Here is a 72,089-nt window from a genome sequence, read left to right as displayed (position 1 = left end):
ACGCAAATTATTTTTTACTCATCTGTTATCAAGACTCAACGTTTCTCCTGAGCGGCCCTGCTGTTATTAACATAATTTGTGCTCAGGAGCAGATGATTTATATCATACTTGCTTTTCATAACAAGAATAGGCTAATGCTAGGATATGGTTTAAATTAGACTGAGGTCTTTTAAAAATTGACCGAGGCATTTATTTAAATTGGCAAATAGCTTCCTTTTGTAAGAGAATTATAAACAATACCTTGATTGATGAATTGGCTAATGATCCTTCCTGCCTGAGACTTCCATTAACTAGCTAAACTGTGTAAGAAGAAATGCAAAGACATGACAAACGTGCTTCTGAATAAAACCTTTTGGTGCTGGGAAGACCAGTGCAGAGATCTCACTCAGAGGTCTGAGAGTTTCTTTAAGTGGCTTCTTTGAAGGGCTTGCTTTGGGTAGCCTTGCTGCCTCTCTTTAATTGGGAGAATTTCAGGGTGGAAATTAATTTAGTCTGATAGCTTGTTTTAAAACTAATTTCCGGGGGGTGGGAGTGAATGGGTGACGGGCACTGGGTGTTATTCTGTATGTTAGTAAATTGAACACCAATAAAAAATAAATTAAAAAAAAATTAAAAAAAAATAAAACTAATTTCCTGGGACGTCTGGGTGGCTCAGTGGTTGAGCATCTGTCTTCGGCTCAGGTCGTGATCCGGGGGTCCTGGGATTGAGTCCCATATGGGGCTCCCTGCAGGGAGCCTGCTTCTCCCTCTGCCTGTGTCTCCGCCTCTCTGCATCCCTTATGAATGAATAAATAAAAATCTTAAAAAAAAACCCCTCTTTTCCTCACACTACCTTTTCTTTTAGTTTAACCAGTTTGATTCTATTTGACTTTTTAAAAAGGATTTTATTTATTTATTTGAGAGAGAGAACGAGAGAGCTCATGAGCAAGAGGAGGGGCAGGGAGAAGGGACTAGCAGACTCTGATGCTCAGAGCAGAGCCTGATGCAAGGGTCCATCTCACGACCCTGAGATCGTGACCTGAGCCAAAATCAAGAGTCAATCATTTAACCGAGAGGGGATTCTATTTGGCTTTTTATTTTTTAAAAATATTTAATTTATTTATTCATGAGAGACACAGAGAGAGGCAGAGACATAGGCAAGGGAGAAGCAGGCTCCATGCAGGAAGGATGCAGGCTCAACCAGGCTATTTAAAATTTGGCTTTTTAAAATTTATTTTTTTATACCTTGGTCTAAGTCTCTGAGTCTCTGGTCAAAAGTCCTTTTAAAAAAATGTTCATTGTTTGTATTGCATTCACATAGAATTTGTTTATCGCAAATAACCTGTTTCTTAAAGGAAAGTTTCCAGTCTTTTTGTATTTATCATACAAAAAATAAACTGCTTTCTTTCATTTCTCCTCTAGGGACAGTGAGTCCTCCTCTATTGTCTTAGAACCCTGACCTGAAATGTCTCAGTTAATATGCAGGTTACAAGAGACTTTCTCCAGAATTTGTTTTTTTAAGTGGGTGATCCAGATGATGTCAGCCTTGTAAAAGTGAAATAACCAGTCCTCCTCTTCTACAAAGACTTCACTTGACTGATGCTGAGCCAGTGGCTGGTTTTATCCAGGGTTCATCTAGGTCCAAGGTTTCAGATGGTGGAATTCTCTGTCCTGGAGTTTCAGCCCAGTCCAGACATCAGAAGGCCATATTGGAGAGTAAGTGTGGATAGGCTGGACTGGGCTGCAAAGCTGGTGACTCTTTGTATGATCTTTTTGGTGGTCCTGATGAAATTGGACTGTAGTTAAGAACAGACTATCAGGTTTATGTGCACATGATGTTATGTAACACCAAGAAAAAGCCTGAAAACAGTACTTCCTCCTCACATTGGATTTTATTGAATAGCTATTGAAAGGGTTCTCTTAGGTTTTTATTATGTATCACTCTTGTGTACCAACTTGGTCAAGGAATAGATTCCTTGTCTTGATGTGGTTCCTCTTCCCATCTCTTTCCTGTCCTCCTTTGCTTCTTTAAGGGAAGATTTGGATCATGCCAGGTCATAGCCAAAACTCTGATCTTATTCTGTGCAGGTAAAACAGAGATCAAGAAGAAGTTAGGTTCACATGTCTTTTTGAGCTTCTTTAGAGACTCTGGGGTTTCTTATCCCATAAGAATGTGTGGGGTTTCTTATCCCACACATCACTAATTCTGGCAGAGGCCTCTGGCATCCATCCATTCATCCACCCATCCAACCATCCATCCATCCATCCATCCATCTATCCATCCAACCATCCAGCCATTGTCCAAACATTTATTAAGAGTTAGGTCACTGAATTTAGTTCTGTGGATACAAAGATGAATAAGAAATTCTTTCCCCTTCACAGGGTTTGGCCTGTACTGGGATCATTCTCTCTGCTTTTACCTAATGTCACAATTTACCTTACTTTTTGATGAAAAAGCAGAGGAGAAGTTTTGCTTGAACTCTGGAGTTGGATTTTCTGAAAGTTGAGGTGAAACCCTTATGCCACGAATGGTATTCAATCTTTATATTCCTTCTGGATATTTTGTGGAGGTAAGGCAAGCCCAAGGTTCACCACTCCTGGTTTGTGTTCTACTCCATACCTACCTTACAGGCCCTCTGAGAAGCTCAAGGCAGGACTGCAGCTGTGGTGAAGAGTAAGTTCCTTAGATTCTCATTTATCTTCCTGTCATAATAATGTTTAATATTTCAACAACATTTTGTCTATTGTTTTGAAACTGTATCTCTAGGAACTAAGGCAGATGGCATACTTTACTACTCATGCAAATGCATATGGTCTGTCTGCTAAATACCATGCCAACTTAAGTGCGGCATTAAAGATTAGTTTGATCTACCTGTTTTTGTTTTTATTGTTTGGTAGGTAGATTTGACAGAAAAGAAAAATGAGGAATAAAGATTCTTAAGGGGGGAGGTGAAATTCAGTTGTTTCATCCTCATTAGGAAATGCTTTATGCATGAGGTGGGTGTGGAGGAGGATTTTGAGCAGGAGTAGGAGTTAAAATTTCCATTGCTGTGCCTCTTACCTTAGGCTGCCTTTAGTATGTCCTGGATAAAATCTACCTGTGGCCTAACAATCTGTAGGCACTGTGTTAATTATTCCTAACCAAGCTTTTCATTAGATGAAAACCTGGGGAGTTTTTCCAGCCTCTACCTTGGAGGGTTTAAGAGAAGGATGTGTATTTTGAAAAAACTTCCTTATGGACTTTAGGAACTCACTGTCATCCACTGGCTCATGAGATAATGGGCCTGGGGAAACCACTAATTTCTCTTTGCTCCAAACTCAGAAAAGGAGAAGAATAAAAATATGGCACAGATGCAGGACCAGAGCAGGGCTAATAATGACTTACAGGCTTCTTTCTTTTTGGTCATTATTACTAGACTCAGAATCCACCCACCTACATGGCCCAGGCTCTATATTGACTTGAGCATGCTTGAGAGGTACTAATAAATAAATATACTTTGACTGTTTTTATCCGGGTAGGCAAGCATTTGAGATTGCTCCAGAAACATGGTTTTATTTATTTTTATTTTTAAACATTTATTTTTATTTGAAAGATTTAATTAATTAATTAATTTATTTAAACTTTTTAAAAAAAGATTTTTAGATTTATTTGTTCATGAGACACACACACACAAACACACACACACACACACACACACACGCACACACAGAGGCAGAGACACAGGCAGAGAGAGAAGTAGGCTCCATGCAGGGAGCCTGACCTGGGACTTGATCCTGGGACTCCAGGATCACACCTGGGGCTGAAGGCCGTGCTCAATCCAATCGCTGAGCCACCTGGGTTGCCCTTTGGCTGGCTTTTGATTGCTGTGAGATCCTTATCTCATACAAAAGGACTGTAAGACAAACAAACAATTTTCTATTTGAGTGATATGCAAAATGCTTTTTTCCCCTTAGAACTTTATAGGGAGTGACTTGGCCACAGACAAAGAAGATTGGATCACAGCCCTGGCTTCAAGTCCTTGGCCTCACTCTTGATAATCTGCAGTCTGAAGTATCTGCTCTGCGTTTGGGATGTCTCTAGCCCCTCAACCCTGTCCCCTAGTCAGCTCCAGAAATTGACTTTATCTCTGGCTTCTGAAGTTTCTGTAAGAAGCAGTCAGGGAAGCTGGTTGAATGAGAGTGCAGTAATAAAAAAATGTTTATGTAGACAGTGTGATTTCATTTTTTTTTTTTTTTCTATTTGGAGGGGTAAGCAAGTTTGATAACCTTTCGTGTATTCAGGTGACTAAAGTTTGGAGGGAACTGTGTTATTCCATCTCTTTTTTTTTTTTTTTTTTGTTTTTTTTTGTTTTGTTTTTTTTTTTTTTAATTTATTTTTTTATTGGTGTTCAATTTACTATCATACAGAATAACACCCAGTGCCCGTCACCCATTCACTCCCACCCCCCACCCTCCTCCCCTTCTACCACCCCTAGTTCGTTTCCCAGAGTTAGCAGTCTTTACGTTCTGTCTCCCTTTCTGATATTTCCCACACATTTCTTCTCCCTTCCCTTATTTTCCCTTTCACTATTATTTATATTCCCCAAATGAATGAGAACATATAATGTTTGTCCTTCTCCGACTGACTTACTTCACTCAGCATAATACCCTCCAGTTCCATCCACGTGGAAGCAAATGGTGGGTATTTGTCATTTCTAATAGCTGAGTAATATTCCATTGTATACATAAACCACATCTTCTTTATCCATTCATCTTTCGTTGGACACCGAGGCTCCTTCCACAGTTTGGCTATCGTGGCCATTGCTGCTAGAAACATCGGGGTGCAGGTGTCCCGGCGTTTCATTGCATTTGTATCTTTGGGGTAAATCCCCAACAGTGCAATTGCTGGGTCGTAGGGCAGGTATATTTTTAACTGTTTGAGGAACCTCCACACAGTTTTCCAGAGTGGCTGCACCAGTTCACATTCCCACCAACAGTGTAAGAGGGTTCCCTTTTCTCCGCATCCTCTCCAACATTTGTTGTTTCCTGCCTTGTTAATTTTCCCCATTCTCACTGGTGTGAGGTGGTATCTCATTGTAGTTTTGATTTGTATTTCCCTGATGGCAAGTGATGCAGAGCATTTTCTCATATGCATGTTGGCCATGTCTATGTCTTCCTCTGTGAGATTTCTGTTCATGTCTTTTGCCCATTTCATGATTGGATTGTTTGTTTCTTTGGTGTTGAGTTTAATAAGTTCTTTATAGATCTTGGAAACTAGCCCTTTATCTGATATGTCATTTGCAAATATATTCTCCCATTCTGTAGGTTGTCTTTGAGTTTTGTTGACTGTATCCTTTGCTGTGCAAAAGCTTCTTATCTTGATGAAGTCCCAATAGTTCATTTTTGCTTTTGTTTCTTTTGCCTTCGTGGATGTATCTTGCAAGAAGTTACTATGGCCGAGTTCAAAAAGGGTGTTGCCTGTGTTCTTCTCTAGGATTTTGATGGAATCTTGTCTCACATTTAGATCTTTCATCCATTTTGAGTTTATCTTTGTGTATGGTGAAAGAGAGTGGTCTAGTTTCATTCTTCTGCATGTGGATGTCCAATTTTCCCAGCACCATTTATTGAAGAGACTGTCTTTCTTCCAATGGATAGTCTTTCCTCCTTTATCGAATATTAGTTGCCCATAAAGTTCAGGGTCCACTTCTGGATTCTCTATTCTGTTCCACTGATCTATGTGTCTGTTTTTGTGCCAGTACCACACTGTCTTGATGACCACAGCTTTGTAGTACAACCTGAAATCTGGCATTGTGATGCCCCCAGATATGGTTTTCTTTTTTAAAATTCCCCTGGCTATTCGGGGTCTTTTCTGATTCCACACAAATCTTAAAATAATTTGTTCTAACTCTCTGAAGAAAGTCCATGGTATTTTGATAGGGATTGCATTAAACGTGTATATTGCCCTGGGTAACATTGACATTTTCACAATATTAATTCTGCCAATCCATGAGCATGGAATATTTTTCCATCTCTTTGTGTCTTCCTCAATTTCTTTCAGAAGTGTTCTATAGTTTTGAGGGTATAGATCCTTTACATCTTTGGTGAGGTTTATTCCTAGGTATCTTATGCTTTTGGGTGCAATTGTAAATGGGATTGACTCCTTAATTTCTCTTTCTTCAGTCTCATTGTTAGTGTATAGAAATGCCACTGATATCTGGGCATTGATTTTGTATCCTGCCACGCTACCGAATTGCTGTATGAGTTCTAGCAATCTTGGGGTGGAGACTTTTGGGTTTTCTAGGTAGAGTATCATGTCATCGGCGAAGAGGGAGAGTTTGACTTCTTCTTTGCCAATTTGAATGCCTTTAATGTCTTTTTGTTGTCTGATTGCTGAGGCTAGGACTTCCAGTACTATGTTGAATAGCAGTGGTGAGAGTGGACATCCCTGTCTTGTTCCTGATCTTAGGGGAAAGGCTCCCAGTGCTTCCCCATTGAGAATGATATTTGCTGTGGGCTTTTCGTAGATGGCTTTTAAGATGTCGAGGAATGTTCCCTCTATCCCTACACTCTGAAGAGTTTTGATCAGGAATGGATGCTGTATTTTGTCAAATGCTTTCTCTGCATCCAATGAGAGGATCATATGGTTCTTGGTTTTTCTCTTGCTGATATGATGAATCACATTGATTGTTTTACGGGTGTTGAACCAGCCTTGTGTCCCAGGGATAAATCCTACTTGGTCATGGTGAATAATTTTCTTAATGTACTGTTGGATCCTATTGGCCAGTATCTTGTTGAGAATTTTTGCATCCATGTTCATCAGGGATATTGGTCTGTAATTCTCCTTTTTGGCGGGGTCTTTGTCTGGCTTTGGAATTAAGGTGATGCTGGCTTCATAGAACGAATTTGGAAGTACTCCATCTCTTTCTATCTTTCCAAACAGCTTTAGGAGAATAGGTATGATTTCTTCTTTAAACGTTTGATAAAATTCTCCTGGGAAGCCATCTGGCCCTGGACTCTTGTGTCTTGGGAGGTTTTTGATGACTGCTTCAATTTCCTCCCTGGTTATTGGCCTGTTCAGGTTTTCTATTTCTTCCTGTTCCAGTTTTGGTAGTTTGTGGCTTTCCAGGAATGCGTCCATTTCTTCTAGATTGCTTAATTTATTGGCGTATAGCTGTTCATAATATGTTTTTAAAATCGTTTGTATTTCCTTGGTGTTGGTAGTGATCTCTCCTTTCTCATTCATGATTTTATTAATTTGAGTCTTCTCTCTCTTCTTTTTAATAAGGCTGGCTAATGGTTTATCTATCTTATTAATTCTTTCAAAGAACCCACTCCTGGTTCTGTTGATCTGTTCCACAGTTCTTCTGGTCTCGATTTCGTTGAGTTCTGCTCGAATCTTTATTAACTCCCTTCTTCTCTTGGGTGTAGGATCTATTTGCTGTTTTTTCTCTAGCTCCTTTATGTGTAAGGTTAGCTTTTGTATTTGAGTTCTTTCCAGTTTTTGAATGGATGCTTGTATTGCGATGTATTTCCCCCTTAAGACTGCTTTTGCTGCATCCCAAAGATTTTGAACGGTTGTATCTTCATTCTCATTAGTTTCCATGAATCTTTTTAATTCTTCCTTAATTTCCTGGTTGACCCTTTTATCTTTTAGCAGGATGGTCCTTAACCTCCATGTGTTTGAGGTCCTTCCAAACTTCTTGTTGTGATTTAGTTCTAATTTCAAGGCATTATGGTCCGAGAATATGCAGGGGACAATCCCAATCTTTCGGTATCGGTTCAGACCCGATTTGTGACCCAATATGTGGTCTATTCTGGAGAAAGTTCCATGTGCGCTTGAGAAGAATGTGTATTCAGTTGAGTTTGGATGTAAAGTTCTGTAGATATCTGTGAAATCCATCTGGTCCAGTGTATCATTTAAAGCTCTCGTTTCTTTGGAGATGTTGTGCTTAGAAGACCTATCGAGTATAGAAAGAGCTAGATTGAAGTCACCAAGTATAAGTGTATTATTATCTAAGTATTTCTTCACTTTGGTTAATAATTGATTTATATATTTGGCAGCTCCCACATTCGGAGCATATATATTGAGGATTGTTAAGTCCTCTTGTTGAATAGATCCTTTAAGTATGATATAGTGTCCCTCTTCATCTCTCACTACAGTCTTTGGGGTAAATTTTAGTTTATCTGATATAAGGATGGCTACCCCTGCTTTCTTTTGAGGACCATTGGAATGGTAAATGGTTCTCCAACCTTTTATTTTCAGGCTGTAGGTGTCCTTCTGTCTAAAATGAGTCTCTTGTAGACAGCAAATAGATGGGTCCTGCTTTTTTATCCAGTCTGAAACCCTGCGCCTTTTGATGGGGTCATTAAGCCCGTTCACATCCAGAGTTACTATTGAGAGATATGAGTTTAGTGTCATCATGATATCTATTTAGTCTTTGTTTTTGTGGACTGTTCCACTGAACTTCTTCTTAAAGGGGAATTTTAAGAGTCCCCCCTTAAAATTTCTTGCAGAGCTGGTTTGGAGGTCACATATTCTTTTAGTTGCTGCTTGTCTTGGAAGCTCTTTATCTCTCCTTCCATTTTGAATGAGAGCCTTGCTGGATAAAGTATTCTTGGTTGCATGTTCTTCTCATTTAGGACCCTGAATATATCCTGCCAGCCCTTTCTGGCCTGCCAGGTCTCTGTGGAGAGGTCTGCTGTTACCCTAATACTCCTCCCCATAAAAGTCAGGGATTTCTTGTCTCTTGCTGCTTTAAGGATCTTCTCCTTATCTTTGGAATTTGCAAGCTTCACAATTAAATGTCGAGGTGTTGAACGGTTTTTATTGATTTTAGGGGGGGATCTCTCTATTTCCTGGATCTGAATGCCTGTTTCCCTTCCCAGATTAGGAAAGTTTTCAGCTAGAATTTGTTCAAATACATATTCTGGCCCTCTGTCCCTTTCGGCGCCCTCGGGAACCCCAATTAAACGTAGGTTTTTCTTCCTCAGGCTGTCGTTTATTTCCCTTAATCTATCTTCATGGTCTTTTAATTGTTTGTCTCTTTTTTCCTCAGTTTCCCTCTTTGCTATCAACTTGTCTTCTATGTCACTCACTCGTTCTTCCACCTCGTTAACCCTCGTCGTTAGGACTTCTAGTTTGGATTGCATCTCATTCAATTGATTTTTAATTTCTGCCTGATTAGCTCTAAATTCTGCAGTCATGAAGTCTCTTGAGTCCTTTATACTTTTTTCTAGAGCCACCAGTAGCTGTATAATAGTGCTTCTGAATTGGCTTTCTGACATTGAATTGTAATCCAGATTTTGTAACTCTGTGGGAGAGAGGACTGTTTCTGATTCTTTCTTTTGAGGTGAGGTTTTCCTTCTAGTCATTTTGCTCAGTGCAGAGTGGCCAAAAGCAAATTGTATTGGGAAAAAGAGAAAAAGAGAGGAGAGAAAGAAGGAAAGAAAAGAGAAAGAGAAAAAAAAAAGGGAAGAAAAGAAAAAAAACGAGAAAAAAGAAAAAAAAAGAAGAAAAAGAGAACGAAAAAGAAAGGAGAAAAAAAGGGGGTGGGGGAAGGAAACAAATCAAAAAGCAAAACAAAACAACAAACAAGAAAAAAAAAAAAAAAAGAACCACAGGGGAGTATCTTCTGATTCTGTGTTCTTTAAGTCCCTTGGCTTCTCCTGGAAGTTGTCCGTCTAGCTGGTGTTCTGGGGGAGGGGCCTGTTGTGCTGATTTTCAGGTGTTAGCAGTTGGGGGAGCTGCTGTGCCCCTGCCTGGTGCAGGGCTCAGTGGGGGTTGTTTACCCCGTGAGGCCGCAGGAGGAACAGCCCCAGTGGCGGGGCAGCTCTGGAAACCTGGATTCAGCTCCGGCAGGAACTCCGTCTGCAGGGCCTGGAGGCTCCGGGCGGGGCCGCTGATCTGCTCACCTGGGTCAGGAGCGTCCTCAGTGTCCTGGGCCCTCCCGGCCTCTGCCTGTCCCGGGGGAGGCCGGATCCTGGGCTGTGTCCCGGCGCCCTGTGCTCCGGAGCCTGCGCTGGTGGATTCGCGCTCCCGGGCCGCGCAACCCCCTCCGCGGAGCCGCCGCCCGAGCCCCTCCGAGCTGCTCCTGGAACCGCGCAGCCCCCTCCGCACGGAGCCTTTTCCTCTGCCCGAGCCCCTCCGAGCTGCTCCCGGGGCCGCGCAGCCCCCTCCGCGGAGCCGCCGCCCGAGCCCCTCCAGCTGCTCCGGGTCCCGCCGGGTCCCGCCGTGCGCGCTGCAGCCCTTAGGGAGCTCGGCGCACTCTCCTGGGCGCGCAGTTGCTGTTACTGTCCCGGGGAGCCCGAGGGCATCCTCGCCCTCCTGGGCCCTGCTCCACCTCCCCGCGAGCCCCTTTCCCCCGGGAAGGTCGGTGCAGCTCCTGCGTCTCCGGGACGGGGCTCTCCTGTCCTGGGGACACTCGCCCCGGCCTCAGCCCAGCTCCTCGCGGGCCCCTCCCCCTTGGAGGCCTTTGTTTCTTTACTTCTTTTTCCCCGTCTTCCTACCTTGATAGATGCGCGAACTCTTCTCACTGTAGCATTCCAGCTGGTCTCTCTTTAAATCTCAGGCCGAATTCATAGATTTTCAGGATAATTTGAAGGTTTTCTAGGTAGTTTGGTGGAGACAGGTGATTTGGAGACCCTGCTCTTCCGCCATCTTGCTCCTCCCCCCTCTCTTTTTGTTTTTTAAAGATCTTGGCAGTCTGCTAATCTAAAAATTTCCCTTCCTTATGGTCTTAATTTAGAAAGCAAATATGTCTGAGAAAATGTTTAATAATAATTTCAGTTTTTTAAAAAAGATTTTATTTATTCATGAAAGACAGAGAGAGAGAGAGAGGCAGAGACATAGGCAGAGGGAGAAGTAGGCTCCCTACAAGGAGCCTGATGTGGGACTTGATCCCAGATCCTGGGATCATGCCCTGGGCCGGAAGCATACACCCAACAAATGAGCCACTCAGGCGTCCCAATAATTTCAGTTTTTACTTAGTTTTTACATGGTAATAAAGTATCACATACTGTTGTAGGTGCTGGGATGTAATGGTGAGAAAAGCAACATGGCTCCTGCTTTCATAGAGCATATAGTTTTCTGGGGGAAGAGAGTCATTAATTGAAGGTTTACATCAGAAAAAAAGTTCTGGTGTGTAAGGGAGAATTCATCCAAGACTAATTAGTGGTCATTTGAATTGCTTGGCATGATCTCTTGTGTCAGCTTATCTCTCTCTGATCTTTGAGTCTAGAATCAGAGCTCTGGGAAGTTATATACAATCAGCCATAACTGATTTAAAACCTACATTGTTCTCGAGGCTGGAACAAGAGGGAGAACCCTGAGTCCCTGAAGGAAAAGGCACTCAGGTAAGAGTTTGGGAGAACAAGCAGCGGGGAGAATGAACTAACATTTCTGACTTATGTTCTGTTTTGTTTTTTAAAGATTTTATCTATTTATTTGAGAGGGAGAGCACAAGAGCAGAGGTGGGGGGAGGGGCACAGGGAGAGGGAGAAACAGGCTCCCTTTGAGCAGGGAGCCCAATGTGGGACTTGATCTCAGGATCCAGAGCTGATGCCAGATGCTTAACCAACAGAGCTACCCAATGGCCCAACATTTCTGATTTGTAATATGTGGTAAGTTAGGGCAGTCTTGTCAGTAGCCTTTTGTATGGATATTCAAATTAATTAAAACCTAGGGTTTTTTTTTTTAAGATTTTATTTATTTATTCATGAAAGACACACAGAGAGAGGCAGAGACACAGGCAGAGGGAGAAGCAGGCTCCATGCACCGGGAGCCTGATGTGGGATTCGATCCCGGGTCTCCAGGATCGCGCCCTGGGCCAAAGGCAGGCGCCAAACTGCTGCGCCACCCAGGGATCCATGAAAATGGAGTATTTCTTGAAGTTGATGACAGCTTACAGTCTTTGTCGGCCAGGTGGCAGTAGTGATAAAACCATCATTTATGTGTTTGCAAAAATATCAAACACTTAAACATCAAAACTTTCAGAATGAGAGTCAGTGGGTTGGCAGATGACCTCAGCAGTTATAGTGGGGTGCCCTTTTAACTCTCAGGAAGGAAATGGTGGAGAGGAGGGGTGGGGAAATAGTAAATGAAATGTACTCAGTAGCATTCTTGAAGGGGGAGCTACAGTAAGCCACATACTTGTAAACTTGAAGGCAGAGCCTGGCACCAAATGGCTTTTAGTTCATAAGGCTCCTCTTAGGACATGCTGTATCCTAATGCTCATGATGGTATAGAAGGCGATACATGGTAAATTGGGGACACATGAGTGGCTTAGCGGTTGAGCGTCTGCCTTTGGCCCAGGGCGTGATCCTGGAGTCCTGGGATCGAGTCCCACCTTAGGCTCCCTGCATGGAGCCTGCTCCTCCCTCTACCTCTGTCTCTGCCTCTCTCTCTCTGTGTCTCTCATGAATAAATAAATAAAATATTTAAAACAAATACATGGTAAATTGTCTGTAATGTGTAGATTGACAACTCTGAGTCAAAATGTAATTCAGAAGAGTCAGACTGAATATAAAGAAGTTTCAGGACTACCTTTACATATTTATTTCACTGATTCACTTCACTACTTTATTTCCTTTTAATGTAGTCACAGGAGTAATATATAGTAATCTAAGAAAGCTCTTCCAATATTTATTCAATAAAAATTCAATGTGATAAGAAAGAAGTGTATTATATTTTAAATGGCAGAGTTTTTTCTTCTCTGTGCAGTGCATAAAATAATGATGCATCTTAAAATTGATGATGTCTTAGATTTGATGAAATGCAGCCGTATAAATAGAGCACTTAGAAAAGCTTTGGTACATAGTAAATATGACATAAATGAGCTATCATTATTACTGCATTTTATTTTGGTTTTATTTAATTTCAAGTTAGTTGCCATATAGTATATTTTTACTTTTGGGGTAGAATTTAGCAATATGTAACATCCAGTGCTTATCACATCAAGTGCCCTCCTTCATGTTCATCACCCAGTGACTCCATCCCCCCTCATTACTGCATTTTAGTTCTGTTTCTGGAGGACAGGGAAAGAGAGCTCCTGTTTTGGAGAGGGGTCAGCTATGTACAGGTATGTCTGCTATATTGCCACACCACATACTGACAAATATCACACTGTATAAAATGAGGCACTGAAAATAACAATTTATGTGGGAAAAATTATGTATGGACCTGTGTGACATCTGGATAATAACAACACCCTTGCCCTTTATATGAGTCACAGGAGTTTGTGTTACGGGAACATGCTTTGGAGTGGAACAGACTGAACTTTACATGTTCTCCTAGTAGCCTTTCCAGGGGGGTACTATTCATATTGTTTAGATAAGAAAAGAGTTGAGGATCAGAAACTTGCTTTGGGTCATATGGTTGTAAGTGATACTGATGGTAGGAATCAAATCTAGGTCTTCCTAGTTCCAGAGCTCGTACTTTTCACACGTACATCACAAAGCCTCCCTCAGCCAGATTCCCCCATTCCTTACAACATTTTTCCCATCCCAGAATAATGATACCCTGTGCTGGATAACTCTGAGCCGCGTCTTCTTCTGGCTAGGTTTTGGAATGTGGCAAGTAAGTGGAAACAAAAGATAGTTGATTTTTCCTTTAAGTATTTTCTAAAGTTGCTTAGTAAGATTGGCTCTCAAATTTCTGTCTTTAGTTAGCAACTGAATTTCCTGAGATTGTAATGTCAGCATCTGTCTCTGACTGAAAAAGTGCCATGAGACCTACTATAATTCACTGTTGGTGTGGTTTACGTATACAATGGAATATTACTCAGCCATTAGGAATGACAAAGACCCACCATTTGCTTCAACGTGGATAGAACTGGAGGGTACTATGCTGAGTGAAATGAGTCAATCGGAGAAGGACAAACATTGTATGTTCTCATTCATTTGGGGAATATAAATACTAGTGAAAGGGAATAGAAGGGAAGGGAGAAGAATTGTGTGGGAAATATCAGAAAGGGAGACAGAACATAAAGACTCCTGACTCTGGGAAATGAACTAGGGGTGGTGGAAGGGGAGGAGGGTGGGAGGCGGGGGTGACTGGGTGACGGGCACTGAGGGGGGCACTTGACGGGATGAGCACTGGGTGTTATTCTGTATGTTGGCAAATTGAACACCAATAAAAAATAAATTTATTATAAAAAATAGCTTTCAAACTTGACTGTAATTTTTTAATTTATTTTTATTTATTTTTTTAATAAATTTATTTTTTATTGGTGTTCAATTTACCAACATACAGAATAACACCCAGTGCTCATCCCGTCAAGTGCCCCCTTCAATGCCCATCACCCATTCACCCACACCCACCGCCCTCCTCCCCTTCCACCACCCCTAGTTCGTTTCCCAGAGTTAGGAGTCTTTATGTTCTGTCTCCCTTTCTGATGTTTCCCACTTATTTTTTTCTCCTTTCCCCTTTATTCCCTTTCACTATTTTTTATATTCCCCAAATGAATGAGACCATGTTTGTCCTTCTATTGACTTATTTCACTCAGCATAATACCCTCCAGTTTCATCCACATCGAAGCAAATGGTGGGTATTTGTCGTTTCTATGGCTGATTAATATTCCATTGTATACATAAACCACATCATCTGCTTATCATGTGAAGTTAACTGCAAAGAGTTTCCTCTTAAGGGAAGGTGAAAATGAGGCCTATGAGGAAGACATAAAGAGATGGAAAAATATTTCATGCTCATGGATTGGCAGAATTAATATTGTGAAAATGTCAGTGTTACCCAGGGTAATTTACACGTTTAATGCAATCCCTATCAAAATACCATGGACTTTCTTCAGAGAGTTACAACAAATTATTTTAAGATTTGTGTGGAATCAGAAAAGACCCCGAATAGCCAGGGGAATTTTAAAAAAGAAAACCATATCTGGGGGCATCACAATGCCAGATTTCAGGTTGTACTACAAAGCTGTGGTCATCAAGACGGTGTGGTACTGGCACAAAAACAGACACATAGATCAATGGAACAGAATAGAGAATCCAGAAGTGGACCCTCAACTTTATGGGCAACTAATATTCGATAAAGGAGGAAAGACTATCCATTGGAAGAAAGACAGTCTCTTCAATAAATGGTGCTGGGAAAATTGGACATCCACATGCAGAAGAATGAAACTAGACCACTCTCTTTCACCATACACAAAGATAAACTCAAAATGGATGAAAGATCTAAATGTGAGACAAGATTCCATCAAAATCCTAGAGAAGAACACAGGCAACACCCTTTTTGAACTTGGCCACAGTAACTTCTTGCAAGATACATCCACGAAGGCAAAAGAAACAAAAGCAAAAATGAACTATTGGGACTTCATCAAGATAAGAAGCTTTTGCACAGCAAAGGATACAATCAGCAAAATTAAAAGACAACCTACAGAATGGGAGAAGATATTTGCAAATGACGTATCAGATAAAGGGCTAGTTTCCAAGATCTATAAAGAACTTATTAAGCTCAACAGCAAAGAAACAAACAATCCAATCATGAATGGGCAAAAGACATGAAGAGAAATCTCACAGAGGAAGACATAGACATGGCCAACATGCACATGAGAAAATGCTCAGCATCACTGGCCATCAGGGAAATACAAATCAAAACCACAATGAGATCCCACCTCACACCAGTGAGAATGGGGAAAATTAACAAGGCAGGAAACCACAAATGTTGGAGAGGATGCGGAGAAAAGGGAACCCTCTTGCACTGTTGGTGGGAATGTGAACTGGTGCAGCCACTCTGGAAAACTGTGTGGAGGTTCCTCAAAGAGTTAAAGATAGACCTGCCCTACGACCCAGCCATTGCAGTGCTGGGGATTTACTGCAAACATACAGATGCAATGAAATGCCGGGACACCTGCACCCTGATGTTTCTAGCAGCAATGTCCACAATAGCCAAACTGTGGAAGGAGCCTTGGTGTCCATCGAAAGATGAATGGATAAAGAAGATGTGGTTTATGTATACAAGGGAATATTACTCAGCCATTAGAAACGACAAATACCCACCATTTGCTTCAACGTGGATGGAACTGGAGGGTATTATGCTGAGTAAAATAAGTCAATCGGAGAAGGACAAACATTATGTGTTCTCATTCATTTGGGGAATATAAATACTAGTGAAAGGGAATAGAAGGGAAGGGAGAAGTAATGGGTAGGAAATATCAGAAAGGGAGACAGAACATAAAGACTCCTAACTCTGGGAAACGATCTAGGGGTGGTGGAAGGGGAGGAGGGCGTGGGGTGGGGATGAATGGGTGACGGGCACTGAGGGGGCACTTGACGGGATGAGCACTGGGTGTTATTCTGTACGTTGGCAAATTGAACACCAATAAAAAATAAATTCATTATTAAAAAAAAGCAAATGAGGCCTATGGCTGCACTTTCTGTTTGGTATTAAGTCTGATATGCAAGAAAGTGTGGTGCTTCCCGAATATTGTGACTTCAGTGCAATTGGTGATCACACAAAATATCTGATAAAAGATGGGACAGTTTCATTCATGAGAGTCCATCATGATAGAGTCTCTAGTGTCTTCTGTCCCACCTCTGATTTCAGCCTCCACTTTTGTAGACAGTATGTTCATGCAAGTCCACCGCCGTTCACCTCATGCTGACAGTACCCCTTATACGCATGGCCAGATCCTTGGTTGTTTTAAATCTTGAATCTGTTTTAACCCTGCACATGACATTTATCAATCCTCAGTGCTACATAAATCAGAGTTAGCTCTTGCAAAGGATAAGTAATTAGGTTGATATAGGATACCATTAAACATTTATGATTCTCTCTGAATTTAGCAACTTGGTCTGTGAATTTTACCTGTGATTGCTGTGACTTTATCCTTGGGGCCAAACGCATTGTTGTAGAGAGTGCTTAAACAGGCATGAGTGAAGGTTCATCTAAGGCTGTCTCTGATTTGGAAATCAGGCATAGAACTAGGATTGGTGAATGTGATATCATAATATGTTTCTCTGTGAACCTGAACTCAAAATAAAGCCTTAAAACACTTTCATTGTTGTTGTCACTTATGATCATGATGCTAAGGCTGGGTCTCTACTAAAACTTTTGGGGAGCCCCTAGGGCTATAAGGCTTGAATTCACGTTTATAGAAGTTAGATGTGATTGATATCTACTCTGTTGTTAAATGGCCCAGTCCCTCTTCCCCACGGCCCCAACCCAGCATTGCACTGAAAACCTTTAACACTTTTGATTTTTTGGATGTTAACTTCCTCTCTAGTTGCTTCTGAAACCCTCATATGGTATCCATCCACAGTGGGGTCAGCTAACCACCTGGGATCATTGGAAACCAGCAAAGAAATAGAATACAGTGTCCTCCAATCTCAAGGAGTTTGTTTGTTTGTTTATTTATTTATTTACTTATTATTTATTTATTTATTATTTATTTATAAGATTCCACTTATTTATTTGAAAAGGAGAGAGCACAAGCAGAAAGAAGGGCAGAGGGAGAGGGAGGAGCAGATTCCCTACTGGGTAGGGATCCCTATGGGGGACTCCATCCCAGGACCCTGGAATCATGACCTGAGCCCAAGGCGGATGCTTAACCCACTGAGCCACCAATAGGCCCCTCTCGGGGAGTTTAGAAACCTAGTTGTTGGATATATACAGGAGAATTTGTTAACATTTAACCAAAGCCCAAATGGCCTTGCATTGAGTTGGGGAGATTCCTGATGATTAGACTTTTGAGGCCAAAGACTGTCTTGTACATCTTTGTATGACCCACTCCCAGCACAGAACCAGCTACAGGCAGGTTTCAATAGACGTTGACTGACTGAATGATTTCTTTATGCCCACTGTTTTTTATTTTGTTTACACTCTGTAGCTTTTAAAAAGTCCAGCAAACATTTGTTGCCCCTCATCCTCTGCAACACTTCTTTTTAGACTTTTAAATTGTAGCTAGTCTGGAAAATATGTGCATTTGCATTTCTGTGATGACTACTGGGGTTAAGAAGGTTTTCATGTTTATTGGAAAATTGTGTTTCTAACTTTATGATGTTTGTTCAAGTCTTTTGCCCACGTTTCTAGTGATTCTTCTACCTCATCATTTGTGCGAGTTCTCTCTCTCTCTCTCTCTCTATATATATATAGTGTATTATTCAATCTATCTGTATATAGTGTATTATATTTTTAAAGATTTTATTTATTTGACAGAGAGAGAGAGATAGAGCACTAGCAGGAGGAGTGGCAGAGGGAGAGGGAGAAGCAGGCTCTCCACTGAGCAGGGACTCAGTTTGGAGCACTGAGCCTCGACGTGGGGCTTGATCCCAGGACCTGGGGTTATGACCTCAGCTGAAGGCAGATGCTTAACCGCCTGAGCCACCGAGGCACTGTAAGTTCTTTATATATTTTAAATGCAGATTCTTTGATATATGTATTTCAAGTTATTATCTCTCCTCTGACTTGTGCTCAATGCTGTCTAGTTTATCAACAGTTAGTGCTTTTTTTTTCTGCTTTTGAAACCTTTCCTTACCCCAGGGAAATGCAGATATTCTCTTATGTTACCTTCTAAAAGCTTTGTAGTTTTGTCTGAAATTGATTTGTTGTGTATGATCTGTAGTCAGAGGCAAGTTATTTCCTTCACACATACTTACTTGTGTCAGTTGCATTTATTGCAAAGACCATCCTTTCTCCACTTCTCTATGGTCACAAATCAAGCATCTCTCTAGGTTTTCTATTTTATTGTTTGTTTACTTGTTTTGGTGCTGATCTCACACAGTCTTAATTACTGTAGCTTTTGATGAAGTCATAATATCCTACAAAGCAAGTTGGCTCATCTTGTTCCTTTTCTCTGAGGATGTTTTTGTTGGCTGTTCCTGGCCCTTGCAATTCCACATACATTTTAACACCAGCTTGTCAAATTACTTAGATACAGGTTCACATGCACAAAGTTTTGAAATTAGATTTGGAGTCCACTAACTACAAATTAATTGGGGAGAAAGGCTATCTTCATGAAACTAAGTTATTTCAGTCTATGAACATTTACATAGCCATCCATTTCCTTAGGTCTTTTAAATTTTTTCTCAATAATGTCTTACTCTTTTCTTTTTTTTTTTTTTTTGTCTTACTCTTTTCTATGTAAGGGTCTTGCACAATATTTGTAGGATTTATCCATAGATATTTGAAATTCAGTTGTAAATTATATCTTTAAAAAACTTCATCTTAAAAATTTTAATAGTAGGGGATCCCTGGGTGGCTCAGCTGTTTAGCGCCTGCCTTTGGCCCAGAGCACGATCCTGGACTCCCGGGATCGAGTCCCGCGTCGGGCTCCAGGCATGGAGCCTGCCTCTCCCTCTGCCTGTGACTCTGCCTCTCTCTCTCTCTCCCTATGTCTATCATAAATAAATAAATCTTTAAAAAAATTTAATAGTATAGAAATATAATACATTTTTTTATATTGACCTACTTTCAGCAGCATTGCTAATGCTAATAATTTTTAGATTTTATTTCCTCTTGGGGTTGGTATATGATATATGATCCCAGGACCCTAAGACCATGACCTGAGCTGAAGGCAGATGCTTAACCAGCTAAGTCACCCAAGCACCCTGCTAAATTATATTCTTATGAAATTGCCTGTTTCATCCAAGTTATATTCTTAAATAAATTTGTTCTTTTGATAGTTATCCATTTAAAAATTTGTTTGTATAAAGTTATTCATGGTATTGTCTTATGATTAAGAAAAACTTCTATTGCATCTATGGTTATTATTATTTTAAAAGTTCTTTTATTCTATTAAAAGTTCTATTATTTTTTTTCCTCTTCACTGTGCTACAATTTACATATCACTGGAATTATCTGTTTCCTGAAGGTTTGGTAAAAGTGTGTGAAAACATCAGGGTTTGATGCTCTTTGAGGGAGAGTTGGCCTTTTTACATCTTTAGTTATTTTCATAATTGTGATCGTTCTGTTTAAACTTTCCTGTCCTCCTAAGGCCAGCTTTGTTAATTTTTATGTCCTGAGAAAATCTAATCAAGAATCACATTTACTTGCATGACACTGGGAAAAGTAGCCTAGATATGATTCTCTTAGTTACTCCCTACTAGTGATATCCCATTTTCATTTTTTATGTTTTGCATTTGTGCTTCCTTCTACTTTTTTCTTGAAGAGGTTAGCTAATAACTATATTTGTTACTTTAAGAATCTCTTGGCTGAGTAATATTCCATTGTATACATAAACCACACCTTCTTTATCCATTCATCTTTCGATGGACACTGAGGCTCCTTCCACAGTTTGGCTGTTGTGGACATTGCTGCTAGAAACATCGGGGTGCAGGTGTCCTGGTGTTTCAGTGCATCTGTACCTTTGGGGTAAATCCCCAGCAGTGCAGTTGCTGGGTGGAAAGGCAGATCTACTTTTAACTCTTTGAGGAACCTCCACACAGTTTTCCAGAGTGGCTGCACCAGTTCACATTCCCACCAACAGTGCAGGAGGGTTCCCCTTTCTCCACATCCTCTCCAACATTTGTTGTTTCCTGCCTTGTTAATTTTCCCCATTCTCACTGGTGTGAGGTGGTATCTCATTGTGGTTATGCTGAGTGAAATAAGTCAGTCGGAGAAGGACAAACATTATATGGTCTCATTCATTTGGGGAATATAAAAAATAGTGAAAGGGAATAAAGGGGAAAGGAGAAAAAATAAGTGGGAAATATCAGAAAGGGAGACAGAACATGAAAGACTCCTAATTCTGGGAAACGAACTAGGGGTTCGTTTATATAAATTTATATAAAAAAAAGAATCTCTTGTGTGTATTAATGTCCTACTTTCTAATTAATATGCTTATTAATTAGGTATTTATTAATATCTTTATTAAATTCTTCCTTGTTTTCCTTATGTTTATGGTATTGGTTGTTTTTCCTGATATTTTACGTTGTATGCCATTGTAAGGCCACAAAATGGTTGCTGGAATTCTTTTTTTTTAATAATAAACTTATTTTTTATTGGTGTTCAATTTGCCAACATGCAGAATAACACCCAGTGCTCATCCCGTCAAGTGCCCCCCTCGGTGCCCGCCACCCAGTCACCCCCACCCCCCACCCTCCTCCCCTTCCACCACCCCTAGTTCGATTCCCAGAGTTAGGAGTCTTTATGTTCTGTCTCCCTTTCTGATATTTCCTACCCATTTCTTGTCCCTTCCCCTCTATTCCCTTTCACTATTATTTATATTCCCCAAATGAATGAGACCATATAATGTTTGTCCTTCTCCGATTGACTTATTTCAATCAGCATAATACCCTCCAGTTCCATCCACGTCGAGGTTGCTGGAGTTCTAGCCATCTCATCTGAGTTGTAGACAAGAAGGAGGGAAAGCGCAAGGGACAAAAGGGGAGGGCTTTCCCTCTGAGTCATGTCCCTTTAAGGAGATTTTCTAGATGGTTTATCCAATAACTTGGTTTATATTTCATTGGCCATGCTTTTCTTCAAAAGAGGCTGGGAAATTTTTAGTGTTAAAAGTTTTTTTTTTCTTTTTTTGGAGGGAGATGAGAGGAGACCAGAGGAAGAGGGAGAGAATCTTAACACTAAAAATTGGTCATAGTTATTGTCTTACAACGTTTGTGTTTGTTTAGATTTACCATACTTACAGTATTATTTGCTCACTATTCTTTTTTCTCCATATAGATGTTCATTCTGGACTCATTCATTCTTCTTCCTCTTCTTTTCTTTTTTTTTTAAAGATTTTATTTATTTATTCATGAGAGACATAGAGAGAGAGACATAGGCAGATGGAGAAGTAGGCTCCATGCAGGGAGCCCGATGTGGGACTCGATCCCAGGACTCCAGGATCATGCCCTGAGCCAAAGGCAGATGCTCAACCACTGAGCCACTCAGGCATCCCCTGTTTCACTCTTATTATTGAAAGATAGTTTTGGTGGTTTCAGAACTCTAGGCTGTTACTTTCTCTAAGCACTTTGCAGGCATTACTCCAGTGTACTTATTGTTGCTATTGAGAATTCAGCTACCAATTTATTTATTTTTAATTAAAATTTTTTTATTGGAGTTCAATTTGCCAACATTTAGCATAACACCCAGTGCTCATCTTGCCAAGTGCCCCTTCAGTGCCCATCACCCAGTCACCCCAACCCCCCACCCACCTCCCTTTCCACTCCCCCTTGTTCATTTCCCAGAGTTAGGTGTCTCTCATGTTTTGTCAACCTCACATATTTTCACTCATTTTCTCTCATTTCCCTTTATTCCCTTTCACTAATTTTTATATTCCCCAAATGAATGAGACCATATAATGTTTGTCCTTCTCCGATTGACTTATTTCACTCAGCGTAATACCCTCCAGGTCCCTCCACATCGAAGCAAATGGTGGGTATTTGGTGTTTCTAATGGCTGAGTAATATTCCATTGTATACATAGACCACATCTTCTTTATCCATTCATCTTTCGAGGGACACTGAGGCTGCTTCCACAGTTTGTCGGCTATCAATTTAATTGATAGTCCTTGGTAGGTGATCTTTCTTTCCTAGATGCTTTTAACATCTTTGTTCTTTTGTTCAGCAGTTTGACCATGATGTGTCCAGGACAGCACTTCTTTTGACTTAGCCAGCTTGGGGATTTGCAAGACATCCTTTATGTCTTGTTCTAGGTGTTTCATCAATTCTGGAAAATTTTCAGTTATTATTTCTTCAAGTTTTGACTTTTTTTTTTTAACCTTTCTGGTCTTTCCTGCTATACCAAATTAGTTTTATACTGATAGTCTCTCTCTATCCTATGTGGCTAAGTTCTTTTTCATAATTTTCATCTTTTTGTCATTTTTTAGCTTTTTCCTCCAGTTTACTGGTTATCTTTCCAAATGAGTCTAGCCTCCAATTAAACCTATTCCTTGTCTTTCTAATTGTATTAATGGTTTTCACCTCTGAAGTTCTCTTTAGTTATTTTTAAAATCAGACCAGCAAAATTTTTATATTCTCTTTCCCTTGATCATGTTTTTAATTCCTCTGGGCATTTCCGTTTCCCTACTTTTTGAAAAGATTTTATTTATTTATTTATTTATTTATTTATTTATTTATTTATTTATTTATGAGAGAGAGAGAGAGAGAGAGAGAGAGAGAGAGAATAAGCAGGGGCAGGGGCAAAGGCAAAGGGAGAGGGAGAAGCAGGCTGGTTGCTGAGCAGGGAACTCAATGGGGGCTTGATCCTAGGACCTTGGGATCATGACCTGAGCTGAAGGCAGACACTTAACTGACTGAGCCTCCAGGTGCCCCTGTTTTCCTATTTTAAATATTGGGGCTGGGCTCCATGTTCTTTAGTGACACTTTCAGTCCATAAACCCTTCCTGTTTTCTTCTTGGGGTGGAGCGTGGCATGCTGGTGGTGGTGGGCTATTAGGCTATTATTAGTGCTATTGAACAGAGCACTTCTCTTCAATTACCCTCCTCTTCTGGGTAGCTCAGGATGCCAAGTTTGGTCTAGAAGTCCTAGTCTGGTGCCACCACCTATTAGGCAGTCAGCATTTCCATCACCCTGGCTAACCCTGAAGAACTTTAGTTCCAGTTACTTGCTAGGTACAGAACAGCCTTGGGGGCAATGGCTGACTCTCACTTTTCCATTTCCATGCCCATGGGGCACTAAGATGGGACCATTTCTGAGGAAAGTAATTTCCCAATATTCCCAGGTACACAGATGAATGTGCTTCCTAAAGTCAATTTGCACCTCCTTGCAGTATCACCAGAGAGCTTGTTTCTTCTTCTCTAGCCTTGAAAAGATGGGCAGGCTCCAGACCCCTTGTATTGAATAGAAACCATTCAGTCAGCCAGAGGCTCAAGAAAGAAGCAGCATTCTGATTCTTTTGGATTAAATGGTTTAAAAGATAATGTTAGGGGCACCTGGGTGGCTCAGTGGTTGAATGTCTGCCTTTTGCTCAGGTCGTGATCTTGGGGTCCTGGGATTGAGTCCTGCCTCAGGCTCCCTGCAGGGAACTTGCTTCTCCCTCTGCCTGTGTCTCTGCCTCTCTCTGTGTGTCTCTCACGAATATATGAATAAAATCTTTAAAAAAAGACAATACTAGGTCTGGCTCTGGTTTGTACTGGCTCACTTTTTATTACATGGAATCTGGGAGATCTTTTGATTTAATTTACATGTTAGACTAAAACTTTAAATTTGTGTGGACATGCGGGACACCATATAGAAATGTCTGTTTATGCAACTTAGAACAAAATAACTTTTCTTTTTTAAAAATTGCTTTTTTGAGATATAATCCACATACCATACATTTTACCCATTTAGAGTATGTAATTCAATGGTGTTTAGTACAGTCATCTGTTCAACCTCACCATAGTCAGTTTTCATTTTCATTACCTCAAGAATTCCTGTACCTTTTAACTATCAACTCATTCCTCCCCTTTCCCCAACCAAGCAACCACTGACTTGCTTTTCATTTCATAAATTTCCCTCTTCTGGGTATTACATATACATGGAATTATAATATGTGGCCTTTTGTTACTGGCTTCTTACACTTAGCATAATGTTTTAGTGATTCATCCACGTTCAAATATCTCAGTATTTCATTCTTTAAAAAGATTTTATTTATTCATGAGACACAGAGAGAGAGAGAGAGAGAGAGAGAGAGGAGAGAGAGAGAGGCAGAGACACAGGCAGAGGGAGAAGCAGACTCCATGCAAGGATCCCGATGTGGGACTCAATCCTGGATCCTGGGATCACACTCTGGGTCAAAGGCAGATGCTCAACCGCTGAGCCACCCAGGCATCCCTTTCATTCTTTTTGTATGGAGGGATAATATTCCATTGTATAATTGCTGCACGGATATTTGGGAGGTTTCTACCTTTTGGCTATTAAAACAATGTATTTTAATTTTTAATTTTTTTAGAAAGAGAAAGAAAGCATAAGTTGGGGGGAGGGACAGAAGGAGAGAGAGAGAGAGAGAGAGAGAGAGAGAGAGAGAGAGAGAGAAAACACCCTAAGCAGGCTCCACGCTGGATTTGGAGCCTGACACGGGGCTTGATTTCACGACCCTGAGATCATGACATGAGCTGAAATCAAAAGTCAGATGCCCAACCAACTGAGCCACCCAGGCACCCCTACCTTTTGGCTATTACAAATAATGCTGCTATATACAGTCAAGTACAAGTTTTTATGTGCGTGTATATTTTCATTTTTTACCTAGGAATAGAATTTCAAGTTATATGGAAAATATGTTTGGTCATTTGAGAAATTTCTAGAAAATCAACTTTTCTAGTTCTTAATTCCTTCATTTGTAAAATGGAGATAATGATGGTGTCTATTTGATAGAGGTTTTTTTGGTGGGGATTCAGTTACAAAATGAATATATGGTTCTAGCTGAGAACCTGCAAATGGAAACTAATGAAGGCTATTCTTATTATCATCTGGTCTGGACTCTTCCACTTGCTTGCTGGGTCAGTCGAAGTCTTTGGGCCTGAATTCCTTGTCTGTCAAGCAGGAAGACTAATATCAGTGATGAATACAGAATGGCTTGGGAAAGGAAGATGTAGAGGGGCTGAGGTTTGCTTCTGGCAGGGTCCACTTCCCTCTTCCTTCTCCACCCCTCCTGCTTCACCCTTTTTCCTGGGGCTGATGAGTGGGTTCTTGGCATTCAGAGGGCCCAGCTCCAAGTTCTAGCCTTGCTTCTTCATCAGGAGCTCTGGCATCTGATTCCTGATGTCCTTACAGATTCTAAGAAGATGCCTGGGGGCAGGAAGAGAGGACGTCATGCCCAGGGACTCCAAGTGAGGGTTTGTTCAAGATGTTCCATGCTCCCAAGTGAGCTTCAGCCTGGAATGATCAGAAGTTAGGCCTCCAAATGGATTGTGTGAATGGTGCTTTTGGGGAGGTATGGGGCATGCTTTCACCTCTTAATAGTTACTGGAGTCATTCTCAACTGCTGTTTCTAATAAAGCTTATGTTAAACATACAGTTATATGTGCTTGCACTTCTATGAGTGTTCCCAGATTTTGATGTATCAGATAAAAAAAGACTGCTTACTGAAATTCGTAGCAGAGATCTGTAGAGAGGCTGCTGGGTTTATGAGATGTAACACCCCCCCTTTTTTTTCTTTTTAAGATTTTATTTATTTATTCATGAGACACACACACACACGCACACACACACACACAGAGAGGGGGAGAGAGAGAGAGAGAGAGAGAGAGAGAGAGAGGCAGAGACACAGGCAGAGGGAGAAGCAGGCTCCGTGCAGGGAGCCCGATGTGGGAATTGATCCCAGAACTCCAGGATCACACCCTGGGCTGAAGGCAGGGACTAAACCCCTGAGCCACCCAGGGATCCCCTAGGCCAGTGATTATTAATATGAGTCACCTTTTGCTGCAGAGGTGTTTGACGTGCTGTCTTAAGGACACATGTTTACTGAGCTGAAAAATCTTTTTTTCCCTTTTCAATAAAGCTTATAAGGAAGGAAATGAGGGAGTGCCACGTTCTAGGGATAACATGTCATCTAGAGAGGTGGTCTTCTCTGCCCACCTGCATCTCAGCCTTCATGGAGCACCTGCCACCTCACCTTCTCAGCCTCTGTTGGTCTGGACTCCAACTAGACCAGCAGCATTGAGCTGTGGAAGGAGCTAAACTTTTGGTTCAGGCAGCTCTGGCTGCAAATCCTCTCCTTACTGGTCAGTGTCAAACCTTCAGCAAGTCCCTCAGCCCTGCTAAACCTTGCCTTTAAATCAGGAATAACTCCTCTCTCAGAGCATTAGAGTATAAGGACCTACTGCATGCATTCTGTACATAGACTCTCCAGTGCCTAGACATAATCTCTAATCCCTTCACCCATGATGTGGCAGATGCTATCCTTATCATCCAGCTGAGATTTAGAGAATTCAATGGCTAGTGTGGTGGAGGGGTCTGTGCCCGGTCATCTCTTTGGGCCTTACCTTGACTTCTGCCTTAAGGCTGCTAGCATCAAACATCAGTTTCCTACGCCTGGAAAACCCAGCACAGTAGGGTTTGCTGGAAGGCAGTGCCTCACCTCTCACCCCAAAAGCCAGAGTGCTGTTGGTTGCTTGCTTTCTCTGAGCCCCAGTCAGGGAGTGAGCAATCCCCTAGACTCAGCCAATTGGATGTTCCCATTTGGGACTTTGAATCTGGGGGAAATGACACAAAAAAGTAGTGGACAGTTGAGAACTTGTTCTGACAGCAGCAGCAGGAGCATCCTGTGGCTGGTCATGGTGGTGGCTGCTGTGCTCCATTGCCTGAGCACCAGCTATCAGGTTGCTCCAATGGCAGGAGCTTGGAAATTGGCTGTGGCTCAGGTCATCTGGTCTCCTTTGGCATCTGCCTACTTTCCTTCCTGTCAGTTTTGTGAGCTTCTTGATATTCTTCAACAAGTTCCTCTTCAATGTAAGTTACTCAGACTTGGTTTCTATCATTTGTAATCAAGAACTCTGTGTAGCAGTTTTATGTCCCCAGTGATAGTCCTCTGGTATTTCTGAGGCTTTTCATTTTCTGTCTGACACTCCCATCCAAATGCTGGGAGTCATTTGACTCTGCTTTGTGCTAGTCTCAGCCTGTCAATATTGATTAGAAATACCAGGGGGGGGCACTCACCTCCCACCAGTGAGCTTCCCACAGACATCTTCCTTTTTCAAACCAATGTTGTGACTGGACACACTCTTGTGGTTCTTATGAGTATAAGGCACCTTCCAGCAACAACCATCAGGAAACTTTGAAAAAAAAAGAAAGACTTATTACTTACAAGACCTGGAAATTACACAGCACCCCTGGGGTGACACAGGAAAGTTGCCAGTAAAGGGAATCATGGGACTGGGGTTCTGTTTTTATTGCGGTCAAGGGTGGGGGACCTAGGGTTTTATAGGCATGCTCTTTTTTGGTGAATTTAAAACATAAGAGCAGGAATTTAAAGCTCAGGGGATAAAAGACAAGTGGCACAAATGATCAGTTATCAAACTCAACCAATATCTCTAAAACAAAGGAGGTGGCCTGGCTCTTTACCTAACATGGCTGGAAATGTGTTTTTTTTGAGATAGTCCTCTTTGAAATGGATGCCTTAGCAATCAAAGTGGATGCCAGACACTTGCACTACAAAAAAGAAATATAAAACTATCAGGACTTGGGATCCCTGGGTGGCGCAGCGGTTTGGCGCCTGCCTTTGGCCCAGGGCGCGATCCTGGAGACCCGGGATCGAATCCCATATCGGGCTCCTGGTGCATGGAGCCTGCTTCTCCCTCTGCCTGTGTCTCCGCCTCTCTCTCTCTCTGTGTGTGTGACTATCATAAATAAATAAATAAATAAAATTTAAAAAAAAACTATCAGGACTTTATTGTACAGCATCCAATACATTTTTACACTTCATAGACAGAGGCTGGCAAAGAGCCATTATTTCTGGTGGACCCACTGCCCCGTTCTTGCCTGTGCTCCTTCAGGACTAATTTTTTCACAATCCTGCTCTTTGCTGAAGAGTTCATGATGAGCTCTTCCTTAGGGCCCTGCTATCCCTAGGTCCTGCCTTCCACTCCTTCCTGCCTAGACTCCAAGGGGACAGGATTCTTCCCCTCCTCTGAGAGTCTCAAGGAAGTCATGGCCTTTGTCTCTTGACTTAGTCTCTTGACTAAGGGGGTTACCAAATACAAACAGTCCCAGAGACAGTTTGGAAAGTGACTCCTCCTTTCACAGAGTCCAGTGCTAGGAACAAACCAGTTCACTCTGCTTCTGGCTTCCTATGGCTGTTGCCAGTGAACTGTCTCACCCTGGGAAGCCCCAGGGAAGCTGGCTGAAACAGTGCTGGTGTGGCTCTGCAGGATCCCTTAGCCCAACCCTGGGGTCTGGAGGAGTTGCCGTTTGTAGTGTACATCTGTTGTTTTTATCTGCTCCAAATCATCCCCCTCCTCCTCCTCTTCCTCTTCCTTAAGGATTTTATTTATTTATTTGAGAGAGTGAGAGAGAGAGAGAGAGAGAGAGAGAGAGAGGCAGAGACACAGGCAGAGGGAGAAGCAGGCTCCATGCAGAGAGCCTGACGTGGGACTCGATCCAGGGTCTCCAGGATCATGCCCTGAGCCCAAGGCAGATGCTCAACCCCTGAGCCACCCAGACATCCCACCAAAATACTCTTCTTAAGAGATGTTCCTTTCTCCCTTTCTCCCCTTCCACTGGTGGCTGGGGCTGCCAGTCACAAGATCTACTTCCTATTCTAAGGGGTGGGCCCCTGATCCAGCAGGAGGACAGGTAGTGTGGGAAAAAATATATATATAAATGCATTTTTAGAGAAGAGCCCTTTCTTTCCCCTTGGATGACAACCTATGAAGATATAACCTTGGAGTTGCTTCTGTGTTCCTTGCCAGCAGAAAGAAGGAAGTTGTATTAGTTTCCTAGGGCTGCCATACCAAATGACTAGTAGTACTCACAGAAGCTCAAAATCAAGGTATCACTGGGGTTGATTTCTTCTGGGGATTCTGGGGAAGAATCTGTTCCAGGCCTCTCCCTCTCTCCTGGCTTTTGGAAGTGCCTGGCAATTGTTTGCATTCCTTAGCTTGTAGATACATTGCTGCCACCTGCCTCCATCCTCACCTGGCTGTCCTTCTTCTGTGTATGTCTCTGTCCAAATTTCCCTCAGGATACCAGTTATTGGATTAGGGTCCACTTTACTGTGCTATGACCTCATTTAATTAAATCTGCAAAGACCCTATTTCCAAAAAAAGGTCACATTTACAGTTTTTTTTTTGGGGGGGATGGATGTGAATTTCGGGGGACATTATTTAACTCAGTACAGAAGCTAAGTTAGCTTAATGACATTATTGTCATTATTGTCAATCCCTAAACCTAATCAGCCTGGATGAAGTGAGCTTCATCCTGGACTTTGCAGATACATGAGCTAAAACATTTCCTTACCTTTAAGCTAGTCTGGATTTGTTTTCCCCAGCACTTATAACTGAAAAAGTCCTGACTACTATAGAGGTGAATGAAAAACCAGAATAAAGCAAGCTGGGATTATAGCAATAGACCAACCAAAATGCAATAAGAAAATGTGAATTTTTTCTTTATTCCTTTCCTTCTGTGCAATATGCCAGTCTCAAGACATAACACTTCCTGCATCATGCTGGTTTTCAGAGTCTTCCAGAGTCACCCTGGTAAGAATATTCTCCAGGCGAAGGGTTTTTCACTTCATTTGCTTCTTCCTTTTGTGTGACTGGGCTCAAATACCCAAGAATTTGGGATAAAAAAAATGAACCCTACTTGGGAGCTGATCATTGGATGTTTGGGAACACACGCAGAGGTGGAGGTTTGATTTAATTGAATAATGCTGCTCATTCTTTATATATGGCACTCAGCACATTGTCTGACACATGGTAGATGAAAAATGAATATTTATTGAGAGGGTGAGGGAAATAGCATATATGTAGTGTTTATGGGGGAAAATGTACCAAGGCATACACAATATGATCCCAGCCTGTGGGGGCTCTCAGTGTAGATGGGCAGATTATATAAAAATAATTACATAATAACATAAGAAGAGCCACAGCCCAAATATTTGGGACTCAAGGGAGGAAGGGTGGAGGTTCAAAAGAGAAAGAAGGATCCCTGGGGGCTTGGGTGGGGCTATTCAGAGAAGGGGAATTAGTTGGGTGTGGAAGGACAGGGCTCTTCTGTTAAGGAAGAGCAGAGTGGAAGTATGGAGAATGAGCTTGGTGTTCTTCCAGGGGGATGGACAGAGGTATAGGCTGGATAGGCAGAGGTGGAGAGGAGGGGGTCTGGTTGGTGATGGGGGGTGGTAAGAGTGAAGAGCAAATCTATAGGTCAGGAAGTGTCTCTAGGAAGCCAAGATCCTGCTCTTGCAAACTCAAAAAGAACAGAGAAAAACCCTTATCTTTTCCATCCATCTAGATTCCATGTTGGGCCAAGATGTGAGGCCCCCAGCTCAGAAAATGATGGGGTTTGTGTGCCCTGTGGGTTTGTGTGTGGCCAATCTGTGGTTTAACATTACTGTGGTTCAGGGTTTGTCTGTTCTTGTAGAAGCTTCTAGCTGTGTATGACTGAAATTAGGTCACTGTTGGAGCCTTTGTCCTTTGCTTGTTACTGTTGTCAGGAGGCAATCCAAGCCAAGGGCTGATTCTAATGATCACCAGCATTGATTTACTCCTTACCCTGCATCTATGCTGACTCTGTTGCTTCCCTCCTCAAGGCCTGGCAGGGAGAGCAGCAGGAAAGGGAGTGATTCTTTATGGACTTTCTGACCAATTCTTTGGCATTTTTGGATTCTTACTTGTGGGCCGGGGGGGGACTAATGATGACCTCTCTCCTGGGTCTCTGCCTCCAACTCCCACCCCCCCGTACTTTTCCTGACAGATTCCCTCAGGGATTTCTCTCTGGGTTAGAAATGGCCTAGGAGTAAGTGAAGGTTGTCTGCTTTCCCGTGGCCTCCTCATCCACAGCAGCCTGGATATTCCTGGCTGCCTGCAGGCCGGACTTGATGGCGGTGTCTATCCAGCCGTGGGGCATGGAGGTATGCTCTCCTGCAAAGTGGATGCGGCCCTCGGGCTTGAAGAGCTCCTGTGAGTAGTCGGTAAACTGGTAGGGTGTGAACTCAGCAAAGGCGCCCATGGTGAAGGGATCCAGAGACCAGCGCTTGATCACAGAGGAGGGGCACATGCGCCGCAGCTTGTCCTTGGGTATCTGGTGCAGGGCTGCCACGTCCTCCAGGACCACATCTTCCATCTGCTCGTGCGTCATGGATGTGAAGAAGCGGGAGTCATCGTCCACAGTGTAGGCCAACAGGATGCCCTTGCCTTGGGGGAAGCTGTGGCTAGGGTAGTAGATGTGGCGCGAGGGCCGGTCGGTGATGGAGAACCCACCCCGGATGCCATCCTGCTCCCAGAAGAGCTCCTCACAGACGAGAGCCACTTTGGTGGCACTGGTGTAATGCACTAAGCGGAGTGCTTCCATTTTGTCTGGGGAGAGCAGTGGCTTAAAGGTGATGAGATGTGTGGCCTTGGCTGAGGCCGTGATGATGACAAAGTCTGCGGTGAGGGTGTACAGCCTGGAGCTGTGTTTGCCCACCCGGTAGGAAACCTGGACCGTGGGCCCATCCCTCACTACCGTCTCCACCTTGGAGCCCAGGCGGATGGTGTCAGGCTTCAGGCTGCTGCTGAGGGTTTTGGGGAGCTGGTCAAAGCCACCGGTGATCTCGGAAAAGCTGCAGGGGTGAGAGGGAGAGAGAGAGTGAGCGTGGGGGCACTAGGCCCCTTTGCTAAGTCTCTGGCAGCCTTCCTGGTCTGAAAAGTGAGGCAACTAGCTTCCTGCAGCCTGTGTTGGATGCTTCATATACATCTCCTTAACTAGTCTCTGTAAGAGAAGGATCATTGTTTAATTTTATACTTTGGAAAATTGATACCTGGTGGAGAAGGACTGTGTGGGGATGACACATACAGTCTAGCCCCACCGCATATGGATTCAACTACCATGCCGTCCTGTGTCCCAGAAGGAATCCCACAGACCTGGGTTTGGATACTGGCTCCAGCTTTTACCCTTTAGGTGAACTTGGGTAAATTATAGAACTCCTCTGAGCCTTACATCCTCACCTGTAAAATGGCTCTGACTAATAGTACCGATCTTCCAGGTGACTCAATGTGACAATTGTTGAAAAATGCTATCATTGTGCCTGGTACATAGTGACTACTCAGTGATCATAATTCCATTTCTCTGCTCTGAGAGTTGGAGGAGGGGCAGTTTCCAGCCCTGGTCCCAGTTGACCTTACTTGTCACTATTGGAGAAGATGAAGCTACTCCTCAGGGATTCCAGGAAGGACTTATAGTATCCAGAATCCTCATTCATCAGAGTCCCGATCATCTTTACTGCTCCTTCGCTCAGCGCCCCTTCTTTCAGCAGGTAAGCCTGCAAGGAGGTGGAAGCTCCTGATGGAGGGCCCAGCACATTGGAAGGGACTTTAGCAGGAGCCTAGGGCAGGCAAGGGGCGGGGCTGGATTCCAGGGAAGTTAAGGCTTTGGCAGTGGGAAGAGGGGGTCCAGGTCAGCAGTGGGCAACCCCAGGGAGCAGGCTGAGCACAGAACCCCTCCGCTTCTATCTTGGGACTTCTGTGCCTCACATACCTTGGTTGAGTAAGAATCGTAAAAGGATATCAGGCGGCTGCAGTTGAAATTTTTCAGATTTTGTTTGACCTGCAAAAGGAGAGAGAGGGGAAAGCAGCTTAGATTAAAGCCATAGAGCCAGTGGCAGGACTCCTGCATTCTCTGGATGTCCCTTTGACGAGGGAGGGAACAAGAGGGGGTGGATGGAAAGACCAGGGGAAGGGTGCTTCCAAGAGCTCCTAAATGCTCCTCTTTCCTCCCAAATCTCTCCTTTATTTAAGACCTTTGGAGGCTAAAATTTAAGGGGAAGACATTCCCTGCAATCCAGGAAGACTGGCTCATTACCGAGATTGGGTTATCTGGTGATTCCCTTTCTGTCCACTGTCACCATCAAGCAATGGGCCATTGACCACTAGGTACTGGACCAATCACAAGATTGCTGGATGGGAACTAGGTCACCAGCGTGTATCCACTAACTTTCAAGGGGGCTTTGGGCCAAAACTTGTACTTTCCCAACCCTGGGAGGGGTGAGGCAGGAGGCACCTTGGCGATGGACTGGTAGAAGAGATTTGTGGGGCCTTTGCCCTTCTCCACTGGGTCCACGGAATAGCCCAGGACCTCTGGATTGTCTTTGACCTCCCTGGTGCGATAGCGTTGTCCATTGATGAGGTGCCAGGTGTTGTCATCATACTGTATGAACTTGTTCAGCTTCAGGCCAAGCTTCTTGACGTAGGTATGAACCAGCCTAGAACAAATACAGGTGTAACATGGCACCCATCCCAGTGACACCTCGTGCCCACTGGCCTCACTTATAGAAGCCATTTCCGGAGAAACTAGTTTCTTCATGTGCCCAGGGAGCTCAGACTGTTTCTTCAACTCTAAATCTGCTTCCTTATGCTGTAGTATTCTTTTCATTCTTTTTTTGGCCCAAGGGAGATCGTGAGGACAGAGTCTACCCATTATCCAATGAAGGCCCTTTAAGAAATCCCTGAGTACAGGGACACCTGGGGGGCTCAGCGGTTGAGTGTCTGCCTTCGGCCCAGGGCATGATTCTGGGATCTGGAATTGAGTCCCACATGGGGCTCCATGCACCTACTTCTCCCACTGCCTGTGTCTCTGCCTCTCTCTCTGTGTGTGTTTCTCATGAATAAATAAATAAAATGTTTAACAAAAAAAAAGAAAAAAGAAAAAGAAATCCCCAAGTACAGAACTTGGGTAGAGACCAAGGCCTTTGGTTTCAGGCTTTGAAATCCTGTATTCTATTTCTTTTTTAATTTTAATATTTTATTTATTTATGCCTGAGAGACACAAAGAGATAATATCATCTCATATACACACAAGTTGAGTATATGTTTTGGGGCCAGTTGCTTCCTTGATTTTGAAGAGGAACTGTATCATTTCCTCCTAGGAGAACCTTGAATGAGTCACTTAATATCTCTGAGCCCAGTTTCTTGATTTGTAAGTGAGAAAAATAAGAGGATCTGATTAAATAATGCAGGTGTGGCATTTGGCATGGCACTTGGCACATAGAGGTGCTCAATGAATGGCAGCTGATATAATTACTAATTAGTATTAGTTTGTAGCCTAATGGCATATAATTGACATATAAGAAACTGTCCATATTTGAAGTACACAATTTGATGACTTAATGGTAACTCTTATTTATTTGTTTGGGACCTACCACCTCCTGTGTGACCCTAGGTTCTGAGTCTTGGTCTTCCTTGTCAAATGGGAGACCAGTATTGGTCCTGACTTGCAGGATTGAACCACATGAGACAGTGGATCTCAGAAGCTCTGGCATTATGGCAGCAGGGCCTCCCTCCCCCCCAACCTAATTCCTCTTGTTTGTCCTTTACCCACCCCTTCCCTGGCACTTACCTGTGGGACTTTGGGATTCGCATGGGTCCAAGTTCATGGTACCAGCCTTCCTTCTCATTCCTGAATGTGACAACTCGACCCCCAACGTGGTTGCTGGCTTCCAGGATGGTTACCTGGGGTCCAGAAAACCTGCTGTTGTTCCTAGTGTCATGCTTTCCCTTCTCCCACCCTGGACACCCATCTCCACCAGGCCACAGGCTCTCGTCTGGAATTCCCAGCAGTGGGTTCCTTGAATGTGCCAGATAACCAAATGGAGGCGAGGGTCCTAAAGGATGTAAGTGGGGCAGGATGCTCCATGGTGGTGGGGAACCGAGCGCCTCTTGGCCTTTTCTTGTGAGCGTAACTCTTTTCCACTTTTGCTTCCATGAGAACACACATGCAGTTGGGGTCAAGTCTCAGGGGAGCCTAGAGTTTTGAGGAGCCATAACTAAGGGCTAAGAGCCCCAGCCAGGTATGATCAGTGATCTAAGAGTGGGGGGTATCGTCTCCCTTTTTCTTTTTCCATCCAAGGAAGGAAACCAGAGGCAAAAGATTGAATCCCCTCCCAAGATCTGCTCACCTGGTGGCCAGCATCCTGGAGGGCCTTGGCCGCCGCCAGACCTGACATGCCAGCTCCCACCACTATCACACGCTTGGTCAGCGGGGAGGTGTGGAGCCCCTCCTGTGCTGTGACAAGGATGGACTCGTATTCGGGGTCCTGGAAGCACTTGACCAGGTCCTCAAAGTAGCCAAGGCAGCTGGGAGTAGCCAAGAAGAGCCCCAGGATCAGGATTCCTGTGGTGGGGAAGGGAATCAGAGGCTGCCTCTCTGGGGCCCAGGCTCTGTATCCTGCCCTACCTAGGAAGACCTTGGCTGTGTGAACGAGCAAGAGAGGTGAGATCAGAAAATATCTGTCAAATGTGTGGTTGTAAACATGTATGTTTGTGATTGTGTCTCTGTGGTGGTGATTGTGTTGTGTGGGATATGGATGTATGTATGAACCATTCTGGTGTCAGCTGTGTGATGGTGAATGTGAATGCATGGGTGCATGTTGGGGGCATGTGATTGGAAACTCATGAGCATGGACAGGGCCATCTCTGTGAATATGCCGGCTTCTGATGCTGGGTGTGTGTGTGAGCTTGACTGTGATGTAAGTTGCAGTGATTGTGAGTTTGTGATTGTTGCCCTGTGAGACTGTGCATCATCTGTGATTTAATGGGAGGGAGTGTGTCTGTGGTGTGGTGTGGGCACCTGAGCAAACGTGCGGATGGGAAAGCAAGACGCATGTGTGTGTGTGTGTGTGTGTGTCTGTGTCTGTGTGTGTCTGTGTGTGGCCTGGGTCTGGGTCTGAAGAGTGAGCATGACATGCATGCATTTGCTTGGGTTTGAGAGGAAATGTGGTTGCTGGTGTTCTTGTGTGTGATTCTGTGAGTGTGTTTGAGTGTGAGGCTGGGTGGCAGAGCCAAAGGATGTGTGTGTTCTTTGAGGATGTGAGAGGATCGGTGTTGTGTGCCCCTGTGTGTGAAGCCAGAGTGTGTGAGGCATGCTTCTCTTCGGGGGGGACCTGTGACCAGTTTTCCAGCGACATCACCAGTGCCCCATGGGACCTTGGCGGGCCCACTACTCTTCTCCAGCCTCACATTATTTTTTCAAATCCCTCCAGCTTTCCTAATGTGCAGCCAAGACAGGAAACCGGAGTTAATATGTAACACGTAATAGGTCCCGAGTGACGTGGTTCCCGTGTCCACAATTAACTGCTCTGATGCACAGAGAAATTCCCCTGGGAGTCTGCAACGGGAGGCTGGGGGGTTTCTTTGGTGTCCTCTGCCCTGAAGGGAAACAGTCAGGAGCTGTGATGTGCTCTGCCCCCATTGCACTAGTCCTAGGATTTTGGGGTGGGTGAGAAACCCCTTAGTCTGGTCTTTGTCCATGCCGGACACCCGAGGGGCATAGAGAGGAAAGGGCCCCTCGGGGGCCACCTCTGAAAAGGGGCAGGATACCCAGCCAGTGACTAGTGCAGGCCCTTCCCAATGCCAGCAGAGTCTTCTGCAGGAGTGACTCCTCAGAAAAGAAGAGGGGTGACCACGCACCATGATACAAAGCCCCAGCCCCCACCCCCTCTCCCTACTTTCCAGGCTTACCTCAACCTCCCCAGTCCATTCCCACCCTGTCAACTCTTCCATTTCCCTGAGCTACCACCATTCCTATCTCAGGCTACATGTCCTTCCCCTTGAATGGGCCCAACCCAGACTCATTATCCAGACCTGTACCCATTCTCTGGATTCACTTTTGACACCTGGACCTGTGTGTAGCCCCTGCTCTAGCCCTGTCCCGTCTCAATCCCTATGTCTTTCCTTTCTCATGGCCCTCTGCCCAGACTCCCCCTCCAACCCATCAACCCCCTCCCTCTGTCTAACTCAGTTTCAGTGTCCAACACCTCCTCCCTCAGGTGTGTCTGCCTTATAGGAGGCACCCCACTTACCCTTCATCTTGGCCATGACCCTGCAGCTCATGCTGAGTCCAGGGAGCTCTCCCTCTCCTTATGAGGATCCAGCTCCACCCCAGCAGTCACTGGGCGCGTCCCACCAGCCTGCCTCCAGGGCTGGGCCAAGCAGAGAAGCCCTGCCCTCATGGTGACAAGACCATGGTGACTCAGCCCCATTCCTGGCCTCATCTTCCTCTTGTCCCGTCTCCCCTCCCTTCCAAGGGAAAGCCCCTTCTCCCAGCTCAGATCCTAGCCCCTGGGTACCAGTGGGGAGGAGGGATTGTGGAAGCCAGGTGAGTCATCCCAAACCTGCTGGAACCATCTTCTAGGAAATGGGTGAAGACTGGGGCTATGTGCCTGGGCTGGTTTGGAAGCCCAGTGTCCAGGCTCCTGGCCGAGGTCAAAGCCCCCAGTACTCTCACCAGAGAATGTCCAGTTCTACTGTTGTCCCACCATGAACCTTTCTGTTCCATGGTGAGTCTGCCCAAGGTGGGGATTCTGACCAGGACTGTGCCCTTCCTGCCCTTCTCAGGGGGCTCCCCCAGCAGGCTGAGCAGACATCTCCGGCCTGGCCCATTTGCAGTGGGAAGTGTTTTTTTTCCCCTCTTCCTCTGTGTCTTCTAGGGCTTCCTTAGACACAGGCTTCTCTGGCACTGAGGTTCCTTCTCCTGGGGAATCAGGCCAGCTGGCTGTGGCACCAAGACCAGCTCTTTGTTCTTTCTGTGTACAGTGCAGGTGGAGACAGCCCGGCTGGTGAGAGAGGTAGACGGGAAGCACACACCAATCTAGCAGCATGGGGCTGGGGAGAAGGGCAGGTAGGAGCACTTGGTATCGGGGGCACAGGACTCAGATCCTGGGAACCAGGGGTGGCACAGGGGAAAGGGCACCAGCAGTGGAGTCCAACAGAATTGGGTTCAAATCTTGCTCCACTGTGTCAATGCTGTATGTCTTAGGACATAAGGCTTATACCTCTCTGAGCCTGGATTTCTTTATCTGTAAAATGGGGCTATAACACTTATTTCAGAGGGGTGCTTCAGGATTAAATGAGATGATGTGTGTGAAGAGCCTGGCATAGCTCCTTGTACTCTGTCGGCATCTAAACTGGCTTCCTATTTCTCTCGTGGAGATAGGGTCTGATTTGATAGCAAATCACAAAGCGACTGTAGTATCTTTCAAATGGAGGTAATTCCTCTACCACAAGGTGGCTGGAAGAACCAAAGAAAATAACATGCAGAGGTTACAGTGTGAACAGCTGGGTGGTAGGCACAGATCAAAGAGTTTCTCTCCCTGCTTCCTTTTATTTTTCTGTAATAGCATTATTGAGATATAATTCACCTACCTTACATTTCTTCCTTTAAAGTGAGCAATTCAATGGCTTCTGGTGTCTACAGAATTGTGCTACTATCACAAAGATCAATTTTAAAACATTTTCGTCATTCCACAAAGAAATAGGGTACATGTTAGCCATCACTGCCCATTCTCCTTCTCCTCCCAGCCCTAGGCAACCACTTTTCTGCTGTCTCTATGGATTTTTCTGTTCTGGACAGTTCACATGAATGGCATCACACAACATGTAGTATTTTGTGACTGGCTCCTTTTGCTTTCATAATATATTCAAGATTTACCTATGTTGTAACATGCATCAGAACTTCATCCCTTCTTATGACCAAATAATATTCCATTTATGATAATAGTATTTAATTTTTACCATATTTGTTGATCCATTTATCAGTTGGTGGTCATTTGAGTTTTTCCTACTTTCTTGGCTACTATAAACAATGCTGCTCTAAACATTCTCTTATAAGATCTTATGTGGATGTAGAGTTTCATTTCTTTTAAGTATATATTTTGGAATGGAATTGCTGGATTACATATTAAGTCTATGTTTAACCTTTTGAAGAATTGCCCGACTAGTTTACAAAGCGGCTGCACCGCTTTGTATCTTCCTATTAGCAACAAATGAGAGCTCCAGTTTCTCCCCATTTTCAACACCACTTGCTACTATCTGTTTTTGGTTATGGCCATCCTGGTGGGTGTGAAGTGGGTATCTCATTGTTTTCTTGGATTTGTATTTCCCTGATGACTAACGATGTTAAACATCTTTTCATGTGCATAACAAACATTTGTATATCATCTTTGGGGAAATGTGTTTTCAGATCCTTTGCCTATTTTTACATTTTGTTGTCTTTTTATTATTGAGTTGTAAGTGTTCTTATATGTTGCAGATACAAGTCTCTTACCAGATATATGCACATATATTTGTAAATATTTTCTCCCATTCTATAGGTTTTCACTTTATTTTTTTAAAATATTTTATTTATTTATTTGGTAGAAGTATGAGTGGGAGAGGAGCAGAGGGAGAGGGACAAGCAGACTCCCCACTGAGCATGGAGCCTGACATAGGGCTTGATCCCAGGATCCTGAGATCATGACCTGAGCCAAAGTCAGATGCTTAACCAACTGAGCCACCCAGGTGCTCAGGTTTTCACTTTCTTGACGATGTTTTTTGAAGCATGGAATTTTAAAATGTTGATGAGGCTCACATTATCTATTATTCTTTTTATTGCTTGTGCTTTGAATACCATATAAAAAATCCTATTGCCAAACACAAGGTTATGAGGATTTACCCCAATGTTTTTTCCTAATGGCTTTTTATTTTAAACCCTTATATTTTGTTCATTGGTCCATTTTGAGTTGGTTTTTGTATATGGGGTGAGGTAGGGGTCCAACTTCATTCTCTGGCATGTGACTATCCGGTTGTTCCAGCACCATTTGTTGGAAAGACTGTTCTTTCCCCCACTGAATGATTTTGGCACTATTATTAAGAAGCAGTTGGGCATGGACATGTGGCTTTATTTCTGGACTTTCATACTGCGTTGATGACCATTTTATATTAAGTTTTTAAATTTTTTTAAGTTTTTAAATTGAGAAGTGTGTCTTCCTACCTTGTTTTTCTTTTATTTTTTTAAAAAGACACATTTATTCAGCATCATGATCAGACTATTACATTTAGCAATCAACAGCATGGTGCAAAAAACAATCTACATTAAAACCCTTTGTTGGAATGCTTTACATTTTCCACAGAACAGAAACTAAAATAACCTGTTATACAGTTAGTAACAAATACAGTCCTCGAGTTTTTTGCCCATACACATGAGTATTGGCTAAAACATGCCTTCTCTGTAGCAGCTAGGCCCTGCCACCACTGTGCTTGGCTGAGTTCATAAATATGTTGTAACCTGTAGCTTCCCTGTCACCTCCCTGGTTCTCCTCTCTGCTAAACTTTGTTTCCTGGCAGTGATTAAAACCTTCTGCCACTGCCATAGCTCCTGCTACTGCTGGAACCGCCATAGCCACCTTGGTTTCATGGTTTGGCAAAGTATTGGCCTCTACCACCGTAGGAGCCAGAGCTTCTGCCTCCAAAATTTCCTCCTTTCGTGGGTCCAAAATTTGAGGATTGATTGTTGTTATTGCCAAAATTGTTATAGCTTCCTCCACCTCCAAAGTAACTTCCATCATTACCAAATCCGTTCTAGCCATCCCCACTGCCACCATATCCACCACCACCTTGACTGCCACCGAAGTCACCTCAACCACTGAAGTTCCCTCCAAGACCAAAGTTGTCATTCCCACCAAAACCACCTCCACAACCACCACCAAAGTTTCCAGAACCACTTCAGCCTCTGGTTTGATGAAGCACTAGCTATCTCTTGCTTCAATAGGGCTTTACTTACTTCACAGTTGTGGCCATTCACAGTATGGTACTTTTTTTCTTTTCTTTTTTTTTTATTGGAGTTCAATTTGCCAACATATAGCATAGTATGGTACTTTTGAATGACAATCTTGTCTACAGAGTCATGGTCATCAAATGTCATAAAAGCAAAACCTTTCTTTTTGTCACTGCCTCAGTCAGTCATGATCTCAATCACTTCAATTTTCCCATACTGTTCAAAATAATCTTTTATATGATGTTCTTCAGTGTCTTCTTTAATGCCACCAATAAAAATCTTTTTCACGGTTAAGTGGGCACCAGGTCTTTGAGAATCTTCTCGTGAGACAGCCCTCTTTGGTTCCACAACTCTTCCATCCACCTTGCATGGCCTTGCATTCATGGCTGCATCCACCTCCTCCACGGTGGCATATGTGACAAACCCAAAGCTTCTGGAGCTCTTGGTGTTTGGATCTCTCACTACCACAGTCCGTAAGGGTTCCCCATTGCTCAAAATGGCTCCTCAGTCATTTTTTTTCCCCACTCATTTTTTCTCCTTTCCCCTATATTTCCTTTCAGAAAGGAAGACAGAACATGAGAGACTCCTAATTCTGGGAAACGAACTAGTGGTGGTGGAAGGGGAGGTGGGCGGGGGCTGGGGGTGAATGGGTGACAGGCACTGAGGGGGGCACTTGATGGGATGAGCACTGGGTGTTATTCTATATGTTGGCAAATTGAATACCAATAAAAAATAAATTTATAAAAAAATGGCTCCTCAGACTTTCATCCGTTGTTTCAAAGCTCAAACCTCCGATGAAGAGCTTCCGCAGCTCCTCAGGCTCTTTGAGAGACTCTGACTTAGACATGACAGCAGTGGGAGGGGAGACTTTAATGATGCTTACTCAGCAGCGTCCAGGGGCAGAAAAAAGCTGTTTTTCTTTTTAAAACTGTTTTGGTTATTTCAGGTCCCTCGAATTTCCATATGAATTTTATTTTATTATTTATTATTATTATTTTTAACCTTTATTATTTTTTTATAAATTTATTTTTTATTGGTGTTCAATTTGCCAACATTCCATATGAATTTTAGAATCAGCTTGTCAATTTCTACAAAGTAGTCAGCTGGGACTCTCATAGGCATTGCATTGAATCTGCAAATCAGTTTGAGAAGCACTACCATTTTAACAATATTATCTTCTGATCAATAAACGTGGGCTGTTTTTCCATTTATTTCAATAGTCCTTACTTATTTCAGCAATGTTTTGCAGTTTTCAGAGTATGATTTTTGTGCTTTTGTTTTTATTTTTTAAATTTATTTTTATTTTTTAAAGATTATTTATTTATTTATTCATGACAGACACAGAGAAAGGCAGAGACATAGGCAGAGGGAGAAGCAGGCTCCACGCAGGGAGCCTGACGTGGGACTCGACCCCAGGTCTCCAAGATCACGCCGCCCTGGGCTGAAGGCAGATGCCCAACCGCTGAGCCACCCAGGCTTCCCATGTGCTTTTGTTTGTATTTATGTATTTATGTATTTATTTATTTTAAAGATAGATTTATTTGTTTGTTTGTTTGTTTGTTTGTTTGTTTATTATAGACAGAGAGAGAGAGAGGCAGAGACACAGGCAGAGGGAGAAGCAGGCTCCATGCAGGGAGCCTGTTGTGGGACTCGATACTGGTCTCCAGGATCACGCCCTGGGCTGAAGACACGCTCCAAACCGCAGAGCCACCCAGGGATTCCCGTGCTTTTTTTTTTTTTTTCGTGCTTTTGTTTTTAAAGAACTTTTTCTTATAGAGGTAAAGTTCAGACAACACAAAATTAACTATTTAAAACGTACAATTCAGTGGCACATTCACTATGTATTCATGGCACATTCACAATACTGTACAACTGCCACTTTTATCAAGTTCTAAGCATTTTCATCACCCTAAAGGACAACCTTGCACCCATTAAGCAGCCCCTCCCCATTCCTGCCTCCCTGCATTTCCTGATTGCCAGGAATATTCTTTCTTTGTGTAAGGATATATCTATTCTGGATATTTCATATAAATGGAAATCATACTATTATGTGACTGTGTTTGTCCTTTTTTTACTTAACATAATGTTTTGGAGGTTCATCCACATGTGGCATGTATTAGTATTTCATTACTTTTTATAGCTAAACAATATTCTATTATTATGCTTATACCACATTCCGTCGATCCATGGACACTTAGGTTGTTTCCACCATTTGATTATTGTGGAGAGTGTACAGGTACACTATGTACATTTGTTTACAAGTATTTTGGGGCACTTATTTTCAGCTATTTTGGCTAATCTAGCAGTTCCTTAGGGTTGCCAAAACATTAGTGCCAGAGAAACTTACCCTCTCCCAGTTGTAGAGGCTACAAATCCTCAACACAGTTATTGCCTGGGCCATATTCTTTGGGCTCTTTCCTTTGGGCTCTAGGATCCTTTCGCTTTTGGTGACTCCAGATGTTCTTATGTTTGGGGCTGCCTACCTCCAATCTCTGCCTTCACACAGTCTTCCTCTTTCATGTCGGAGCATCTCAAATCTCTGTCTTCTCTTCTAAGGAAACCGTTGGATTTAGGTCCCACTCTAAACCAGGGTGATCTCATCTCAAGATCTTTCACTTACTTGCACCTGAACAGACCATTTTCCCAAATAAGGTCACAATCACAGGTTCCTGAGGTTAAGACTTGAACATATCTTCTTGGGGACCACTATTCATCCCACTGCAGTTCACCTTTTGCCCTCCACTCCCAAATTCATGTATCTCACGTGCCAAACATGTTTAGCCCCAAGTCCCTTGAAATCTTTTTTTTTTTTTAAAGATTTTGATTTATTTATTCATGAAAGTGAGAGAGAGGCAGAGGCAGAGGGAGAAGCAGGCTCCCTGCGGGGAGCCTGGTGCGGGACTTGATCCCAGAACCCCAGGATCATGACCTGAGCCGAAGGCAGGCACTCAACCACTGAGTCACGCAGGCATCCCTCCCTTGAAGTCTTGATGCAAGACAATATCATCTTAATCCAAAATGTCATCTAAATAGTGTCAGCTCCAAGTCCCAGATCTGATTTAGGTATGGGGAAGACTCTGGCTATGATCCAGGATATCCAGGATATCACACAGAATCCCTCTCCATCTGTGGACACTGGAACCTGAAAGGCAAGTTATATGTTTTCAAAATACAATGGTGAACAGTCATATAGTAAATATCCAATTCAAAGCAGTAAAATGTGGAGAAAATAAAAGCATCACAGGTGCCAAGCAAGTTTGAGATCCAAAAGGGCAAGTTCCATTAGATTTCAAGGCTGGAGAAATACCCTCCATGGCTTGATGCTCTGCCCTCCTGCCTCACTGCTCCACCCTATGGGTCTGCAGCTCTGTCCTCTGCTTCTGCTTTCCTCTCTGCCTCTGCCCTGGGAGTCATTCTTTCTTTTCCTAAAGGGTAGCATGTGTTTGAAGACACCAAAAGAGTTCAGCAGAAAGAGGGGAGAACAGGTTCCATGACCGAGGCTAGGTGCACACCACCTTTAAGAGGTAGACTCTGCAAAAGAGATTGAGAAAGGGGACTGGTGGGGTAGGAGAAATACAGGAGGTAGGCTTTCTTGGAATCCATGTGAAGAAAGTGTTTCTTTTTTTTTCTTTGTTTCTTCACTGATTTATTTATTTATTTTTTAATAATAATTTTATTTTTTATTGGTGTTCAATTTGCCAACATACAGAATAACACCCAGTGCTCATCCCGTCAAGTGCCCCCCTCAGTGCCTGTCACCCACTCACCCCCACCCCCTGCCCTTCTCCCCTTCCACCACCCCTAGTTTGTTTCCCAGAGTTAGGAGTCTTTATGTTCTGTCTCCCTGAAGAAAGTGTTTCAAGGAGGGAGTGATCAGTTGTATAAATGCTAGTCAGGAAAAGTGATGACTGCAAATTGACCATTGGTTGGACAACAGAAGCCCGATTACAGTGGATTCAAAAGAGAAATAGAGGAGAAATTTGGGACAATGAGTATATCCAGTTTTGGAGGAAATTTGTTGTAAAGGACAGCAGAAAAATGGGTAGGTAATTGCAAGACGAAGTGGAGTCAGATTACGTTTTTGGTTTGCTTTTGCTTTTGTTTTTTTTTTAAATAAACTTAATTGCAAAGATAGTATAAAGAGTTCTCATATACCCCACAGCCTATTACCCTGCTGTCAGCATCTTACATTATTATAGTACATTTGTGGCAATTAATGAACCAACACCAATATGTCACTGTTAACTGAAGTCTAGACTTTATTTAGATTTCCCTTTTTCCCATGCCCACCCCCAAAATGTCCTTTTTCTTTTCCAAGGTCATCCAGGATATCACACACTTTTAGTTGTCATGTCTCCTCAGGTTCCTCTAAATTGTAACTTACCGAACACAGCTGGATGTGAAGCAGTACCCTGTAGTTAAATATTTCTGTTCCAAAATGTCTAAATGTTCAAACCAGGTTAGGTCAGATCAATCTTTTCCAGGTTTTTGCTTCTAAATTAGTTATGAAAAAAATTGTTCTTCAGAGTTTTGTTGTTGTTTTTAGAATTGAAGAGGAGGGACCTTAGACATCTATATTTGTGATTTTTGCACTTACTTTCATTTTGGGGGTTAGTCAATGATTTTCTCATCTTGTGTTGCCTTTATTTAGTTTTGGTGTCAAGGTGTCATTTTATGAATTGAATAACTTTCCCTCTCCCCATTCTTTGAAAGAGTCATAGGGATTTGGTTAAACTGCCCAGGCTTAATGACTGTGTTGGGGGAGCTGCACTAAGGGCATAGAAGATAACCTGAGGATGGGTTAAATCGGTGATGGGGATTAAAAAGCCTCTAGGGTTGAGTGAAGCCCAGGACAAGACAAGGTTCTGCAGCAGGTCCAGGCTGCCATGCAAGCTGCTCTGCCATTCAAACCATATGGCTCAACAGATCTAATGATGCTTGAAGTGTCAGTAGCAGATAGAGATGTTGTTTGGAGCCTTTGACAGGCCCCTAAAGGTGAATCACAGCACAGATTCTCAGGATTTTGGAGTAAAGCTTTGCTATCCTCTCCAGATAATCATTCTCTTCTTGAGAAACAGCTTTTGGCTTTGCTACTGGGCCCTAGTAGAGACTGAATACCTGACCATGAGTCACCAAATGACCATGTGACCACTACATCATCAAATAGAAGTGGAATATATGCAACTGGACTCCAACAGTCCCTGAGAGTATAAGTAATTTGCATGAGAATGTGGCCCAAATGCCTCTGGTCTCATGATGGGAGTGGGCGGGGGCAGGGAGGGGGGTTTCCCTGTGATTAATTGGTAAGGAAGAGAAAACTGAGGTCCAGTTTACAGAAAGGGCTGCATGTAACAGGCATAACCTGAAAGTGGACTCCTTTCTGGGACATCCCTGAAAGTCTGTGGTGTAAAGAATCCTTCTGGGAGGCAGAACATGAAACAGAGCACTTGGTTTTTCATTTCATCTGGAAAGGCAAATGGCTAGAAGAAAGAATCTGTATTAACAGACTGTAGCCAGTAGGTTGGCTAGATGGCCAGGGACTTGGAAGAAAATTGGTGAGAACAGGTCGGAGGACAGTCCTCTTTCAACTGATGAAGAATGTGATGATATTTGTGTCCTGTGTGAATGCTCACCAAAGGGTGCCCTTAGCAGAAGAGGATTTTAATAATCAAGTGGATAGAATGATCTGTTCTATGGATACCAGTTGGCCTCTTTCCCCAGTCACCACCGTCATTGCTCAGGTGGCTGTGGTAGTAGGGACAGAGGATAGGCCTGGACCTAGTGGCTTGGACTTTGACTCACCAAGGCTGACCTGGCTGCAAGTCAGGTTTGATGTATTTTCTTCCTTCCTTTCTTTCTAGAGAGTTGGTTGTTAAACCTTTTTTTTTTTTTTTAAAGATTTTATTTATCGATTCATGAGACACACACAAAGAGAGGCAGAGACACAGGCAGAGGGAGAAGCAGGCTCCCCGTGGGGAGCCTGATGTGGGACTCGATCCCAGGACCCTGGGATCATGACCTCAGCCAAAGGCAGATGCTCAACCACTGAGCCACCCAGGTGCCGGGTCGTTAAACTTTTAACATCATACCACTTGTTAATTACCTGGACTGTCACTCAGTTTCCTCGTATGTATATATGTATTTCATGTTACTAAATCTCCATGACTCAGTTTCCTCGTCTGCAAAATGATGAGATAATGCTGTGTATTTCACAGGGATATTTTGAATATTAAATAAGTTATTATAAGTAAAACATTTAGAAGAGTACCAGGCATACAGGAAGCAACACCTAAAAAAAGAAAAAAAAGGAAGCAACACCGAATAAGGTTTGGCTGTTACTACTACCATTACCATCATCACTATCACCATGTTTGCTGTTACTATTATGACTATTCCTGTAGCTTGTCTGCGTGGCCTTCCGTTGGTTCACACAAGATTCACAGCCTTGGGGATTACAAACTCCAGTCAAGATGCTGAGGGGATGCATGGCTGGGTCCCTGCGAGTGACTCACTATTGCTGGTTAGACGCACAGCTCATTCTCAATTTCCCAGAGAACAGAGCAGGGGAGAGATCCTGAGGATGATGCAATGGGTCTGTGGCTGAGAGCAGGATGTCTGGGTTCTAGTTTCCTCCACTAAGTCAATAGGCCAATGACTTTCCTTCTCTGGGCTGAATTTTCCTGGGGGTAAAAGAGGAGTGGGGCGCTGAGCATGCTGACCATGAAGTCAGCACTTCACTCAGCAGTGAAGTGACCTAACCTCATCAATGCCTCCCCGAGGACCTTGCAGTTCTCAGCAAGTGTTTGTCACCATCATTGTCATCATCTGTGAAACAAGGACTATAGTGTCTTCTTCACAGGAGTGTTGGGAGGACCTGGTGAAAAACATACACGTGAAAGGGCTCTGTAAACTGTAAAGTGCTGTGAACCTGTCCCAAAGCACCAATAAGATAATCTTGATCATTAGAATCATCACCACCTCCTGTTATCTGTTCAGCTTCCCCAGACACAAACCCAGAAAGCTTTCTGGGGCACCTGTCTTAGCAAATGTGAGCCAAATCCCACAGGGTCCCTCCCAGAGATGTTCTCCATCTGGGGCCAATTAGACAGCCCAGGTAGTTAGCACTGTGCACAGAGCCCACTTTCTGCTCCTTGAGACCTGCAGGCCCCTGGGTCCAGAATCAAGCATCTGGAGTACAGTCTCTTCTCTGGTTTCAATGCCTGGCTGACCCCACCCCTACTTGTGACTACAAACCGCTCTCAGGACAGCAGTCAGGATTTCAGTGAGAGGTCAGTCAGGTGCAGCCACCAGTCTAGACTGGAGCCCTGAGGTATTTGATATTGTGGACACCTCCCTGGCCCAGGAGGCAGGCACCAGAGTTTTGGGGTTGGCCATTACATTGTATGGCTCTGTGGTTTTGGTCAAATCCCTTGATTCTTCCTGGCCACATTTCATTTTCTGGGAAAGAGGGGTTAGGAAGTAATTCTGTCATTTGACAAATCAAGGTGGCCTGAGTTTCATTCTGGCTATGATCCTGGATTGCTTCTGACCTTGAGCAAGTCACTGCACCTGCCTGGGACTCAGTTTCCTCATCCATCCAGTGGGGAGATAGGCACCTGCATGGACACCTCTTCATAGCCAAAGTGAGGTACTAGAAAAATACAAGGAGAGTTTAGGGTCTTGGCTCAGGGCTTAGGGGCGCTTACCATTTGTGTCATGGTTCTGAGGAAGAGAATTGATGAGGCACATTTTTATCATCCTGAGTTCTTGGCCCAAACTCCCTTCTATCCTGAATCTCTGAACCCATCAGGATGGGCTGGAGGAAGTGAGGGGACGGGGTTGGGGTGCAGGGGAAGACTCCCACAGGGCAGCCCCCTGAGAGTATAGCTGAGTCTAAGGAAGAGCTGAGGGTTGGAGAGAGGCTTGGGATCACAGCTTCCCCTCCCCAGCCCCCCATGGAGCCATGAAGGACCCTCAATACTCCTAGTTCCAGGAAATCTCCTTTCATGGGCATGAAGTAGAGCAAGCTCCAGAGTCATCACCCAGGAGGGAATGTGACCCCTCCATGATAGGTGTGGCTTGAGGAAGGGAAAGTGTGAGAGGACATCAGGAAGTAGACATAGGGAGATGAGATTGACCTTTTCTAGGTGCTTCTTCTAAGCTAAGCCCTGGGCTCCAACGTCTCCACACATGCCATCTCTCCATCTCCATCATAACCCAGTGCCAGAGGGAAGTCTTCCTCATTTTATAGAGGTGCAAACTGAGCTTGCCTCAGAATGTAAGCTGTGTGGGGTAACAGTGAACTCAGCCCCTGGCTCCTCTGCTTCTTGGCCATGTGGTCTTTGGCAAGTTCCTTACTGTTTCCTCATCTATGACACCCCTGTGTCCAGAGGCTGAAGTGGTGCCCATGCAAAACAGGCTTGGCATGACCTTTGCCTTTGTTTTCAGTGGGGCCTGATGCTACATGTCTGCATCAGAAGGCCTCGACCATGGGTGGCCCTGCTGAAGTTTCTGAAGAGGTTGACAAAGGTCCAGACAGAAGGGGAGGAAGGGTCATGGGCTAATCCAGGCTCTCAGGGAGCCTCTATCAGGCTGGGAAGGATTGAAGGTGCTGGGCTGTGCCTCTCCTAGGTGAGGCTGCTCATTGAGGGCTCTGCTGACTCTTACCAATGGCAGAATGGGATGCCTCTAGCATTAGATTATCCTGGGATGTCTAGGTTCTTAGGACTCAGGATTGGGAGCAGTGGTGTGCTGGTAAATGGTTATTTCCTGGAAAGGGAGGGAGGAGTTCTGATTTGTAGCGTTTGCTGATTTCCTTGGTGTAAATGACTCATCGTGACCAATTTCAAGCTAAAAACATGACGTCACTGCACCCAGAGGTGGGAAGAGATATCCAGAATTACCTCAGTATGGAGTATTTCCGTCATACAGATCCAGTAGGTGCAAACAACGCCTAGCACATGGAGAACAATACAATAGACTACATAAGGTATGAAGAGTTTTGAGCATTTTTTGACCTTCTCTTCATTTTCTAAGCTGATTTTTGCCCCAAATTATTGGGATATAGTTGACATATAATATTGCAGTAAGTCTAAGCTACCTGTATATGATTCGATTCAGGTATATATTGCAAAATGTTTACTGCAATAAATTGAGTTAACACATCCTTACCTCACGTAATCACCATTTTGTTGTCATTGCCATGAGAACATTACAGCTCTACTCTCATAGTAACTTCCAAACATACAATACAGTAGTGCTAACTATAGTCACCTACTATACGTTAGACCCCAAGAACTTACTCAAAACTGAAAGTTTGTACCCTTTGACCAACTTCTCCATTTCCCCCACCCGCCCAGCCCTGGCAACCATTCTGTTTGTGAGTTTGATGTTTTTAGGTTCCACAAATAAGTGAGATCACATAGTATTTGTCTTTGTCTCATTTATTTCACTTAGCATAATAACCTCAAGGTCCGTTGCCATTTGTGTTAGTGTAATTTATTTAATTGCTGTTTACATAGATTGGCTTTAATAAGGGCTTTGTTTAATAACCATCTTATGACATTTTTGAAAATACATATGGGCCCTGTGGCCTGTGGCTGATAGGAGGGGGCCTTAGAGCCTGACCTCATTCTGGATAGCTGGAGAAAGGAGACCCAGACAGAAGGCAGGGGTGAGAAATCATAATCATGGAGGCATGGCTGTGACTTGGGCCTGGGCTTTCAACACACTGTCTCATTTCATTCTCCCAGCCACTGCAGAAGGTTGGGGATATTAAGAAATTATTATCATTTTACAGAGGAGAAAGTTGAGGCAGAGTAACAGCAAGTTTAAGAAGACAGGAACTGGGGATGCCTGGGTGGCTCAGTGGTTGAGCATCTGCCTTTGGCTCAGGGCATGATCCTGGAGTCTCGAGATCAAGTCCCATATTGGGCTCCCCACAGACAGCCTGCTTCTTCCTCTGCCTGTGTTTCTGCCTCTCTCTCTGTGTCTCTCATGAATAAATAAATAAAATCTTAAAAAAAAAAAAGAAGACAGGCACTAGAGCCTGATAGATCCTGCTTTGAGTTCTGGTTCAGCGCTTAGAAGATGTGAGCCCCTGGGCAATTCCTTATTCCACTGGGCCTCAACTTCCTTATATGCAATATGGGGCTACTCCATTTACTTTCCAGATACTGTTTGCCGGGACGGGTTCAAGACTGATATAGGATAAGTGCTTCAAAATGTGTGGGAAATATCAGAAAGGGAGACAGAACGTAAAGACTGCTAACTCTGGGAAACGAACTAGGGGTGGTGGAAGGGGAGGAGGGCGGGGGGTGGGAGTGAATGGGTGACGGGCACTGGGGGTTATTCTGTATGTTAGTAAATTGAACACCAATAAAAAATAAATTAAAAAAAAAAGGATAGGTGCTTCATGGTCAACTCTTACTTATCAGAGAGGCTGAGTAACTTGTCTAAGATATTGGGCTGGTGAGGAATGGGGGGAGAATTGTGATTTGCCGCAAGTGGTTCAGTAAGCAATAGCGGTGTGACTCAAACATAGTCTAATTGACAAGTTGGGGGAACAGAGGTTTGGGATGTAAGAGGGGAATCAAAATGAAACCTTCATGAAGTTCTCAACATTTCTTCAAGGTGACCAGGTCCAAACCCTTCTCCCCTGGGCTGATCATATCCCCCAGAAGCCTGGAAAAGGAAATAGGCAGGTCACCATCCTCCCCCGATCCCAACCACCTGGGCTTTGCTGCTGCTCTGTCCCCAAAGGCCTCTTCCTCAAAGGGTTCTTGTTAACAACACTCAGGGAATACCATCTTGTCATTGTCACCAGGGACAGGCATGTTGGCAGCAAGACACAGAGGGATGACCCTTCTTCAGCTCTCCTAGGAAAGTCTGGTGAGGAGGCAGGTCCATAAAGCCTCAGCAGGTTGGTCCACTGAGGGAAGCCTGGGATGGCCACATTTCCCTTTGTCAGTGCCCCCAGGACCAGGCAGGGAAGGCCTTGAGGAACTAGAACTGGCCTGGTCAGGTGCAGACAGTTGCACAATGGAGAGAAGGCAGGGAGGTCAGCCTCCACCTGCTCAAAAACCTCATGCTTTTCTGGAGACTGGGTTGCCTGGAATCCTGGTACACTGACTCAGCTACCCAGGGAAGTTTCCGTTCAGTATCTCTTCCTTAAGATCAAGTGACTGTCTCTTTGTGACTTGTTTCTGTGGATATCTGAGGGGTGAGATGGTCACTGGGCTTGGAGCTCTGGGTGGGATCTGGGCATATTGCAGGGGCTGGAGGTCAGAAGTAGCCTGATCCCACAGTCCTTGGGTCTTCTCTGTACCTCCCACCAATGTCCTCTTGGCCCCATTCCCTTATTTCCAGGTGCTCTTTCTTCACCACTTCACATCTCAATCCGCTCTTCTTCCTTCCTTCTTCCTAGACCTCCTTCTTTCTTTCTGTCATTCATCATAGCTTTCCTGTGTCAAGACGTGTTGTAAGGGCTAGAAACAGAGAAATGAGTAATATAATTTCCTGAGCTCAAAGATCTCCAAGTCTAGCTGAGAGACATATCTGTGAAAGGAGAAAGATATTTATCTTAGGAGAAACCTTCAAAGATGACAGGGCTTGCCATGATGACTAGCATCCACCTCCATGCTCTCATGAGGCTTGGGTATTGCCTATGAAGATGAAGACTACTGGGTTGACAATCTTAGAAGATTTTTTAAAAACTAAACAATGTCCCCCACCCCATGGAAATCAATTGTGACTCTGAGAGGCTTTTACAAAGCTTTTACAAAGATTCAAGTGTACATCAGAGAGGCTTTTACAAAGATTTACTAAGTTCCAGAATGGCAATACTTTCCCAAGTCCTCTTCCATGGATTCCCTCTGCTTCTAATGCAATCTCATGGCTCCTCATACCCATATGATGGGAGAGAGCTTTATTATAAGCTTGTGGCTGCCAATCTTTAGTCCTTTGCCTTGGAAGGATTCTGATCCGGTCTTGCCAGGTGGCTGGCTAAACCTCATAGGCCATGGTAGCTCTTGCCAAATCTCAAGGTCAGATTGATGGGTAGATGAGGAAGTTTGCTTTCTTCACCCTTCCCACTTACAGCCTGTTTGCTGGAAGTGAGTAAAGTAAATAATCAAGAATTAGCTCTGAAGCCATATTGCCTCCACTCAAACCCCAAGTCCACCACACAAACCAAGTTATTTGGATTGAACCACTTCTCTCTCTGTGCCTTTATTTTTCCCTCTTTAAATGGAGGTCATCGTACTTACCTCAATGAGCTGTTGAAAGGGAGGTTATTATTGAAAGGGAGGTTGTAAATTCATCCACATATCCATACTTTGTTACAGGTGTTTCAACCTAATTAGTGGGAATTGTTAAGAGGAGAGGGAGAAAGATTTTCCAAGATACTAGATCTCAAATTGCATATCAGAACCCTCTAGAATGGCTCAGATCATAACTTGCTGGTAAGCACAGGGGGCCTGGGAGAAAGAGAGGCAGCATCTAATTGAGATTTGGAGTGGGAGATGGTGGTGCAGGTCAGGAGAGGCTTTCTGGTGGGACGACATCTGAACTGAGTCTTAATGTAGGAATAGGAGCTGGACATACAACAAAGAGTTGTGTAGGTGGCAGGGGTGCAACCGGTGGTGTCCTCCATGCTGAAGACCTCAGCCAAGGCGAGAAGGAGCGACAGAGGTAGACACATACAGGGGGATACTTGGGCACACCTGTATGGAGATGAGGCTTGATGGGAGGAGATGGGGTGGGGAGAGGGTTGGGTCCTGAGGCTGAAGAAGTAGGCCGGAGGCAGATCTTTCTGGAAGGGGTCTGTGCATCTGTCTAAAGTGAAGAGGCATGGAGAACCCTCACAGTATTTTCAAGAAGGGGAAAAACAGTGCTTCCTGTTCTATTTCTTTTGAAATCGATTTTTAGCCAATTTCATGGTGATCATAGAATATTCTCTAAATGACTTCCATTCTTTGGATTTTTGGAGCTTACATTTCTGATGCAGTGTATGGTCAATTTCGATAAATGTTTCATGAAGCTTCCTGTTTCTTTTGGTTAGTGTCTGCACGGTATATTTTCTTCTGTTCTTTATTCCTAGTGTGCCTGTGTCCTTAAGATATGTTTCTCTCCTCCACCATAGCTTCCTTTTTTTTTTAAATAATAAATTTATTTTTTATTGGTGTTCAATTTGCCAACGTACAGAATAACACCCAGTGACTATCCTGTCAAGTGTCCCCCTCAGTGCCCATCACCCACTCACCCCCACCCCCCGCCTCCTCCCCTCCCACCACCCCTAGTTCGTTTCCCAGAGTAAGGAGTCTTTATGTTCTGTCTCCCTTTCTGATATTTCCTACCCATTTCTTCTCCTTCCCTTCTATTCCCTTTCACTATTATTTATATTCCCTAAATGAATGAGAACACATAATGTTTGTTCTTCTCCCATTGACTTATTTCACTCAGCATAATATCCTCCAGTTCCATCCACGTTGAAGCAAATTCCACCATAGCTTCCTTGAAGTACAATTGACATAACATTGTATCAGTTTAAGGTGTGCAATGCATTGATTTGATACATTGAAATATTGCAAAATGATTAAGATGTGTTTCTTATAAGCAATATGTAGGGTTTTTTAAAAATTCAATTTGAAAATATGCCTTTTATTAAAATAGTCCTTTTGCATTTAAAGTGATTACCTAAATACTTAAGCTCATATTTACCATCTTTTTACTTATTTTCTTTTTTTATATAAATTTATTTTTTATTGGTGTTCAATTTGCCAACATATAGAATAACACCCAGTGCTCATCCCATCAAGTGCCCCCCTCAGTGCCCGTCAGACCATGTGTTTTCTCCTCAAACATATGGTCTCAGTCATTTGGGGAATATAAAAAATAGTGAAAGGGAATAAAGGCGAAAGGAGAAAAAATGAGTGGGAAATATCAGAAAGGGAGAAAGAACATGAAAGACTCCTAACTCTGGGAAACAAACTAGGGGTGGTGGAAGGGGAGGTGGGCGGGGGGTGGGGGTGACTGGGTGACGGGCACTGAGGGGGGCACTTGACGGGATGAGCACTGGGTGTTATTCTATATGTTGGCAAATTGAACACCAATAAAAAATAAATTTATAAAAATATAGTGAAAGAGAATTTTACTTATTTTCTATTTGGCTTGCCCGTTTTCTGCTTGACTTTTCCCTCTCTCAAAAGAGCATTATTTTGAATTAGTAAACATTTTTTATTTGTTCATTTTCTACTGCTTTAGGTTGTTAGCAAAGCATTAATTATCTTTTAATGGTCTCCTTAGTAATTACAACAGAAATCTTGGCTTATCAAAGTCTAAAGTAAAGAATTAGTTTTACCACTTTTCCAGTTGCACTAAATATTTAGAAAAAAACTCTGCCTTTATTTATGCCCTCCATTTCTTTTTTTAAAGATTTTATTTATTTATTTATAAGAGACACACACACACACACACACACACACACAGAGGCAGAGACACAGTCAGAGGGAGAAGCAGGCTCCCTGTGAGGAGCCAGATGTGGGACTCGATACCAGGACCCCAGGATCATGCCCTGAGCCAAAGGCAGACACTCAACCACTGAGCCACCCAGGCATCCCTTCGCCCTCCATTTCTTATGTTATTGTTGTTATGATCTTTGTCTTTAATTTGTTTTAATTTCAGAAGACTTTATTATTCATTTTACATCCATTATTATTATTTATTTATGTATTAAAGATTTTATTTGACAGAGAGAGAGGGAGAGAGAGCACAAGCCAGGGGAGCAGCAGAGGGAAAGGAAGAAGCAGACTCCCCGCTGAGCAGGGAGTCGGATACAGGGCACAATGCAGGGCTAGATCCCAGGATCCCGAGATCATGACTTGAGCAGAAGGCAGACGCTTAACCAACTGAGCCACCCAGGAACCCCTTTACATTCATTTTAAGTTTACATTTACCCACATATTTACTCTTTTTTTTTTGAGGGACTTGTCCTTCATTTTTGCATTTTCATGTTTCTATCACTTTTTTTCTGCCTGAAGAACTCCCTTCATGTAATCTTACTTTTTGTTAGTCTGAAGAAATAATTTCACATTTAATTTTTTTTTTAATTTTTAAAAACCCCTTTTGAAATAACTTCCAAGTTTCTAGAAAGGCTGAAGGAATACTACAAAGAATCCCATCTGTCCCATACCCAGACTTATTAATTTTTAAATAATTTATCATGCTTTTGTTATAATTTCCAGAATGATTTGAGAGTAATTTGCACATATCACATTCCTTTACCCCTTAATACTTCAGTGAATAGTTCCAGAGAATAAAAGAATGTTCTCTTATATAGTAGCTGTCAAATTCAGGAAATTGAACATTGACACATTTATCTAATCTAATTCATATTCCAATTTTATCATTTGACACAGTAATGTTATTTATGCCATTCCTCCCTTTCAGGATTACATATTGCATTAGTTGTTATATTTTGTTTTTCAGTATCCTTCCATCTATTATAGATTCTCAGCCCTTCTTTCTTTCCTTCCTTCCTTCCTTCCTTCCTTCCTTCCTTCCTTCCTTCCTTCCTTCATTTCTTCCTTTTTTCTTTCTTTTTTTTCCTTCTTTCTCTTTCTTTTTTTAAGAGAGCTAATGCATGTGCTGGGTGGGGGGATGAGTGAGGGGAGAGCAGAGGGAGAGGGAGAGAGAGAATCTTAAGCAGACTCCATGCTTAGCACTGAACTGGACTCGGGGCTTGATCCCATGGCCCTGAGATCATGACCTGAGCCTAAGTTAAGAGTCAGGAGCTTGACTGAGCCGCTCAAGTACCCCGATTCTCAGACTTTGTCTTTCATGATAAAGATATTTTTGAAGATTAAAAAGGTAGTTATTTTTATAGAATATCCCTCAATTTAGGGGATATTTCTTTGATGTTTCTTCATGATTAGATTCAGTCTTTGCATTTTGGGCTGAAATAAAATATGATGCTATATTGTTAGGATTTCAGATAGGAGGATGCCTTATGTCTATCTGCTATTGGTGATGTTAACTGTAATCACTCAGCTAAGGTATTGTCCAGTTTCTCCACTGATAGCTATTCCTTTTTACTTTTGTAGTTAATAATACTTTATCAATAGATAGCTTGTAACTATGTAACATTCTATTCCTTATCAGACTCACTTGCCATAGAGTTAGCATCTATTCCTGTCAGGGTGCTGTCAGGAGACACAACACAGCAGTAATGTGAATGGATAAATTTTAATATAAAGAATCTTTAACTAGTAAAAGGTGGGTAACTACTAAAACAGATGAAAGAGATCCAGAAGTAGCAAGTAAAAAAAAGAAACAGCTACTACCTCATGGCTGAAGATGAGTACACACTGAAGAGATTGAGGATTTAGGACCTATCTCCCTCCCTCCATCTGCTCTTGGCACCCCCCTCACCTCGGCCAAAAAAAAAAAAAAAGACTGAATTCCGACTTTTTGTTTCTTTCTTTTTTCCTTTTAAAATATTTTATTGAGGGGCGGGGCAAGATGGCAGAGGAGTAGGGTCCCCAAGTCACCTGTACCCCCCAACTTACTTAGATAACTTTCAAATCATCCTGAAAACCTATTAATTTGACCTGAGATTTAAAGAGAGAACAGCTGGAATGCTACAGAGAGAAGAGTTTGTGCTTCTAACAAGTACAACTCATTTTTAACCACTCTGTACTGAGCAAAATGACTAGAAAGAAGAACTCACCACAAAAGAAAGAACCAGAAACAGTACTCTCTCCCACAGAGTTACAGAATTTGGATTACAATTCGATGTCAGAAAGCCAATTCAGAAGCACAATTATAAAGCTACTAGTGCTCATAATATGTTTTTAAAATCATTTGTATTTCCTTGGAATGGTAGTGATCTCTCCTTTCTCATTCATTATTTTATTAACTTGAGTCTTTTCTCTCTTCTTTTTAATAAGGCTGGCTAATGGTTTATCTATCTTATTAATTCTTTCAAAGAACCAACTTCTGTTTTGTTAATCTGTTCCACAGTTCTTCTGGTCTCTATTTCATTGAGTTCTGCTCAAATCTTTATTAACTCTCTTCTTCTGCTGGATGTAGGATCTATTTGCTGTTTTTTCTCCAGCTCCTTTGGAGGGTATTATGCTGAGTGAAATAAGTCAATCAGAGAATGACAAAAATAGTATGGTCTCATTCATTTGGGGAATATAAAAGGTAGTGAAAGGAAATAAAGGGGAAAGGAGAAAAATGAGTGGGAAATATCAGAAAAGAAGACAGAACATGAGAGACTCCTAACTCTGGGAAATGAACAAGCAGTGGTGGAAAGGGAGGTGGGCAGGGGGTGGGGGTGACTGGGTAATGGGCACTGAGGGGGGCACTTGATAGGATGAGCACTGGGTGTTACGCTATATGTTGGCAAATTGAACTCCAATAAAAATAAAATAAAAAAATAAAGCTACTAGCTTCTTCATGACTGCAGAATTTAGAATTAGGAATATAAGGAGAGATAAAGAGCTTCCAAGATAGGCAGAAACTGAAAGAATATGTGACCACCAAACCGGCTCTGCAAGAAATGTTAAGGGGGACCCTGTAAAAGAAAAAGGATGCCCAAAGAAATAATCCACAAAACAGGGACCGAATAGGTATTATGATGACACTAAATTCATATCTTTCAATAGTAACTCTGAACGTGAATGGGCTTAATGATCCCATCAAAAAAAGCAGGGTTTCAGACTGGATAAAAAAGCAAGACCCATCTATTTGCTGTCTACAAGAGACTCATTTTAGACATAAGGACACCTACAGCCTGAAAATAAAGGGTTGGAGAACCATTTTCCATACAAATGGTCCTCAAAAGAAAGCAGGGGTAGCCATACTCATATCAGATAAATTAAATTTATCCCAATGACTGTAGTAAGAGATGAAGAGGAAACTATATCATACTTAAAGGATCTATTGAACAAGAGGACCTAACAATCATCAATATTTATGCCCCAAATGTGGGAGCTGCCAAGTATATCAATCAATTAATAACCAAAGTTAAGACATACTTAGATAATAATACACTAATACTGGGAGACTTCAACACAGTGCTTTCTGTAATTGACAGATCTTGTAAGTACAATATCTCCAAAGAAACGAGATTATTTATTTACTTATTTTAAATATTCTTTTAAAAAAGATTTCATTTATTTATTCATGAGAAACACAGAAAGGAGAGAGAGACATAGACACAGGCAGAGGGAGAAGCAGGCTCCATGCAAGGAGCCTGACGTGGGACTCGATCCCAGGTCTCCAGGATCATGCCCTGGGCTGAAGACAGCGCTAAGTCACTGAGCCACCCAGACTGCCCGAAACAAGAGCTTTAAATGATACACTGGACCAGACGGATTTCACACATATTTACAGAACTTTACATCCAGATGCAAATGAATACACACTCTTCTCAAGTGCACATGGAACTTTCTCCAGAATAGACCACATACTGGGACACAAGTCAGGTCTTAACTGATACCAAAAGATTGGAATTGTCCCCTGCCTATTTTCAGACCATAATGCATTGAAACTTGAACTCAATCACAAGAAGACATTTGAAAGAAATTCAAACATGTGTAGATTAAAGTTCATCCTGCTAAAAGATGAAAGGGTCAACCAGGAAATTGAGGAAGAATTAAAAAGATCCATGGAAACTAATGAGAATGAAGATACAATCGTTCAAAATCTTTGGGATACAGCGAAAGCAGTCCTGAGAGGGAAATACATCGCAATACAAGCATCCATCAAAAAATTGGAGAAAGCTCACACACACAAGCTAACCTTGCACCTAAAGGAACTGGAGAACAAACAGCAAATAAAACCTACACCCAGCAAAGAGGAGAGTTAATAAAGATTCAAGCAGAACTCAATGAAATAGAGACCAGGAGGGCTGTGGAACAGATCAAAAAAACCAGGAGTTGGTTCTTTGAAAGAATTAATAAGATAGATAAACCATTAGCCAGCCTTATTAAAAAGAAGAGAGAAAAGACTCAAATTAATAAAATCATGAAAAAAGGAGAGATCACCACCAATACCAAGGAAATACAAATGATTTTAAAAACATATCATGAGCAGCTATATGCCAATAAGTTAGGCAATCTAGGAGAAATTGACGCATTTCTGGAAAACCGCAAACTACCAAAGCTGGAACAGGAAGAAATAGAAAACCTGAACAGGCCAATAACCAGGGAGGAAATTGAAGCAGTCATCCAAAACCTTCCAAGACACAAAAGTCCAGGGCCAGATGGCTTCCCAGGGGAATTCTATCAAACATTTAAAGAAGAAACAATACCTATTCTACTAAAGCTGTTCCGAAAGATAGAAAGGGATGGAGTACTTCCAAACTCATTCTATGAGGCCAGCATCATCTTATTTCCAAAACCAGACAAAGACCCCACCAAAAAGGAGAATTATAGACCAATATCCCTGATGAACAAAGATGCAAAAATTCTCATTAAGATGCTAGCCAATAGGACCCAACAACACATTAAGAAGATTATTCACCATGACTAACTGGGATTTATCCCTGGGATGCAAGGCTGGTTCAACACTCATAAAGCAAACAACGTGATAGATCACATCAACAAGAGAAAAAAACCAGAACCATATTATCCTCTCAATAGATGCAGAGAAAGCATTTGACAAAGTACAGCATCTATTCCTGATCAAAACCCTTCATAGTGTTGGGATAGAGGGAACATTCCTCAGAATCTTAAAAGCCATCTAAGAGAAGCCCACAGCAAATATCACTCTCAAAAGGGAAACACTGGGAGCCTTTCCCCTAAGATCAGGAACACGATGGGGATGTCCACTCTCACCACTGTTTTTCAACATAGTACTAGAAGTCCTAGTCTCAGCAATTAGGCAAAAAAAAGAAATAAAAGGCATTCAAATTGGCAAAGAAGAAGTCAAACTCTCCCTCTTTGCAGATGACATGATACTGTACATAGAAAACCCAAAAGACTCCACCCCAAGATTGCTAGAACTCACTAACTCTATACACCAACGAGACTGAAGAAAGAGAAATTAAGGAGTCAATTCCATTTACAATTGCACCCAAAAGCATAAGATACCTAGGAATAAACCTAACCAAAGAGGTAAAGGAACTATACCCTAAAAATTATAGAACACTTCTGAAAGAAATTGAGGAAGACACAAAGAGATGGAAAAATATTCCATGCTCATGGATTGGAAGAATTAATATTATGAAAATATCAATGTTACCCAGGGCAATTTACACATTTGATGCAATTCCTATAAAAATACCATGGATTTTGTTCAAAGAATTGGAGCAAATCATCTTAAGATTTGTGTGGAATCGGAAGAGACCCCGAATAGCCAGGGAACTATAGAAAAAGAAAACCATAGCTGGGGGCATCACAATGTCAGATTTCAGGTTGTACTACAAAGCTGTGGTTATCAAGACAGTGTTGTACTGGCACAAAACAGACACATAGATCAATGGAACAGAATACAGAATCCAGAAATGGGCCCTCACCTCTATGGTCAACTAATATTCGACAAAGGAGGAAAGACTATCCACTGAAAAAAATGGTGCTGGGAAAATTGGACATCCACATGCAGAGGAATGAAACTAGACCACTCTCTTTCACCATACACAAAGATAACCTCAAAATGGATGAAAGATCTAAATGTGAGACAAGATTCCATCAAAATCCTAGAGGAGAACACAGGCAACACCCTTTTTGAACTTGACCTCAGTAACTTCTTGCAAGATACATCCATGAAGGCAAGAGAAACAAAAGCAAAAATGAGCTATTGGGACTTCATCAAGATAAGAAGCTTTTGCACAGCAAAGGATACAGTCAACAAAACTAAAAGTCAACCTACAGAATGGGAGAAGATATTTGCAAATGACGTATCAGATAAAGGGCTAGTTTCCAAGATCTATAAAGAACTTATTAAGCTCAACAGCAAAGAAACAAACAATCCAATCATGAAATGGGCAAAAGACATGAAGAGAAATCTCACAGAGGAAGACATAGACATGGCCAACATGCACATGAGAAAATGCTCCGCATCACTTGCCATCAGGGAAATACAAATCAAAACCACAATGAGATCCCACCTCACACCAGTGAGAATGGGGAAAATTAACAAGGCAGGAAACAACAAATGTTGGAGAGGATGTGGAGAAAGGGGAAACCTCCTGCACTGTTGGTGGGAATGTGAACTGGTGCAGCCACTCTGGAAAAGTGTGTGGAGGTTCCTTAAAGAGTTAAAACCAGATCTGCCCTACGACCTAGCAATTGCACTGCTGGGAATTTACCCCAAAAATACAGATACAGTGAAACGCCAGGATACCTGCACCCCGATGTTCATAGCAGCAATGTCCACAATAGCCAAACTGTGGAAGGAGCCTCGGTGTCCATCAAAAGATGAATGGATAAAGTAGATGTGGTCTATGTATACCATGGAATATTACTCAGCTATCAGAATGTTGAATACTCACCATTTGCTTCGACGTGGATGGAAATGGAGGGGATTATGCTGCATGAAGTAAGTCAATGGAGAAGGACAAACATTATATGGTCTCATTCATTCGGGGAATATAAAAAATAGTGAAAGGGAATAAAGGGGAAAGGAGAGAAAATGAGTGGGAAATATCAGTGAGGGTGACTGAGCATGAGAGATTCCTAACTCTGGGAAATGAACAAGGGGTAGTGGAAGGGGAGGTGGTGGTGACTGGGTGACAGGCACTGAGGGGTCACTTGACAGGATGAGCACTGGGTGATATGCTATATGTTGACAAATTAAACTCCATTAAAAATTAAATTTATATATACAAAAAATAAAAATATATTTATTTGTTAATTAATTAATTAATTTATGAGAGCTAGAGAAAGCGAGTGAGAGCATACGAGCAGGGGTAGCAGCAGAGGGAGAGGGAGAAGCAGGCTCCCCACTGAGCAAGAAGGCCCATGTGAGGCTCCGTCTCAGGACTCTGGGATCAGACCTGAGTGGAAGGCAGCCGCTTGACTGGCTGAGCCTCCCAGTTACTCCAAATTCAGACCTTTTCAAAGAGGATATGGGTACCACAGGAATACACTGTCAGATGCTGGTGGGCACAGGCCAAGATTTACATTGAAGGGTGGGGAGAGTGTGGCCTGAGTGTGTGACTATAGTTGGTCATTGAGGTCAGTTGAGCTGAGTGCTCCTGGCCCTTCCCTACACCAGCCCACTGGCTCTCAAGCTAATTGACCAAGGAAGGACTGAAGCCTCAGCCTAAGTACCTTCCTGGGGTTAGCACACCATTATGTCGCTGTAGCGCCCTCTATTGGCAAAGCCTCACATTGACAGCCAGCAGAGAAGAAAGATTTGCAGAGGAGAGGCATTTCTGGATAAATGGTCTCTAAAGCAGAAGAGGCACTGAGGCGGGCACTTGATGGGATGAGCACTGGGTGTTATGCTATATGTTGGCAATTTGAACTTCAATAAAAAGAAATTTTGTAAAAAGAAATACAAGGCTAGAGAAATGAATTAAATGAAAATACAAGTAAATAAAACCAGCATGCAAAAATTCGGGACAAATGACAAATTTATTTAATTGGGGGAATGAGGGTGAGTGAGAGACGGAAGGAGGAACTATCTAGATCTAAATTAAAAAAAAATTAAAAGAAATAACCCCAAAACATGTAGACTTTAGATCTTGATTTTAAAAAGCAGCATGTTTTATTTATTTAGGCAAGTTTAGTAATGACTCAGTACTAGATGGTAACCAGGAATCATTTAAATTTTTTAGGTGGGATAGTGGCATTGTTGTTCTGTTTTAAAATGTCCATAATTGGGCAGCCCTGGTGGCTCATCAGTTTAGTGCCGCCTCGGCTCAGGGCATAATCCTGGAGACCCGGTATCGAGTCCCACGTTGGGCTCCCTGCATGGAGCCTGCTTCTCTCTCTGCTCCTCTCTGTCTCTGTGCCCCTCACGAATAAATAAATGAAATCTTTTAAAAAATAAACCAGAAGAGGACTCCACCTCTAAAGATTTGAGGGAATAAAGGGAAAGGAGAGAAAATGAGTGAAAATATCAGTGAGGGTGACAAAATATGAGAGACACCTAACTCTGGGAAATGAACAAGGGGTAAAAAAAAAAAAAAGAACAAGGGCTAGAGGAAAAGGAGGTGGGTGGGGGGTTGGGGTGACAGGGAGATGGGCACTGAGGGGGACACTTGGGATGAGCACTGGGTGTTATGGTAAATGTTGGCAAATTGAACTCCAATAAAAAAATAAATAAATAAAAGGTTTGAAGGCTGGAGCTGATGTGTTTGGTGTAAAACGATCGTCGCTAAACATGGGCAACTAGTTTGTCTGCCAAGGGGTGGGGAGTAAGACTGGAGTGATTGCATATGAGCACCTGACCATTATTTATTCTTTAAAGGCATTATGTCAGATGCTTCATATATATCGCCTCTACTCCTCATAAAAACCCTGAGAGATGAGTATCATTAGCTACACTTTACAGATGAGGAGACTAAGGCTCAGAGATGTTAAGTAACTTGTTCAAGACAGTAGATGAGTAACGGGGTCAGAATGAAAATCCCTGCTTCCAGGGCCAACATTCTTGCTGGAGCAGCATATGTTGGATGTCATCTAAATGAGTGTGATTGTTTCATAGGCCTCACCATGTGGATGTCTCCAGAGCAGAACCAAAGCTGGGTTTTTAAATTTCTTCTGCTTGGCTTCTCCAGTGACCCCTCATCCAACAGAGTCCTCTTCATTGCCTTCCTTCTCCTTTACCTGAGCTCAGTCCTCAGCAATGCACTCATCATCATCTTGATCTTCCTGGACATGCAGCTCCACATGCCTATGTGCTTCTTCCTCTGCATCTTCTCCCTACTAGATATGAGCTGTGACACCACCACCATGCCCCAGATGTTGATGCATCTCTTCGCTCACTCTCAGACCATCTCCTTTGCTGGCTGTTAGCTGCAGATGTATGTGTTTGGTGCCCTGGCCCTAACTCAATGTATTTTTTTCATAGTCATGGCTTATGACTGATGTGTGGCCATCTGCCACCCACTGCATTATACTGTCATCCTCAGCTGGGACCTCTGCACACAGCTGACAACTGGGACCTGGGCTTGTGGTTTCTTCTTCTCTCTGATCCATACTTTCCTCACCATGAGGCTGCCATACTGTGGGCCCAAGAGAGTCAACTACTACTTCTGGGAAGGCCCCTCAGTATGAAGATTAGCTTGCATGGATACCCACCTCATTGAGAGGATAGATCTGGTCGTCAGTGTCTTCCTGCTTGTTGCTCCACTCTCCCTCATTCTGGCCTCCTACATCCGTACTGGCCAGACCATTCTCAAGATCAAGTCCATGAAGGGCCACTGCAAGGCTTTCTCCACCTGCACTTTCCACCTAACTGCGGTCACACTCTTCCAGCCATGTACATCTACATGAGGCCCAACTCCAGCTATTCCCCTGAGTGAGACAATCAGATATCACTCTTTTGTAGTGTCTTCACTGCCTTCCTCAACCCTGTGGTCTACAGTCTGAGGAACCAGGACATCAAGGCAGCTTTTCTTCTTTTTTTTATAAATTTATTTTTTATTGGTGTTCAATTTGCCAACATATAGAACAACACCCAGTGCTCATCCCATCAAGCGCCCCCCTCAGTGCCCGTCACCCAGTCATCCCCACCACCACCCCCGCCCACTTCCCCTTCTATCACCCCTAGTTCATTTCCCAGAGTTAGGAGTCTTTCATGTTTTGTCTCCCTTTCTGATATTTCTCACTCATTTTTTCTCCTTTCCCCTTTATTCCCTTTCACTATTTTTTATATTCCCCAAATGAATGAGAACATATAATGTTTGTCCTTCTCTGATTGACTTATTTCACTCAGCATAGTACCCTCCAGTTCAAGGCAGCTTTTCTTAAAGTGATGGGGTGGGGTAGGGTGGCCTGGTGAATTGGGAGATAGGAGAGGCCTGAAGTAGAATGTCCAATGCTAAGGAAAAGGGCAACACTTATAATGTACGCAGACAACATTGTGCATTGGAACCAATATGGCACCTGATCAGTGAAGCAAACGTGGTACATGAAATCAACACGGATGTCTTGATGAACTTACTACATGTGGTGCAGTGATAAACAACTCCATAATCTTAGTGGCTTACAACAGCAAAAGTTCATTTATTGCTTATTTTCTAGATCAATTATAGGTGCACTGTGGCCTTCTGCTGTTGGATTCTTGGATCCAATCTGAAAAAAGGAAGCTTTATCTGGAATAGCTCAGTCTTATGACAGAGAGAAAGACACATGATGACACTTAAAGCTTCTGCTCAGAAGCAACACACATCTCTTTGCTGATATCCTACTGGCCAAAGCGAGTCATATATGTGGTAAAGCCCAAGAGCAAAAGGGCAAGGAGTATTTTCTTCCAACAGAAAAGTAACACATGTCACATGGCAATGGGTGTGGATATATATAGTTCTTCTACAGTCAAAGGGGCAATAATGGAGATGATAATATAATCATAATCACCATAATGGCACTGGGATGAATAGAATACATGTAGCTAACATGGAACATGGTAATTGTAAGTGACATGGCACATGGACATAGAAGAGGGCCAAGATGGTGGCAGCAATCAAAGTGGTACATGTGGGACACCTGGGTGGCTCAGTGGTTGGGCGTCTGCCTTCGGCTCAGGTCGTGATCCCGGGGTGCCAGGATCGGGTCCCACATCGGGCTCCCTGCATGGAGCCTGCTCCTCCCTCTATGTCTCTGCCTCTCTCTCTCTGTGTCTATCATGAATAAATAAAGAAAATCTTTTTTTAAAAAGTGGTACATGTAAACAATAAATATCTTTAGCCAATGTTGAAAATTAAGCCAATGGTATATGGAACCAAGGCAGCCCACAGATCTGACTTGGTGCATGGAAACAATGTGGTTCATGGAGCTAATGTGGTATATTCTGCATTGTGTGTGGAAGGACACAAAATCTAAGTGACCTGGGTTCTAGTCCCAACCTGTAACTTGTTTTATGACTTTGGGCAATTCACTTTCTTTCTCTGGATCTTACTTTACTCATCTACAAAATGAGCACTTTAAATGTAATGGTTTCCAAGACCTCTTTATCTCTAAGATTCTATGCTGCAGAAGGTGGAGTAAATGAAGCTCAAATGCAATAAAGTTCTGAATCCTTTGTGAACCATAAAATGAGTAAGGGGAGAACGGAAGAATAAAAGTCACTGCATGTGTGTAGCTCTTTGTAAACCACAATGAGCAGCACACACAGCAGTGACTCTCATTCTTTTAAGGAATCTAAATGACATATGAAGCTAAGAATCCTGGCATGGGGCCTTAGAGTTAGCATGAGCATCCAGCTTCCTTTATGGCCTCATTGGAGTCCCAAAGACCTCAGGGATGAGTTGATTCAGTTCCAGTATTTCTTGAGCACCCATAATGGCCCAGCCAGTATCAGGCCTTGGAGAAACCAAGACAGATATGTGGAAACATTTACAGTCATGAAATTACAAGGCCAAACCCAATACCACAGTGACCCTTGAGGACCTCATAGGAATGAGGTTCTCTCAATGGGTGCCAAACACAGGAGACCAGACCACACCTCATCCCCCTCCCATCTGCCATTGCATACCCCAGCACTTTGTAAACTCTCCAGAACTTGGAGTCAGGGAGAGGGGGATGGAAACCCCAAGAAGATGAATATTATTTCTCCCACCGCTGGAACAATAGCTTGAAATGGAAACTAAGTTCAGTAACTGAGAAATGAAGTTACAGTTGTTTCAGGAAACAAGGAGTTTCTCTAATAGAGAAAAATGGAGGAAAACCTACTTTTACTGAGAGCTGACAGGTTAAGGCCCTGGTAAGGAATTAAGGTTTAGCTGATGTCTGAGGATGAGAGGAGTCACCCATGCAAAGAGCCAGGAAAATGACATTTCAGGCAACAGGATACCAGGCACAGAGGCCTCAGGTCAGGAAAGCACTTCACATTTTCTGAAGAGCTGGAAGGCTCCTATGGTCACAGTAAAGTGCACAGGAGAGGTAGAGAGGAAATTGAGAAATAGGCAAAGGACAGTCCTAGGGAGTCCTGCAGAAAGTGTTTACTTCATGCTCAGTGCAATGGGAATGCTTGGATTCTTACTGGGGAGTGGTGCAGTTGTAGGAGTTTTGGAGTTCATCACTCCAGTGTGTGTGTAGCTTGAGGTGACCAGAAAGGAAATGGAAGAAGAGGTCTTTGGGGTGAGAATGTCTGGGAACTCACAGGCTGGGAGCGAGGGAGAGAAAGAGAAAGAGAGAGAGAGAGACTGAGAGAGAGATAGAGAGAGAGAGAACAAAAAACCTTCCCTTTAGAGAGCAGCAGGGAGTATAGTGTCCCCAAGGAGAATTTCAGGTTGAGGATACTGGGAAGGGCAGGGGTTGAATATGGGGCTGAGACAGCAAAAAGAGGGAGAATTGGGGAAAGGGAGAAGTGGAGACTTGGGTAAATGGAGGGATGAGCAGATTCTGGGAATAATGAATGACTAGAGAGTTCTGGGTTTCTGGAGTGATAGAGATTTCATCTCTAGTACTTAGGTGCAGATTTGGGTGCTAGTATTTTCCTTAAGCATTTAATCAGAGATGAAACAGAGTGGGGTTAGGTAGGACATTTGGGTGGGTGGGTACAGCTGCACCAATGGGCTCTAGTACCTGCGATAACAAAGTTCCAGGCAGCAGTTCCAGAGGGCTTCAGGCAGAAAGTAAAGGATACCGTGGGTTTTTGAGGTGGTTCTTCTCCCATTTGGGGAAGGGGTAGGGAGCTATGCAGTTGGTGGAGGGAACTTACTAACTGATGAGAGCTCCCTGCTCCTGGCCTTGTGGGGAAGCGGGCCGCCTGGATAATGGAGGGGAAGGCTTCCTGGCTCTTTCGAATTCCTTCCAAAAGGCGGGAAGGCCACTTGGTGGACTTCTACAGCTAGACAGTCAGGGACCAGGGTAGTGGAGAGGTGAATCCTGTGGCTAATGTGTGATGAGGTTTTATTAGTTTCTCTACTAGGACAGATTTCTATAGTTTGTAATTCAGGGTAATAATAGATTTTATCTTTTTTTTTTAATTGGAGTTCAATTTGCCAACATATAGAATAACACCCAGTGCTCATCCCGTCAAGTGCCCCCCTCAGTGCCCGTCACCCAGTCACCCCCACCCCTCATCCACCTCCCTTTCCACCACCCCTTGTTCATTTCCCAGAGTTAGGAGTCTCTCATGTTCTGTCTCCCTTTCTGATATTTCCTACTCACTTTTTCTCCTTTCCCCTTTATTCCCTTTCAGTATTTTTAATATTCCCCAAATGAATAAGACCATATAATGTTTGTCCTTTTCTGATTGACTTATTTCACTCAGCATAATCCCCTCCAGTTCCATCCACGTCGAAGCAAATGGTGGATATTTGTTGTTTCTAATGGCTGAGTAATATTCCATTGTATACATAGACCACATCTTCTTTATCCATTCATCTTTCAAATAGATTTTATCTTTACAATGATGAGCAACCTGTATTTTTAAGCATGAGGGGTGAGGGATGGGGTGGAGGAGAGGTGGTGACACAGTATTTTCAGAAGACTGGCTTGGAAGACCTTATGAGGGGTTGGATTGAAGAGCATTTACTGAGGGAGATCTGGGCATGGTTTGTGAAAGTGCATGTCATAGATGGTGGCAATGAAAAGGGAGATGCTGAAAGATGTGACAAGGAAAGAAAGAAAAATATTTGATGGCTTGGTGTGATGGTTAAACAGAAATCAAGGAAGCTAGCAAGGTTTTACTTAAGCCAGCTTTACCACCCTCTCTGCTTCCCTACAGTTTGCAGATGGGAGCCATTTGATTGCCTATTGTCATTCTTGGATCCTTGGCACTACAGAAAGAAGTCACAGCCCCTGTCCTGTTGGAATTTGCAGCCCACAAACCAGCACAGTTCATAGGAGGCAGATATGTATTTAGGGATGGGGTTAGAAATTATTATTGTTAGAGGCACCTGAGTGGCTCAGTTAGTTAAGCATCCACCTTTGGCTCGGGTCATGGTACCAGGGTCCTGGGATTGAGCTCCTTCAGGCTCCCTGCTCAGTGAGGATCCTGCTTCTCCCTCTGCCTCTGTTGCTCCCCCTGCTTGTGTTTTCTCTTTCACTCTCTCTCTCTCTCTCAAATAAATAAAATCTTTAAAAAAATTTATTTATTTATTTATGATAGTCACACACACACACACACACACAGAGAGAGAGAGAGAGAGAATGAGAGAGAGGCAGAGACATAGGCAGAGGGAGAAGCAGGCTCCATGCACCGGGAGCCTGATGTGGGATTCAATCCGGGGTCTCCAGGATCGCGCCCTGGGCCAACGACAGGCATTAAACCGCTGCGCCACCCAGGGATCCCTCAAATAAATAAAATCTTAAAAAAATTATTTATTGTTAAATAAATTCTCTGTTAATTTGGGTCTCAGTGAGGTGGGGTTTTTTGGTTTTTACTCTCTTCCCAGCCAAGTTTCCTTGAATTTGGTATGATAGGCAATGTGTGGTCAGTACAATTCCTGAAATTCTGTGTAGCAACCTTTCTGTGCCTCATCCAAGTTGCTGGGGACTCTAGGGGGCCACAGCTATGGGTGAAGAGTTATGACACTGGTAAGAGAAGCCAGCACCCTCTGATCATTGTATCCTGCCATTCCGTCAGTATCCTCTTGAATCAAGTACTCTAGTAACACCATTATTACTCAGCTTAGATTTGAACAAATGTTTATTTAAAAAGCTCTACCATGTGGAAATATCAATGAAGGTACCTTGAGGAGTTCTGGATATTTGTAATCAGGGCTTCGTCATTTGGTATCTTGAAAGGATGTCATAATTTTTCTGTAGTTTTGCCAATTCAGAGTTCATGAGCTTCTTGGTGGCAGATACAGACTTACTAAATTCACACCAGAACGAAGTATAAACAAATGCCAACCTCTTCATTTATAAAGTTTAGCTTTCCTTTTCCAGAGAGCCAAATGACCCCTCTTTTGAAGCTGAAATGGTCTCAATCATTTGCTTGGTAATTGTGGTATTAGGAAAGAGAAGAAGAGCATACCAAAAAGCACAGTAATGTTTATGTAAAGTGTGCAATACATCAAACACTGTTTTGAGGGACACCTGGGTGGCACAGTGGTTGAGCGTCTGCCTTTGGGCCCTAGAGTCCCACGATCGAGTCCCACATCACGCTCCCTGCATGAAGCCTGCTTCTTTCTCTGCCTATATCTCTGCCTCTCTCTCTGTGTCTTTCATGAATAAATAAATAAAATCTAAAAAAAGAAAACAAACAAACAAACACTGTTTTGAGAATTCACCTAGTTAACTTCTCACAACAATCCTACAAGGTGATGGTCTGATGCAAAGTATGAGCTCTGACCAAGTGTGATATGGTTTGGGTGATGTTTCATCTGTACACCAAAAGATCCCTCAAAATATCTCTTCACCACAGCAGAGCCTTCCCGTGTACCCTGAGACCCACATGCCCATGGAAGTGCTGGATGGACAATGACCAATTCCTGAACCTTATTTCTTTTTTTTTTTTCTGAACTCTATTTCTAAGGTCACTTTTCCTTTCTCTTAAAACTATATTTCTTTAGATCTGTTCGTGCTCCTGATCAAGATAAAATAAAGTCACTGATATGGGTCCTATCAGTCTTCTTGTCCTGGCCATTTGAGTTGATTTAATAGGCTCAATCCTCATGAACTCAGTCATTTAATTAGCAAATGTTAATGATGCTTTGTTTGTGCCAGACCCTTTGTTGAGCCCTGGGAAACAGAAATGAATCAGACATAAGTCTTGACTTGGCACTCTGTCTATAGTTGAGTCTCTTGATGTTTGAAGGTAGCTCAGCTGCTGCAGCCATCAGCAAGTCCCACCCAAGAACCTACCTTACATATCATCTCCCCTATCAGTCAATGATCCCTGCCTATCCTGTAGGTAATAAGAGGGAGTGAGGGTTGGAACCTGAGGTTTCA

The 72,089-nt window shown here is 42.9% G+C and overlaps 1 protein-coding gene across 1 annotated transcript; it reads right to left on the bottom strand.

The window, feature by feature from the left end:
- Positions 1-29,935: 29,935 nt before the first annotated feature.
- Positions 29,936-37,542, bottom strand: LOC112642246 (L-amino-acid oxidase-like). The gene is made up of 7 exons (XM_025419671.3): positions 37,340-37,542; positions 35,438-35,652; positions 34,879-34,991; positions 33,544-33,745; positions 33,022-33,090; positions 32,670-32,806; positions 29,936-32,107 (listed from the first exon to the last, which is right to left on the bottom strand). The coding sequence occupies exons 1-7, from the start codon at positions 37,368-37,370 to the stop codon at positions 31,297-31,299; spliced, it is 1,578 nt and encodes a 525-aa protein (XP_025275456.3). The 5' UTR covers positions 37,371-37,542; the 3' UTR covers positions 29,936-31,296.
- Between the last annotated feature and the right edge of the window lie 34,547 nt (positions 37,543-72,089).

Source organism: Canis lupus, chromosome 15 (genome assembly GCF_003254725.2).
Source record: "Canis lupus dingo isolate Sandy chromosome 15, ASM325472v2, whole genome shotgun sequence".
Classification (NCBI taxonomy): domain Eukaryota; kingdom Metazoa; phylum Chordata; class Mammalia; order Carnivora; family Canidae; genus Canis; species Canis lupus.
Note: the sequence above shows the minus strand (reverse complement) of the source record. Positions and strands in the feature narration are given on the sequence as shown.

Coding starts and splice junctions, on each gene's coding strand:
- LOC112642246 (XM_025419671.3), bottom strand. CDS start 37,370: ATGAGCTGCAGGGTCATGGCCAAGATGAAGG. Junction 34,992..35,437: donor TCCAGGATGCTGGCCACCAG/GTGAGCAGATCT, acceptor TCTGGACCCCAG/GTAACCATCCTGGAAGCCAG. Junction 33,746..34,878: donor CGAATCCCAAAGTCCCACAG/GTAAGTGCCAGG, acceptor TATTTGTTCTAG/GCTGGTTCATACCTACGTCA.